The sequence below is a fragment of the Fukomys damarensis genome, unplaced genomic scaffold, assembly GCF_012274545.1.
Source record: "Fukomys damarensis isolate Sample0158 unplaced genomic scaffold, DMR_v1.0_HiC HiC_scaffold_21, whole genome shotgun sequence".
In the NCBI taxonomy this organism is placed as follows: domain Eukaryota; kingdom Metazoa; phylum Chordata; class Mammalia; order Rodentia; family Bathyergidae; genus Fukomys; species Fukomys damarensis.
The window spans coordinates 41,662,421-41,727,462 of NW_022900933.1; the positions used below are offsets into that span (position 1 = coordinate 41,662,421).

The 65,042-nt window shown below is 50.8% G+C and overlaps 1 protein-coding gene across 4 annotated transcripts; it reads left to right on the forward strand.

Annotated features, from left to right (window-relative positions):
* The first annotated feature begins 24,434 nt into the window (after positions 1 to 24,434).
* Positions 24,435 to 60,690, forward strand: Pacs2 (phosphofurin acidic cluster sorting protein 2). 4 transcript variants are annotated; one of them, XR_004518351.1, is made up of 25 exons: positions 24,435 to 24,487; positions 29,044 to 29,131; positions 31,323 to 31,412; positions 32,303 to 32,428; positions 35,189 to 35,351; positions 35,934 to 36,007; positions 36,167 to 36,247; positions 37,927 to 37,986; positions 42,713 to 42,870; positions 45,539 to 45,629; positions 45,979 to 46,053; positions 46,475 to 46,617; positions 48,100 to 48,232; positions 48,452 to 48,556; positions 48,765 to 48,871; positions 49,310 to 49,464; positions 50,115 to 50,225; positions 50,470 to 50,641; positions 54,177 to 54,219; positions 55,128 to 55,170; positions 55,459 to 55,594; positions 56,199 to 56,425; positions 56,704 to 56,817; positions 57,480 to 60,313; positions 60,608 to 60,690. XR_004518351.1 is itself a non-coding variant. In XM_010607361.3 (25 exons), the coding sequence occupies exons 1-25, from the start codon at positions 24,450 to 24,452 to the stop codon at positions 57,596 to 57,598; spliced, it is 2,685 nt and encodes an 894-aa protein (XP_010605663.1). In that variant the 5' UTR covers positions 24,435 to 24,449; the 3' UTR covers positions 57,599 to 60,511. The 4 variants fall into 4 exon arrangements, 1 of the variants encoding a protein (XP_010605663.1); XR_004518352.1 differs by having other exon boundaries at positions 50,533 to 50,641; XR_004518353.1 differs by having other exon boundaries at positions 36,167 to 36,223; positions 50,533 to 50,641.
* The last annotated feature ends 4,352 nt before the right edge of the window (positions 60,691 to 65,042 follow it).

The window sequence follows — 65,042 nt, forward strand, 5'->3', positions numbered from 1 at the left end:
GGGCCCCACCAGTAGAGGTGAGAGTCCCCATTGCTCCACATTCTTGCCAGTGTGTGTGGCTTTTAATTTTTGCCAGTCTGGTGGGTGTGAAGTGGTATTGTAGTTTTAATTTAAGTTTCCCTGATTACTAATCTAGGCCATGTGTACTTCCTTGTCTGTGAAATTCCTGTTTGTTTCTTCTTCCAAGTTTTATTTCTTTCTGTTTTCTTACTTGAATCTCAGCAGCTTCTATGGGGGAAGCTATGTATGTTGAAAGCTCCCTCCTTCAATTGTGGTTGTCTTTGCTCTCCTTCAGCACCCTTCTGTGATCCCTTAGGTCAGGCTGGGTCTGTCCACCCTCTGTGATCCTTCAGGTCACCCTGGGGTTTGTGCACCCTCTGTGATTTCTGGGTTAAGTTCATCTGTGCTAACTTTGGTGTTGGTTTGGTGTTGGTGCTGGCAGCAGAGTTGTCTGACCCCAGAGAGTTGTGCCAAGCCCGCTACCAGAGGGAAGGCCAAGTCCTGGTGTCCCTCTAGGTGCCTGGGTGCAGCAGCACTGCTACCCTCATGGCCCAGTGCACCTTTTGCTAGGTGTGATTGGCACTGCCTTTGTCCCTCATGCCCCATCCTCAGCAGCGTTTACTGTTTTGGACTTGGAACTCCCACCTGATCTTGTATCCTACTGAGGCTTGCATTCCTTTATAAACTGTTTAGTGCCTTTGTGCAGTCTTTACCCCTGTAGTCTCCTGGCCAATGTTAGTGCACTGAGGGAAGCATAGTTTCATTCCATACAGCAGCAGCTGGAGCTTCAGTATATGTTGTAGGTTGTAACAAATGTGTGGCCCTGGAGGCACAGAGAATGTCTCTGTCACCCCAGAAAGGTCCTGTGCCCCTCTGCAGTTAGCTCTGCTGCTATCCTCCACAGACAGTGCCATCTATCTGTCCAGAGGGCCATGTGGGTGCCCTTGCCTGCTTACCAACCAGCACCAGGCCATGCTGCTTCTCTGGGCTACCCCTTCCTTTTCATCACTGCATACTATTCCCTGGTCAGAGTGAGTTCTGCCGTATGTGCTCCTATGGATGGAGGTTTGGGTGCTGCCCAACCTGAGGCCTTGTGGTATGGAGCACAATTTCCCTGCTGTTGGCTGCTCCTATGGGGTGCAGGGCTAGCCTGCCTGCCTACCTGCCTTTCATCCTCCCTCCTTTCCTTATCTTTCTTTTGCAGTACTAGCAACTGAACTACATTCCCAGGCTCCACCCCCCCTTTGAGGAGACAGAATATCATTTGTTACATTGATGAATTGCCCAGGCTATGCTCAGACTTTGTTTGTTTTGAGCCAGGGTCTCACTATGTAGTTGAGAATGACCTGGAACTCACTATGTAACCCCAGGCTGGTCTGAACTCACAGTGATCCTCCTGCCTCAGCCTCCCGAGTGCTGGGATTACAGGCATGCGCCACCACTCCCGGCTTATGCTGAAACTTTTGATCCTTCTATCTCAGCCTCCCAGTGCTGGGATAATAGGCATGCATGACCAGGCCTGGCTGAGTTTCACTTTAATTGGGTAGTCACTGTCTTTTGGTGGTTGGATTGAGGGAGTCCTTTGTCAGATACACAGATTGTGAATGTTTTCTCTGTGTGTGGTTTGCCTCTTCATTTCTTCATGTTTTTTTTTCCTTTTTGTTTACTGGGGGTTGACTAAGGGTGTTTCTCATGCTAGGCAAACATTTTAGTACTGAGCTACATTTGCAGCACCCCCACCTCTTAAATTTTGAGACAGAGGCTTACTGTTGCTTCAGGCTAACATAAGATGGACGTGAATTTGGTATCCTCCTGACTCAGCTTCCTGAATATTTGGGATTACAAGAGTGAGCCATTGTGCTCAGCTCATGGTATGTTTTGAAGAGCAGAAGTTTTTAATTTTGGGAAGACCCAATGTTTTAGTTAATTGTTTCTGTGTTTTCAAAGCTAAGTAATCTTAAGGTCACAAATGTATCTTTCCAGCCATTTTATGGTTTTTGGCTTCTCTGTATAGGTGTAGTACTTATCCTAATTCATCATGACCGGAGCATGAGGTCGGTTTTGCAGTGCCTGTGTGACTTCTGGAAGCATCTCCTCTGGCTCTACGCAGAGCCTTGCATGGTTTTATAAGGGTATTTCTTGAGTTGGAGCTGGTGGGATGGTGGCACTGTTTCCTCATGAACAGCCTCTGTGTCGGGTCTCTGAGATGTGCTTGCCTTGTTAGGTGATGCCTAAGTGCTTGTGTTTTATATGTCATAGTGAAAGTCAAGCTTTTATTATCTGTTGCTGAAATATAGAAATTGTTTATTTGCTTTGTTTTGCATTGGTATGGGAGGTGGGATACAGGGCCCTGAGCATGCTAGGCAAGCACTGTGCAACCAGGCTGCACTGCCAACCCCTGGTTTGGGACAAGAACCGCCATTTAGAATTTTAGGGTTTTGTTTTGGTCTACTATGTTGTCCAGAATGGCCTTGAATTTCAGGGCCCAGGTGCTCTTCCTGCCTCAGCCTTCCACGTAGGTGGGATTAACTGTAGGAATGCACCACTACACATAAGCCTTCAGTTGATTTTGTTTGTTCATTTTTTGTTTTTTTGCGACAGGGTCTTGCTGTGTAGTTCAGTCTGGCCTTGAACTCACAGTGTAGCCCAAACTGACGTCTGACTCCAGGTGATCCTCCTGCCTCAGCCTGTGGAAAGCTCTGGTTACAGGGGTGTGCCACCACACCCAGCATTTCAGTTGATTTTGGAAGTCAATAATCTGGGTGCGGGACAGATTACTTGCATTTGAAGGATATATTTTCTCATTGTCAAAGGACGGTTTTATGTCTGTTGCTTCCTTTTCTTGTTTCACCACCCTGGTCCTCACCGTGAACCATTGAGTAGAAGTACTTATGTAGTATCCTATTGTGTTCTTGTTTGTTTTGTTTTGTTTTGTTTTTTTGGTACCGGGTATCAAACTTGGGTCCTTGTGCTTGCAAGGCAGGAAGCAGAACCACTGAGCTAAATCCCTGGCCCTATCCTGTTGAGTTTTAGTGTTTCACCACTACAAATGATACTGGCTTTTAACGTTTTGTTTTTGTTTTTTATTTTGACACAGGGTCTTGCTGAATTGCTAAGTTGCCCAGGCTGGGTTTGAATTTGCTCCTCTTGCTTCTGCCTCCCAGAGTACTGGGATTATAGCCACTATGCCTGGCACTTGCTGGAACTTTTTTGTAGATATCTTTTATGAAGTTAAGCACTTATCAGTCCAATTATTTAAATATAGGATGACCAAAAATTGCATAGTTTTTCATTAATTTTTATAAGCTAATATAACAGGAAATATACAAAAATTTTTTTTATCAAATTTACTTGATACTGGTTGACTGGTTGAAATGACACCTGCCTGAGCTGGGGATAGTATGTAAACAAACGCCCTGCCTGAGTGATGCTTGGGGTTAACTATTAAGTGGTTAAAAAAGAATACCAGCAGCGCATTTATAGATGGATAAGACTTTAAAAGAAAGTATTGTGCACAGATGTTGAATATAACCACTTATTTCTTGGGTTCTAGAAATTGAACCTAGGGTCTTGAGCTTCATGTTAAGCAAGTGTTCTGCCTTTGAGCCACATTTTCAGGCCTGTACTTCCTTTTTATTAAGAGCTATAGGGATACTTTTCCTTGAATTGTTAGTGTAGTAAATTGTATAAATTGATATTTTAGCATCACATTCACTCTTGCTCTTGGAAGAATCCCAGAGTGGTCAGGTCGTGCAGCTTTGGAGCTTTGGTGGATTTAGACTGAGTGTTCTGTTTAGGGACTTTGTGGCCCTCACACAGCGTGGAGGGGTATGCACCTTTGTACCTCATGCTATAGCTCACGTAAAAGCGGATCGTCTGGGAGAATTTACCTATAGTGTAACCTAGCCTCAGAATCTCTGAAAGTTTTAACTGCTGACTCAATACCTTCAGTGCTTGTAGAACTTTCTTTCCCTTTTAGTCTGGGAAAATTATATTTTTCTGATAATTTGTTCATTTCACTTAGATTTTTAGGTTTATCTGCACAGTGTTGTTTATAATGTTGTTTTGTTTTTTTTTCTCTCTTAAACCTCTGCAGGATCCGCAGTGCTCCTCCTTTCAACTCTTACTTTTTAATTTAATTTTTTTGGCCCTGGGGCTGGAACTCGGGCCCTTGCACTTGTGAGGCAGGTGGCGGAACCATTGAGCTAAATTCCCAGCTCTTTCTTTATTTGTGCATGTAGGCATCCTCTCCTGATTTGTCTTACCCAAGGGTCTATCCCCCCCGCCATACTGGGGATCGAACTTGGGTCATTGTGCTTGCAAGGCAGGCATCGGAACCACTGAGCTAAATCTCCAGCCCGGGTCTGTCAATTTTTAACAGTGAATATTAGTTTTTTTCTTTCACTTCATTTGTACTCATGAATTTATGCTGTTCTCTTTCTTATTTCCTTCTTTTTTGTGGTACCAGGGATCAAACTCAGGACCTTGCGTGGCAGGTGGCAGAACCACTAAGCTAAATCCCCAGGCCTCTTATTTCCTTCTTCTCTTTTCCTTTCTTTTTTTGGTGCTAGGGATTGATCCCAGGGTCTCATACATACTGGGCAGATCCTCTACACCTGAACTACATCCGTAGCCCCTTGTTTCTTATTTCTTGGAATAAATACACAGCCTATTATTTTTTCTCTTCTTTCACATAGCATTTGCAGCTACACATTATCTTTTAAGTAGTGTGGTAGCTGCATTTCACAGCTTTTATATGTACCGTTTAGGTTAACATTACAGTTTTTTCATTATTTCTTCCTTAGTCTTATGCAATATTTCAAAGTTTCTTAATATCTAGGCATATTCTTTGCAGTTATTTTTCAATTATTTTCTTTTTTCTTATTCATTTCTAATTTAATTTATGTTGTGATCAGAGAAGGTGGTCAATATGACGCTGAGTTCCTAAGATTTTTTTGGAGCTTACTTTGTGACTTGAACTGAGGTCCATATCCCAAACATGTTCTGTTTGTAGGTAAAAGAAATGTGTGTTTGGCAGGGGACAGTGCAGGGTTTGCTATCAGTCTGTTAAATCAAACTTGGTTTATTGTGGTCTTTACACTTGTTTCCTTTTTGTCTACATGAGAAATATGTTAAAAATCTTCAAGTCTAAGGGCAGCTTTTTCTATTGTCCTTATAATTCTGTCTGTTTCCATTTTATACATTTTGGGGTTACATTATTGGCTGTGTACAAGTTTATAATTACAGTACCTGCTAAGTGTTTTGGACTTTTTATCATTGTATGACTGTGTCTAGTTTTTTTGTCTTACTGTTGACTTCAGTGGTATAGCTGTGTAAATTTTGTTTGAGGTGGTCATATTTGCCGGTTTTCCGTTTCTTTCTTTTGCTTTTTTTCTTTAAACTTTTATATAACCTTATGTATTAGATGTGTCTTTAGTTATTCAGCACGTATATAGATTTTTGTTTTCATCCAATCTGACTTAAACCGGACCATCCAACCCATTTACATTTATCTAAATTGTTGCCATTTGGGTTCATGTCTACTATTTTATTTTGTCCTTTTTTAAAAGTTGTCCTACCTTTTTATTCTTTTGTCTCACCTTATTTTGCACTAATTTTTGTTATTTCATTTTTCTCCTGTATTGCTAGTGAAATTTATCACTACTTCAATTTCTTTTTTTTCTTTCAGTAGTGGGAATTGAACAGGGACTTTAGGCAAGCACTCCCCACTGAGCTATACATTCAGTCCTTTTTAAATTTTTTGAGGCAGGGTTTTGCTGAGTTGCTCCAGTGGCCTTGAACTTTTGTAATTCTCCTGGTTTGGCCTCTCAAATAGTTGTGATGGTAGGTAGGTGCCACTGTGATTTTGTTTGTGGTTGTCCTGAAAACTTTAGTGTGCACAGTTGCTATTGTATTTTAGAGCTAATTATGTCTTTATTCACCTGAGCAGCAGAACTGAGTTCATTTTGTTCTAACCTAGCTTTTCGTGTGCATAAGTATATTACGGGTATGGTGTGTTTCCACTGTCTTCTTTAGCCAAATAAGTCGTTATTGCTTAAGCTGTTAGCTCTCAAACTTTAAAAATCACTATTTTTTCCTCATCTTTCTTGCTCTCAGAACCTGGACTTCTTTCCTCCTTTTGCTGGGTTTTCCTTGCGGAAGACCCATAACAGCCAGCTGCCCCTTGGTTTGTCCATAGTGTATCTGTGCCTCTCATTCCAAAGGGCATGTACTGATGGTGCGTGGCGCCTCTCCCCTGTGAGGTGAGATGCAGCACCCTTTTGGCTTCTCCTCTTGCTGGAGAGAAGTCAGCCACCTGTGGCCAGAACTCACTGGAAGGGGTCTGGCCAGATACCTTCATGCGTGATATCATGTCTCTGTATGACAGGCTGCCTGATGATGTGTCCAGGTGTGGGCATCCCCCATGATGCCCAAGTTGGGGTTATATACCTTCAACATTATGGATAGATAGTTTCCCCTAGTACTGGGTGGTCCTTGGCTACTATCCCTTTGCACTGCTCTGCCCTCACATTCCTCCCCATAGTCTCTGGAGCATGGGTGGACTTGAGGTGGCAGCCCTTCCTGTTGGGTGCCTCAGTCCACAGGTGAGGAGCATGATGTGGAGAGTGGGCCCCTTGGCAGTAGCCTGTTTTGTCCATGCATGGGCATGTCTCTAAGAACATGCTGGTCTCTTTTTTGTCTGCTGCAGTCTAGAGTCTGTCTTGCTCAAAGCTGACCCCTGAGGGCCCATTTTACATGGCTCCTTGGTGAACATCTCTGTGACTGGACCAATGTATCGTGCAGGGCCTGTGGGTTTTGCTTGGAGCTGTAGAGAAGCCTCTGGACCATTGAGGGGTTGCTTGGGAGAGCAGTGCTGGGGGGAGGTGTTGCAAGCTTGAGAGTGGGCTCTGGGTGCTGGGGAGGAGTGCTGTATGAGGGAGATGTGCCCAGCCTGCGACTCAGAACCTCCCAGCCAGTCCTCAAGAGGCCAGGATATAGAGGAGAGCTAGCCCTTTGCTGTGACCAGCATGGCCCCATCTATCCTGCCCCACCCTACCAAACCTCAAACACACTTTGGGCAGGTGTCTGCTGTTAGGATGCAAGCATGGGAAGCTCATGTGGCCCCAGTTCTGTCCTTCCTGGGGGCATTGAGTATACCACCACAGCCAAGTGGACTGCAGCTCTTCTTGACCTCTGTGCTCTGAGCATCCTCACTTTCCTGGGTGGCTTTTGTGTAGCAGCCATGGCCCACAGTGCCCTGGCAGGATTCCCTTGAACACCGATGACCTGAAGACTTGGGCCTGCCTCAGGGAGGCCCTATGTTTGCTCTTTTCTCTCAGCTCAAAGGGCATTTCAGGGCAGGGTGTTGAGAAGCACATAATGGCGGTGTCTCTTTGCACCCTGTAATAGGCACATGGAGGTACAGGGCCATGTCAGATCAGGAGGGAAGTGATGGGGTGGGGAAGGTCCTGGGCCCTTAGCCCCTGCTCACCCTGACACCTGGCATATCCTGCCCTGAGCCTGTGGGCTGGACATGGCTTACTCCTTGGAGACTGGAGACTTAGGCTGCCAGTCTCCTCAGGCACCCTGGATCCCTGACACATGGTGTTTCCACAGCAAGTGCAGGTGAGCTGCTGACTGTGCTCGGTGGCTGCCTGGGTGGCTACAGTGGGTCGTTCAACAGTGGCACTGGAAAATGGCCCTAAAAATAGCATGTGAGCCAATTGAGAAGCCAAATTGCCTTGTGGCTGGAGGTGGGTTGGAGCAGATGTGTTGCATGTTCGCAGACAAAGGGACTCCACAAAGGGCTGCAGGGTGAATGCGGTGGTCCTTGGGAACTGGGTTCACTTCTCAGTGACTCCCCCAGGCCTTGTGGCTAGTGCAGGCAGTGCCCAAGTGTTGCTCCTGATGGGTTGAAGGGCAGATCCCCAGGAGCCCCAGCTGTGGCTCAGCTGTTGCCTGATAGAGTTGGAACCCATGGCCCTGGTCTGAGTGGACAGAGCATGTCCTCTAGGTTGTCCAGAGTGACTCAGGAAGGCATCTTGCTGGGCCGCCCTGCCATCATTGGAGTGCCTTATAGCCAGAGTCTCCCTGGTGTTTCCTGCTAGAGTCCTAGAGATCTCCATGGTGGAGCCATGGGCAGGGAGGCAGGGAACTTTGGCTATGGAGACCTGCCCCGGTCCAGGCACTCTTGACCTGTGTGTATAGGGAGAGCGCATAATGTGAGTGCTGTGGCCAGGCTGCTGCCATCCACCCTTTGTTGTGGTCATTGTGGCCCAGACCCCTGTGCCCTTTTGCCCCCATCCTACCATTCCCTTGGCCTGCTGGTTTCCAGCCTGGCTCTGGACTTCCCTTCTTAGCCACCCAGCACTTGATGGCATGATGTGAGGGTTATCATGCTTTGGAAAGTTAAACAGGAATGACACTGGAGCCCACACACTTTCCAGCCCTTCAGCCCCGGCAGGAAGACATAGAGAGTAGCAGTATTTGAAATACAGCCTTTCCAGATGCAGCCTGGGCAGGATGGGGATGAGGCAAACCTAATTACATTGTTGTTCAGGGTACTTGGAGGGCAGTTCCTCTTTCCCAGGAATCCACAGCGCTGTCAGGAGCCCTGCCAGGAACCCCACTGCAAATTCCAACAGAGCTTTAGCCTTGCAGAGTCCCAGAAAGGCCTGGAGAATGTGGCAAGTATCATAATGAGTTCATCACTGCCCTTTCTGGAGGACCTGTGTTCCTGGGAGGGAAAAATATAAAGGTATGAAGACAGAGGTGAGATTACCCCCAGCTGCAGGGGAGGGGAAGCCAGGTGTGGGGGCGTGCCCCCCAGAAGTGGAATCCATGGTGAGCAGGCTGGGGAGATGAGTGCTGGCCAGGGACTGTCCCATGGGATGGAGCAGGGATGGATGCCCAAGGCTGTGCTCACTGTGAGGATGGAGGTGGCAGGTGGGGGGTGCAGTCCTTGGGTGGCTCCTCCACCAGCTCCTGACCTAGAGGTGTGGTGGGAGCCTTCCCTAGAGGTGGTGGGAGGCCAGGACAGGTGTCTTCTTTCTGCTGTTTTCCTCTTTGGTTGTGGCGAATGTGGGTCTGGGCAGGGTTAGGGCCTGGCCATAGTTAGCTGGGGTTGCCAGCTGTGCCGAGCTGTCCTGGGCTGGGCTGAGTATGGGAAGAAGTGCTCCGTGGATCATATACCTGCTTATCCTCCATGTGCGCCTTGTTGCAGTCTCTTGAATTGGTGACATGATGTGCAGAGATTGCCAGCGCAGCCATCACTGGCCCAAGCTTCTGTGTGCTGGAGCCACTATTGGTCTGGACTTCAGCAGCAGAAATGCTTGTGCTGGGAGCCCAGCCTTCAGAGGGACCAGGCTCTGGGGCAATTCTGGAGGCCATTCCCGAGTTTCTTCACTGTGGGAGGAAACTGGTCATGGGACATGCCTGGGTGGGAGGTATGAAGGAGAGTGTGACAGGAGCCCTACCTATGTCCACAGCAGTCCCCAAGGCTGGAGAGCTGAGAGGTCTGGGTGCTCATCTCTTCCTGAGCATCTGGCTTCCTTGACTGAGACTGACGGCCTGGGGGTAATCTCACCTCTGTCTTCACACCTTCATATTTTTCCCTCCCAGGAACACGGGTCCTCCAGAAAGGGCAGTGATGAACTCATCATGATACCTGCCACCTTCCCCAGGCCTTTCTGGGACACTACAAGGCTAGAGCTGTGTTGGAATTTGCAGTGGGGTTCCTGGCAAGGCTCCTGACAGCGCTGTGGATTCTTGGGAAAGAGGAACTGCCCTCCAAGTACCCTGAACAACAATGTAATTAGGTTTTCCAGTGGAGCTATCTGTGTTAAAGGGGAAAAGGAAAAACATGCTTTATTAGACTCGCTAAAGAATGAGTTCCTAGTTAATTTCCTTCTCTCATCTTGTAGTTATTTTGCTAGTAGAGAGCATCTTTCAGGTAAACAAGCAGCTACCTTGGCCTGATCCTGATGTTCCAGAGCTACACTGGCAAGAGTTCTTAGTAACAGAAATAGAATCTGGTGTTCATTTGATTGCCCCACCTTGCTGTGAATTGGTGGGGTGGCAGTGGCCCTGGCCCTGGCTGGCTTTGATTCCACCCAGCACTGCATCTCCAGGAGACAGTGGGATACTAGACACATGTGCGTGCAGAAGGAAGGGGGAGTGGGGCCTTGGGCAGGATGAGCTTGGGTGTGTAAGGGACCCTTCCATTGGATGTCTCTCCTGGGTGTTGGTACCCTGTGTCTTCTGAATGGTCCCATCCCCACCCTCTCATGTCCTCTCCTATATGCCAGATGTGGTACTGCCCTGGATCTAAGGCCAGACCACTGTTCCTACCTGCTGCCCCTGTCCAGGGACCAGACTGCCTGATGGTTGAACACAGATACCCAGCACATGGTGTGGTAGAGAGGGCCAGGGTCAGACATCATGGATATCATGTTGGTGTTAGATGAGGAGAAGGAATGTTCTCTTCTCTGTGGTGAGGCTTCAGATCCTGAAACCACCTGAGCTTTGTGGGGTCCACATGGCTCCTTTGCTCAGGGTGTATAGAATAGCCAGGATGGTACCTGGGTGAGGTCCCCAGACCAAGGGCTGTGACCTGGGATTGTAGCCATGCCTACACCGTCGCTGAGTCAGAACCAGAGTGAGTGCTTGCCACCCTGGAGCTCAGCATGGGGGCAAAATCCTGAAGTCACTGTAGCCATAGTGTTCTCCTATCCTCCCATGTGGTGATCCTAGTGCAGGCCCTGTCCCATGGGCAGAATCCCCTCCTGGGACACAGGGGACCTCAGGACAGGTACACAAAGGTGCTATCCAAGAGAGCAGGGATGGTGGGTGCACTCACATTCTTGAATGCAGGGAAGGGTGCGCCACCCTCTCCAGGGCCTTCCCAGGACTGGGAAGAACTGGGCTGGAGCCCACCAGATGCCCCATTTATTTGTAGGAGCAAGCACAGCAGGTTGTGAAGGGTGGATGGGTTTCTGAAGTGTTTACTGTAATGGGGATGCCCTTTTCTAGCTGAAGCAGAGAGGTACAGGCCTACTGTTCTCCTTCAGGCCCAGGGCGCTTCCCTGGGCCAGCACCATCCCTGGGGCCCACTGGGTTTGGTCCCTTCTCTGTGGACCCCAGGTCACACCTGTGTGATCATCCACTCTTGTCTTGAAGTCCTGGAGCTCAGCATAGGCTCTGAATCCTGAGGTCACTGCAGCTTCAGGCCTCTTCTGTCTTCTTAAATGGTGACCACACAAGAACCCCTCTGTGACCTCTGTCATCGTCTTTGCCTCATATCTGCTTTTGCATCATTTCTGTGCACACTGTATCCACTCATGGGATGCTAGCCTTCCTAGAGTCTTATGCTTGGTCACAGTCCTTTCTTTTTTTGGTGGTATTGGGAATGGAACCCAGGGCCTCTTGCATGTTAGGCAAGTGCCTACCACTGAGCCCACCCTTTTTCATTCTGAAACAGGGTCTTGCTAAATTTCCCAGGTTAGCCTTCAACTTGTGATCCTTCTGCATCAGCCTTCTGAGTAGCCAGCAATACCCAGCTTGCTGTCTGGTAAGTGTTTTTTTAAAAAAACTTGGACCAACTCTGAACCAGTAAGTTCAGTTTATGTTTCTCTGATGACTGATAAACTTGCATTTGTTTCTGTCATCTTGTATTCTCTTTATTTGGTTTTCCCCTTGTTATTTCTTGTCATTGCCTCCTTGAAAATTCAGGATTGATCAAAATTGAGGTTTCTTTATTATCCATGCCATGAAATCTGGTTTCTAGTCATTTACCTGTTTTCAGTTTGCTTAAAGTGTGAAACTTACCCTTTAAAGGTCAAGATCCTTCCGAGCCTCCAAAAACAAGCAAGACCACAATTCCTGGGTCCTCATCCCCTCCCTAGCCCATCTGGGCTCTCACAAGGTGGGCAGTGCAGTGATTGCTGTGCAGACAGCAGGTGTGCATGTGCTGTCCTCACCCATTACCACCTGCCCCATTCCTGGGCAGCTCCTGAAGTTCATCTTGCAGTAGTTCTTTCTGCAAGGCTATGGGAGGGAGCTTTTTCTTTGAGTGCTGCAGAACATGTGTTCCTGTCATGCTTGGGGACTAAAGAATTCTCATTTGATAGTTCTGCTCCTCTGAACTTCAGCAGTTCGATTTTCTTGTCTTCTGTCTCTGGTGGTTTTGAGAAAGTTGTGATAAACTCTTGATATATAAAGCATGTGTGTTCTCTCTACTGCTGCTAAGAGCTTTTCTTTCAATCTGGTGTGAGTTTATTATCAGCATTATGTTGTCCTCCTCAGGCCCCTTCTCCACATGAGCACTTCAGAGTTTCCTGTTTTTGGTCAGCTGTGGCATTCCCTCTGCCATCCAGTCCCCTCCCTCTGTGCTGTGACACTGCTAGGGCCACCTGTTGCTGTGGTAGCCCCAACCAGGCTGCCTTGTGAAGGGGCTGCCATGCCTTCTGCCTACTGTGCTTGGATTCTAGCCATGTATGAGCAGCTGTCATGTCCCTGTGCCCCCACCTTTACAAGTGTGGCGGTTGTTTGCCAAATCCCCACCTCTGAACACAGGTGGGTGTGTCTTTGAGACTCTTTGGGCTGGGTGCACATCAGAGGGCAGGACAGTGGCAGAGAGCCTGGTCTTGGGCACCCGCCATGTGTCTAGGGTTCACCTGTGGAGCCCCAGCCAAGGATGAGGAGGCAGTGGGAGTGGAACCTGCCCTGGATGGAAGCCTAGACATGCCCTGCCCAAGATCTTGGCTGTGTTAATTCTGTCCTTTGGCTGTGATAATTGAGGCTAGGGCTGTGTGGGGTCAGTGCTGTGCCTAAGCCTGCCGGTGAGGTCTCAATAGCCCCCATATTGAGTGTCTACCTTGGGCACAGCCCCTGTGCACAGTGCAGAGGATGGATTCCCCAGAACACCACAGCCCACATCCCCTCTCGGGCAGTCCTTGGGCTGGGCACAGTGGGTAGATTCTGGGGTGCAAATTCTCCACACTCCTTCCTGTGTCCCTGGGGGGGGGGTTATTCCTGAACAAACCCAGCCTTGACTACCTCGCCTCGTATAGGCAGAGAGTAAATCCAGGTCAGCCTCACACCTACCTCACCCCACAAATATCCAGGGGTCCTGGAGCAGTGTTCGCTGTTCCCTTATCTTCCACCCCCCAACACCTGGATCCTGCAGGTGTTACCCTGGTTCCCCACCTCTGTGGACAGATTCTGGGCTGCGGGGAGGTACAGGACATTAGAGAGACCTGTTTGGCCAGCCCTAGGGCCCATGGCTCCAGCTTTCCTGGCCCCCACCCACCTGGGACCAGGTGGGACTCCACCTGCCTCCTGTGTGCAGCATACCATGCCCACTCTTGACAATCAGGGCCACTCCAGCCATGCCCCCCCATGCAGTAGGGCGTGATCCCATCTTCTGGGGCTGTCCCATTGTGAGTGTTCCCATGGTGGTGCCCCCTTGGCAGCTATGGGTGACACAGGCCCTGCTGTGGCAGTGGAGGGTTACCAATGAGACCCTGTGCAAAGAAAGAAACCATTGTTGTCACTGCTTCTGGGATGGGCATGTGTTATTGAAGACATTTCTAACCACTTCCTGGTGTGCCCATGCTGGTATACTTGGCTGCAGAGGAGCCAGTGACATAGCCTGGGGACATACCTACTAGAGGGCTTGGTGACCACATAGGGGGATGATCAAGGAGCAGATGGGAACTGCAGCCTTTCCTAGGCCCACCTGTGTGTATCCCATTCTTGCCTTTGCTTCTTGCCACCCTGCTGACCATTGGGAAGATGGGAAGCCAGAGGTCATGTGGAGGTCAGTGTAGATCCCAGCCTGGTAGTGCCCTCTGTGGTGAGTCCCTTTCATGATTAAGGCTCCCATACCTCATTGCAGCCTCTCCAGGGTGGTGGCTATAGCCCCAGGTCTAAGGGTGAGATCCTGTGGATGTCAGAAGGGAATTGCTCACATGGAGCAATCTGTGCCTAGGCTTTGGCTGTAGTAACACAGCTCCCACCCTGAAATGGTTTTTGCTGCTGAGCTTGCCCTGTGGCACAGAGCCTGGTATAGGCAGGGCCAGTCCTACCAGGGCCCTGCAGCTGCACAATGGGGTGTGTCTGTTGTGAGACTGGGAGCCTTGGCTGGCTAGGGTCTGGGCCTGGTGCAGGACATTGATGGCTTGCTTCCATTGCTTTCCATCCCATCCCCAAACTGAAGGACCCAAGTTCTGGTTGCAAGGCCTGTGTGGTCAGCTGACTGCCAAGGTTCCTGCAGCTCTCTGTCCTCTGCACCCTGTCAGGAGATCCTGGAAGGGAGAAAGTTACCCTGTCACTAGGTGGCTGCAGGCCAGACCACCCAACCATGTGCACCAGGGAGCAGGTGTAAGGTGCAGCTGGAAAGGCCACAGCAATCCTACACACAGTCCAGCGAGTGGGGAGAGGTGGGACCCTCCTAGCCATCTCAGCCATGTATGTGTGCTTGCAGTGTGGGTGCACCTGGACCTGTGGCGTCTTCCACTCCAACCCCAGCCACTTTCCTTCCCCTCATTTCAGGGAAGGGTGGTACCACCTCTGTCCATCCTCCTTGTCATCAGGGTGGGGCTTGCCTCTGCTGGCTAAAAGGTGGGCAAGTGGAGACCCTGTGGCTAGAGGGTGCATAGCTTGGCCCCCAGGCTCTCCATGAAGTGCCTAGTGATCCTCATTGTCTATGGCACCTTCAGTGCTGGCCAGCAGTGACACTGAGAAGGAACTTCTGACCTTCTCTCCTTATTAGCAGGAAGTACCCATGTCCAGATAAGGCCTGAACGCTGGAGAAAGCTGAGCTCGGCCAGTAAGAGCTGGCAGTCACCCCAGGCCATCCAGGTGCAGCTTGGGTCCCAGGGAAGTGACAGGTGCTAAGACACAGGCAGAGTGAGCCCCTTGGCCATTGCTGGGACATCGCAAGAAATCTCTGGCAGTGGCTCACTGGTGAGGGGGCTGCTAGCCATGTGGACAGCCTGGTTCTGGGCCTGGATGGGCAGGGCGCTGATTGTGGTATTCCTCGCCCACATTCGTGGGTACAGCTGGCTGCCATTGCAGGCCTGGCTTCCACACAGCAGATATATGTGGAGGGACAATGCCTGAAGACAAAAGGTTCCTTGATTTTTTCCTCCTGACGAAATGCATGGTCAGCGTTTGGGGTCCACATGTTTGAGTGTTGCACAAGGCCGGATCTAAGTGTTTCTGCTCCCCATGGGGCCTCCTGCATCTGAGTGCAGTGATGGGCATCAGTGTTCTTTGGGGCCACCCAGCATGCTAGCATAGGTTTGGAAATCTGTAAAATGCTCTCCTGTTCTTTTCAGGGCCACAGTACTGCCAGGGGTGGTTATGTTGTTGTGTCAAAGAGGATATCTCCACAGCAATGTTTCCTAGGTATGGCTCCGTGGGAGGGATCCCCATCCAGAGCTATATCATGGAGGATGGGGCCTGTAGATACGCTGAGTCCCGATGACCAAAGCCTGGCAAGGAGGGAGTGAAGGCCAGGTTGCGGCTAACTTGGGTGCTTGGTGGGATGGTGGCTTTTGGAGCAGCTTGAAGGCTCTGGGTGTTACCAGGCTATCCATGAGAGCCTGCCATGGGGACGTGATGTGAAACCTCTGCCTGCCATCATGGTAGCTGCCCCAGCTCCTCCATCAGTCCAAGTGCCTCTTTCCAATCACAGACACGAACATGGGCTTTTGCAATGGTGTTTTTATCCTGAATTGATGCTCAGCCTCAGACTGCTCTTGGTCTTGGTGGAACATTTGGAGCCCACTGGGAGGAACACTGTCTATCCGTCACCCTAAGCTGACCCATAGCCTTGCAGTGACTTCCTCTCTTGCCTTTCTTCTAGTTTCTCAGTTTCCTTTCCTTCAGCTGGGTCTCCTAAGGCTAGCTTCCCTTACTCAGGCTGTGGGCAAGTGCTATGTGAGCCCAGGGGACCAAGGTGCTGGCCACTGGCCCTTTAGGGGCCACCCTGCTGTGCTACTCACCTTGCCTCCATGAGGATTGTTAGGGTGCTCAGTCACCCCAACCAGTGCCATGGCCCAAGCAGCTGGGATCTTTGTGCTACTGTACTCGCTGACCTCCCAGTACATCAGGGCCTCCTCCATACCCCTGACCAGGTCCTGTCCAAGTCTGTTATCATCTACTGCTGGTGCTCTGCAGGGCCACAGATAGAATCTGACTGGAAAGGATGATAAGGAATCCAAGGCCTGGACCCCAGTCCAAGGGCAGGCCTGGACCCCAGTCCAGAGCAGAGGGATGTGATCAGCCCAGGGGAACCTTGGACAGGCTTTAGAGAGGCCTGGAATTTTTCATTTTAGAGAAAAAATGCCTGGAGCAGAGTGCAGAGATGGCAGTTTGCATACACACAGGCCCCTCTGCAGGGGCTGGGCTGCATGGAGAGACCCTGTGTCTAAGCACTACCATGCAGAGGGCATCTGTTGGCCTTTTTTTCTCTACTCTGGGCATGAGCAGCAGCAGGTCCTGTCCAGCAGGGGAGAAGAGAGGAGAGGTCTCTGACATGTGCAGGGACAGGAGCTCAGCAGGTTAGTGGTGGCCATTGTCATGGCTCTCAGGTCCACAGGGTCTTAGGCCTAGCACTCTTGTGCTTGTCTTAGTTCCTTTGCCAGCAGTGTCCTGTTCTGAGGAAGTGTCCCCTCGGCTCTGTCTGCTGGTGGCTGGCCTGACAGTCTGGACCCCTCCCCAACCCTGCTCATTATACTGTTTTGTTCCTTGTTGGTGTATGCTCCAGAGTTGAAGGATAGGACAGAAAGGAGATTTGCACACTTGTGTGGTATCTGGTTCGCAGTGGCCAGGAGGTGGGCAGCCACGTGTCCACAGGCAGATGGAGTTGAACACAATAGAGCATTATTCAGCCTTGAAGGGAGGACATTTGGACCACGCTGTGTCTGAATGCCTAAGGATACAGGCTGAGTGGACACAGTTAGCCACAGAAGATGGTGCTGGGTGGCTTCATTTCCATAAGTTCCTTGGATAGTTAGATTCATAGGGTCAGGAAGTTGGGGGTGGTGGTGGCTGTGGGGTGGATGGGGAATTACCGTTCTCCATGGGTGCAAGATTTCAGGTCTGCTGCACAGAGGGGAGTTGGGAGGGTTGATTGCACAGCAAGTGAATGTGCTGACCTCTGTCCTGTGCCCTGATGGCTAGAATCGTCATTCCCGTGTGATATGTGTTTTACCTCAATAGAAAAGGGCCCCTTTGCTGGTTCTGGCTGGGCTCTGGCATTACCCAAGTCAGCCACCTGTGCAGTCCACTCCATTTGCCCTCTGACTGGGAACCTCACCTTGAGCTCCAGGCTCCAGCAAGGACAACCCAGGCCTGGGCTTTTAGCATGTGAGCACACATGGATGGCATGGGATTGTGTGGACAGCATGGGGATACATGGATGGTATGGCCTGGAGCATCAGGGCCCAGGCTCTGTTTCTGGTCTTATTGCCCCAGGTCCTGCTCTCTTGTTGACATGGGCACTGAGGGATCTGTTCTGGGGGCACTGGCTTGGTTTCCCTGAGGAGCATAGTGGGGAGGGGACTCTGCCTCCCCCATCCCACAGCCCAGAGTGTTGCCTGCAGATGCTTCTGTGGAAGTGGAATGCCTTGCAGAGCCTGCACTGAAGAAGTTTCTGAGATCCTTCTGGAATGTCACTTGTTCCACAACTCACAGAAGCCAGGGGCCAGTACACTACAGAACCCCCTCCTCCTTTGGTCACCTATAGTCCCACAACTGCTACCTGTCCACAGAGTGACCCTGGAGAGTGACCCTCTGTGTTGGTCCAGGCTCAGTGCCCACCCCCCTAACAGCCATGCCCCCTGCCCCAGGCACCACTGTGCCTACCCTCTGCCCTCATTGCCAATCCCGCATCCAGCCAGTTCAGCTCTAAAGTCTGAAGACCCTCAGAGCTCCCCTTTTTCTGCCTCCTCCTGTGAACTCTGAGCCTGGCACTTCTTCCCCAGACTCTCTTGCCTCAGCCTGCCACAGCTCAGCTGTCAGGCAGGGGGACTGTGGACACTGCTGATCGGGCTGACCTCAGATTGCCACAGCTTGTTGGGCACATGTGGCTTTTAGCTTTACTTCCTGATGTATACAGGTATCCCTGAAACCAAGTTAATTCTGCTAGAGACGAGAAGGGCATTCGCACCACCATGTGCTCATGCAGTCACCAGCCACTTTGGAAAGACCAGAGGCACCATTAAAAGCAGGGGAAGCCCTCGGCTCATGCTGCAACATGAACAGGGGACTCCTTTGCATGAAGAAAGGGTGGACTCCCCAGACTAGAGCAAGAAAGGCACCCCAGCATGACTGTGATGCAAGGAGATCTCATGGTCTTGTGGGATGAGTCTGCAGCAGCCTTTTCTAGTTCAGGGTCAGAAGACCCAGAAGGCCCAGGAATCCCCACCTGGTGGGGAGCAGGTTGCGGGTGCATGGGGAAGATGCATGCCAGCAAGACAAAGCCACATGTTGGTGTCACACATGATGTAGATTCTGGATATTGAAGCTTCTCGTTTTATTTTTGGTTTTGGGGTTTTTTGAGAGGGGTCCTGCAGTGCTGCCTAGACTGGCCTGAGATTCCCTCAGGTAGCTGGGGCCACAGGTGTCCCATCACTATACCCAGGGCAGAATTTACCATTTTAAATTTAGATTTTATCACTCAGTCATGGAGTGTCCAGCTCAAGTTATATGAAGCACAGTGGGAGTTTTTTTTTCTTTTTTTTTTTTTCAGCTTTAATTGAGTTTATTGGTACATTTTAGGGATACAGTAAAGTTACATTCATTGTAGGGATCTTGTACCTCTACTTGACAGGTCTTGGCTCTCATTTTTTCCCCTTGTCCCTGCCCTCCCTTCACCTCCTCCTCCCCTCCCCATCTACAAGCACTTTATTTCCATCTTTTCTTTATCTCACATTTTTTTCTTTTCCCTTATTACCCTTCCCCTATCTATCCCACCTTCCCTACACCTTTAGCCCCTTTCTTCCCACTTCACAATGTCAGTAATTTTGTTAGGATCTTATGTATTATTGCAGTTTATTCACACCAGAGAAACTATTCAGTATTTACACATGTGTGACTTATTTATTTCACTTAGGAGTATATCTTCAATATGTATCCATTTTCCTATGAATGAATCTATTTTCTCATTCTTTATGGCTGAATAATATTCCATTTTATAGAAAAACCACATCTTTATCCAGTTTCCAACTGATGGGCAAATGGGCTGTTTGCAAGTTTTAGCTATTACAAGCTGTGTGGCTATAAACATGGGTGTGCATACATCACTGTGATATGATTCTTTTAGTTCTTTTGGAAAGATACCCAGCAGCGGGATGGCTGGGTCAAATGGAACCTCCAGTCCAAGCTCTTCGAGGTATCTCCATATTGATTTCCACAGTGGTGGGAGTTTTTTTCAAATTAAGGAGTGGAGAGGATAAACAACAAGTCTTAGAGACAATACAAAACAATATGGAATTTTTTGTTTTTGGTACTGGGGATTGAACTCGGGACCTTGCACTTAGGAGGCAGGTGCGCTGCCACTGAGCTAAATCCCTGGCCCCACGACAATATGGAATATTAATAAAACCCAGAAGTTAATCATTTGGAGAAGCTTAATAAAGTATTAAACCTTTAGCAAAAGTTACAAGAAGAAAAGAGAAAGCATACATATAATTTTAGAGATGAAATGAAACAGAGGAATCTTAAAAACCAAAAATAATGTTAAACAGCATTGTAAATAAATATGAAAACTTGAAAAAACAATTTTCTAGAACAAATATGAATTATCAGGTGAACATTCCCTGGACTGGAATCTAAAATTCTTCAAAATCCAATATTTCTTGAGCGCCGTGACCCCAAAGGTGGCAAATACCATATCCGATCTCTGTTGATAGGTCAAAGTCACAGTGGGAGTGCACTAAAAATCCTGTATCCAGTCACCTCGTGTTCTGCCTGAAAAGTCTGTGTGAGACTTGAGTGAGTACTGTGCCTCGATTTGGGTCCCATCCCCAAGATATTGTATGTATGCAGATATTTCAAGATCTGAGAATTGGATCACTTCTGTCCCCAGGCACTGCCTAGAAAGACCCCTTGTCTTCAGAAAACAGGGCTGGAATCAAACCTTTTCTATCCTGAAAGGCATCAGGAGCTTTACTGGTGATTTTACCAAATTCTTAAGAAATGAACCTTGTCCCATAGTATATTTGAAATGTGGCATCATGAAAACCCACAGGGCCCTTCAGGAGAGAGGTGTAAGCAAATCTTATGGACCTGTGTGGATGAAAACCCTAAGTGCTAATGGACTGAACCTGGCAAGGCCTAGAGTGAGGCATGTACACATAGTACAGTGTGGCAAGGTCACCTCAGGGACATGTAGGTGATTGATTTCACATTAGGGTATTTGTTCCTGGAGCACAGCCATAGACCAAAAGGAAAATGATTATAGATTGAGAAAAGGCATTTGATGAAATTTGCATGTATTTTTAGGAGTATAGAAATAAGTAGAAATTTCTTTAACCTGTTGTAGGGGTTCTACTATATCTAAAGAGCATCACTGTCCAGTGTGGTAACACAAGAAGGGCCATTTGTTGGCATTCATGGTCAGTTCTGTGAGTACCAGCTGCCAGCTTCCCACTGGTTGGCTGAAGGGCCTTACTATCTCCACAGAAGGTTTTGGACAGTGCTGCCTGGACATACTGTCCTTGGTGGCCAGCATCAGAAACATTCCCTATAGCATCAGGAAAAGGAAGGTACTGTTTAGTGTTACTCTTGAGGTGACAGACAGTGCAGTGGCTTCCTTCTTGGAAGAAAGAAATTGCCATTTTCAAATGGCCTTACTGTCCACACAGACCTTCTAAGTGAGTATCTGTGCCATTAGAACCAACTCTAGAAGGCTAACTGCTACAAGATCCACACATGGACTCAATAGGATGGAGACACCTGCACATCACTTTGAAAATAAAATGCTACTACATAGCAACTAGTAGCTGGCTAGAAATATAATGGACACAGGTGTTACACCAAAGACTTACACAGGAGGAGCTCCTGATTAAGGAGACAGTGCTCTAAGAGCACTGAGTACTGAGTGAGCTTTAAGCTGAGCATGAGGGCACAGGCTACGGGCTGCAAGTCTACTTCATAAATTCCATTGGGGGGCTGGGAATTCAGCTCAGTGGTTCTGTCACCTGCCTTGTAAGCACAAGGACCTGAGTTTGATATCTGGTACCAAAAAAAAAAAAAAAAAGCAAGCATAAATTCCATTGGAGTTTGTTTTTGGTCTTGGCAAGCTAGTTTAAAGAGCCTATGAGATGGACAGCAACCTTCAAGAAAATAAGGTATGCGTGGGTTGAGGAGTTCCAGTGTGTTCAAAGCTATAGCAGAGAGCCACAGCCTGGGGCTTAAAGAGCAGAAATTTGTTTCTTGGGTTCTGAGGCCCATGTGCAAGGTCAGGGCCCCACAGCCAGTGCTGGAAAGGCCACTTGCTGGTTCATAGCCATCTTCACACTGTGTCCTCATCTGGTGGAAGGAGCAACAGGAACTCTCTGGGTTCCTTTTCTTCTCCCTTCACCTTTCTTCCCTTCTTCTTTTCGTCCTCCTCCTTTGTAGTATTGAGGATTGAACTCAGGGCCTTTGCACTAAGCTACACCCTACACTTCCACCCCCATCTCACTAAATTGCCCAGGCTGGCCTTGAACTTGCAATCCTGCTGCCTCAGTCTCCCAGAGTGCTGAGATTACAGGGCTGTGTGTCCCTTCCTGGGTCTCTTCCTTAAAGTCAATTTTCCTATCACGAAGCGCCCCCCTTCATACCCTGATTGGCTCCCAAAGGATTGTCTCTTAATACTATCACCATGAGGGTTCAGATTTCAGGGTGAATATGGAGAAAACAAAGACATTCAGTCTTCAGCAAGGAGTAATTTCCCTAGCAGATGCAAATTTATTTAAAGGAGCTGTACAAATTAAAGTGATACGGAGTTGGTAGAAGTATGACAGATTGATCAGTGGGACATAATAGCAGCCACAGCGTGCTTCAGAAATGGCACTCATCTCCAACAGGAGAGAGTATGCAGTTGAGAACATGGCTTGGGCACACTGAGTGTCCATGTAGGAAGTAATAAAGTCAGGTTACTGATTCATGCTGCATACAAGACAGTCTAAGTTGACCTCGTTATGGAACAGAGGAAGTAGAATAGTGGGGAGGGGTGGATTAAATAACAGAATTTCTGGGAGGCACACGTCATAAAGGACACATTTAATTGTGCAAAAAGGGATTAAGAACCTATCTGTGTGTCAGACACAGCTAGAAGGTGATGATTGCAGTGTATACTGGCCAATGATTAACATCTGGAGTGAAGAGTTCCTAGACATCTAGAGGGAAAGGCAGCCTAGTGGGCAATAGGCAAAGGACCACAAGGGAATTTGAAGGAAGTGCTCACAGCCAAGGTGTGCTGGCAGGCCACACTACCTCCCTCAGTGGTCAGATGTCTGCTCTTTAGGATGTCTACCACATTGGTCAGGGCTACCCTGGCAGTGCACTCTGTGTGTGCTGTGGCTGTAGTAAGCTCCACTGATGTTATCACCGATCATCTTGGGTACACAGGGTATCTGCAACAGTGAACCAGAAGTGAGGTATTAACCAAGCATGCCTGCTACTGCCTTGTGTCACACAGGTGCTATGGCCCGGGCGGGAACTGGATACCAAAGGAAGCTGAAAGGCAGAGATCAGGGACAGCTGTCAGTCTTGGCCACCTCCTGGCACAAAGGGAGAGGGGCCGCATGCAGCCTATGGGCTTCTCTGGCTGTCTCTTGATATGTTCAAGGAAACCCCATCATGCAGAGAACCCCTGCCTGCCCAGGTTGGTGAATGAGTCAGTGCTGTTCTGAGACTGCAGCTGCCACTTGACATCAGCTCCAAGCAGCAGTGGGCTCTGCTATGCAGGTCAGTGCTGAGCTGGGTCTTCTGCTCCCCATTGTGAGCAGACATAGTGAGAGGAGATGTGAGTACCCCAGAGATTCTGCAGGCAACCTCTGGGTGTGGGCACGGAGCTCACTGGACTGTACAGCTGTGTCTTTATACATTGTTGTTAAAGTGAATTTTGCTTCACACTGTGACTGGAGTCCACACTGTTAAAAGAATACCGAGTAAGGTGGAATTTAGCTTGGTGGTTCTGCCACCTGCCTCTCAAGTGCAACTTCCCAAGTTTGATCCCCAGTACCAAAAAAAGAAATAAATAAAGAGTACTGAGTGACAGTTGCGGGTGTGAGATGCATCATAGTCTTGGGCAGCAGTGTGTGTCCAGTGCATGCATTCCTGGGCTCCTCTAAGGTCACATGTAATGCAGTAACTCTTGCCCTTGCTATCTAGTCAACTCTGAGGTCTTTTTTCTCAGAACCAACCTTGGATTAAAGACAAAGAACATGTTCTGCAGATCTGGCTGAGTTTCTGTTGCAAATGATTTTTCTTTTCCCTTGAATATTGTTTGCATGAATAGTGCCAATAGAACAGACCTTAGAATATCAAAATGTATATAAATAAAAGCTCTGAGCAGGAGTGGGTATGCATGTTGGAGCATGAGCTCTTATCCTGCAGCCTGGGTGCTCCTTTCTGGTGTGAAGGCATTGCCTCCCTGGGGTCAAAGACAGGCTCCACAGGTCCTCCTGTTCCTGCAGCTTGGGGTCCTCAGGGCAGCATCAGTGTTGCACAGACTGATATCTCCACACCTGAGACAGGCACAGAAATTCCAAGGAATGTAAACTCCCACAGATGAGATTTGTGCAAGCACAGAACATAGAAAATTGAGCCCTTAAAACTCCATCCCCAAATAAATATCATGGATGTGTGTGTGTATATAACTATGTATAAGTTTGTAAATATTTGTAAATAGTATGTATACTTATGTATTTGCAGTTAATTTATCTGAAGCAAGGTCTAAATTGGTGCTCTGGTTTGAGGTTGGTGATGTTTCTTAGATCTGCTTTAAAAAAAAAACTCTTTAAAGTTATATAGAAAAATTTCACTCTGTCTCCTTTTTTATACAGCTCTGAGTTTTAATCGATATAGATACCTGTGCCCTCACCATTCAGGCCAGAACACCAGACAGTTCCACCTGGCTCCCGGCTGCCTCACCTGAAGGACACAACACAGGCCTCCCCACGTGACGTAGGCCTTCCCACACTGGCCTGTTCCCAGCATGGCACCTCATGTGTCCACAGCTGGTCCCAGTGAGCGAAGCAGGGTGAACCCTGGGTCATATGGGAAGGACCTTGGTTACAGCTGTGCAGAGAGCTGCAGTTAGGTGTTCCTGAGTAGTCTTTGTGTGGAAGTCTGTTTGCCATCCCTATGAGGATCCTTGGCTGCAGAGGAACAGCGCACTTCACTTTCTAAGCACCTGCCCAGCCTTCCTGGAGACTGACCAGTGATATATGCGCTCCAGGTGCCCACCTCCTTGCCAGCACCAGGTGTTAGTATTATTCATTTTGAATAAGATTTCCTAAATTTGGGTGGAGTCCAGTTCATCTGCTTCCTGTTCTATTGCTCATCTGTGGGCACCACACTGTCTCAGCCTTACAGGGCATACTGAGTCTGAGTGTCTGGGAGCTAGAGCTCAGTCCACTTTGCTTTCCACTCACAAGTAGTTGGGACCATTCTGCTCCTTTGCCTTTCATATAAAATTTAATGTCAGCTTCCTGGATTTCACAAGAGTAGTGCTGAGTCTGCAGGCCAGTTTGAGGGGAATGGATAGTAGCCATGAGCTTGGCTGTCTCTCCAATTGTTTAAATACTGGTTTTGTTATTTGTATTTGGGAATTTCCAGCATACAGATCTGAGTTTGTTTTAGATCTAAGCATTTCCTTTGTTCAGAGTTGTTGGAAATGTGTGTCTTCCAAACTGACCTCCAGGTAGGTGTTCACCTCCAGCATGTAGCCTGTGGTGCTCCCCAAGGTGGCCTGATGCCACACAGCCTCTCCAGGCTTCCTGGTTCCAGGGGCCTCATGTTCCTGGCTGCTTAGGTTCACATACTCAGGTTTGCCTGCTTGCTGCTAACCAAATCAGAGGAGGCTATTTACTTTGGTAAAAAGGAAAAGGGATTCATTCAGAGCTGCCTTTGAGAAATGCAAGGGCCCATTTGCCTCGAGTTGCCATCCCCCATGTATGGGTATGGGGGTGTTTTACATACAGCAGGTACAATGGGAGAGTGAGTACAGGGAAACAGCAGACTTGTTGAGGATCAGTTCATCCCTTCTGGTCCTAGACTTCTCCTCCCTCACCTAAGGGAATGGAACTGGACTAGACCTCCTGGACCAGCATCTCACATTCTACCCTTTCATCTGGGTGAGAGGAGGAGGGGTAGTGGTTCATGTCCTAGGCCTAAGGACCTGTGAAGAAGCTGCTTGTCTCTAAACTTTAAAGTTCCATTTTGCAGTGCCAGTGGCACTCACACTTCCCTCAGTACTTGAATTTCCTACCCATGTGGTTGTGGTGTCTGCCAGGGATTGGTTGACCTCCCCACTACCTGTCCTTGGACCTATGTTTCCTTCCTCACCTGAGTGCTACCAGCTGGGGAGGAGGCGTGGTGGCCTCTGTCTGTCCTCTGGGCAAGTCAGGCCCTCACTGTCTGGCCACATTTGAGCTCCACATAGTTCATAGATCTTATCAAATGGAGGAACTTCTTTCCCTTCCTCATTTGCTGTGAGTTTTCATCGTGAGTAGCAGAATCTCCTGTTCAGCTCTACTTATAACATTCTAGACTTTCCCTTTCCTGCTCCTCAAGCTTTTCCAAATCCCTGCCAAATCTGTTCCAGGGACCCTAGACATCATTGTAGTCACAGCAATGGTCTCACTGTTGGTACCATCTTGGATGTAGTCACCTTCTCTGGTGATAGCAGTCCCTAAGATGACCAGCTCACAGAGATGAGAGGTTGATTTTGGCTCCTGATTTCAGAGGTTTTAGTACCTGATCAGTTGTCTTGTCCTGGACTTAGAAGGAGGCAGCACATACGAAGGGAGCATCCGGCTTACCTCCTGGCCAGGAAACAAAAGTGAGGAAGGAGCTGGGGTCCCACTGCCCCATTTAAGGACAGGGCCCCACCAGGTCCCACCTCCTTCCACCCACACCACAGTTGAGGACAAGCCTTCAGCACATGGCCCCTGGGGGTCACTCATGCAAACCCTAGTGTCACATGTTTGTTTCTTAGCTTGTTGATATGGTGAGTTACATTGATTTTCAAATGTTGAACCACCCTTGCTTTTCTAGGACAAACCTACTTAATTGTGAAATATCACTAGTATTTTTATATATATAGGCAGCTTTGGTTTGATGATACTTTTGCTGGAGGACTTGCAGCTATTTTCATGAGATACTGGTCTGTAGTTTTGTTCTGTTTTTTGTCTAGTGTTGATAGCAGAGTAATGCTGATTCGGTGTGCTGACTCGGGAAGTGCTGCTTCCTCTTATGTTTTCTGTGGATGTTGTGTAGTGTTGGTACTCTTTCTTCTTTCATCTTGTGCTGCTGGGGATGGATCCTACCAGGGCTTTGTGCACACCAGGCAAGTACTGTGCTGCTGAGCCCCCATCCCCTCTTTTAATATCTGGTTGAATTTGCCTGAAGTTTTCTTTTTCAGAATGTTTTGAACTATTAATTCAGTTTATTTAGTAGATATAGGACTATTTGTTCTTTGTTTTATCTTGGTGAGTTTTGTTACTTGGTGACTTTCAAGGTATCTTTATATTTCATCTAAGTAGTCAAATTTATGTGCCTGGAGTTTACAGTGCTTTCTAATTTTTTGAATGTTTGTGAGGTCTGTAGTTCTTTCATTTATTGCTAATAACTAAAACTTTTGTCTTCTGTCTTTTTTCTTTGCCTGTAGTTTATGAATTTTGTTGGTCCTCCCAAGAAACTGGCATTTGGTTTTATTTTTCTCTATTGTTTTTGTATTTTCAAGTCAGTTGTTTCAACTTGTATCATTATCTCCTTCCTTCTGTTTCTTTTGAGTTTAATTTATTCTTTTTGTTCCTATTTTTCTAAGGTGGAAGCTTGGGTTGTTACATGAAGCCTTTTCTAATATAAGTATGTAATGCTATGATTTCCCCTCTTGGCACTGCTTTGACTGTGTCCCACAAATACCGGAATGTTGCATTTTCATTTTTTATTCTCGTCAGTATGCTCTGCTTTCCTTTGAGACATCCTCTCTGACTGGGTTTTTTAGGAGTATGCTGTTCAGTTTCCCAAGACTTGGTACTTTCTAGGTGTCTTCCTATCACTATAGTCACTCTTTACCTTCAGTTTAGTGTTCCGTGGTTTTAGGGACCCAAGTTCTACAATAGCCCAAAAATATTAAATGGCAAATTCCCCCCCCCAAAAAAAAAGGCTCCTAAATGTTAAACTTACCTGCCTGAGGTCACCCTTGTCCAGCACAAACACAGCACAAACATGAGGTTGGTGCTGCCCGTGGTGTGAGGCATCCCCAGCTTCCACTGAGTCTGTGCTTTTTCCTGGTAAGGGAGACTGACCAGTTCCTGCTGGAAAGATGCCACCTGGGCCATGCCGGGTCCCCATGGAGTTACACAGCCCAGCTGGTGGCTTTTGGGGGTCTATTGGGATCTGCTTGTGTCTGAGTCGACTTACCCCAGGGTGTAAGGCACACCCTGCCCCCCTGCTGTGTTCCTTCTGCTGACCCCACAGAAATTGGCAGGGTGCAACCTGCAGGAAGTGCCATCCCTGTCCTTGCCTCTTGAGCTCAGTGGAGCCACTGGGCTCAGCTTGATGGGGCTGGTGGGCTGACAGGTGCCCAGAAGCCCACACCACTCCCTGAGGCCACACAGCCAGAGCGCATATGACTCCCCACAACCTGCAGCTAAATGGGAAAGATGAGTTGCTGGCCCTGTGTCCTTGCACACAGTCCTTAGGCCCCTAACAGAAGTGCTGGCATTTGTTCTGATGGCAGAGGGCTGTGCCTGGGCAGGGTTGTGCCTGGCATTTACCAGCTCAGTTACATTTTGGGGCTGGCAGCTCAGGAGATCTCCCCAGTGGGACCCAGCACACACAGCTAGGGATGTATTTGTCCTGGAACTTGGAGCTGTAGGGTGGGTGGTGTGGCTTATTTCAGACGATTTCACATTTTCCCGTGCTGGCCCATGGGGAGGCATCCTTTGTGGCATTTGAGTAGAAAAGTGAGCAGGCTGCAGAGAGAGCCAAGAGGTCTGTGGAGAGCTGCAGTGTGGCACTGCTTGCCCACACCTTCAGGAGTCAGTGGGCCTTGGGTGCCTCACAGGTCTTTCTAGGGGATGTGCATACATGTGTATATGTGTGCACATGTGTGCTGTGTGCACACATGAGCTATAAATGTGTACTCCTGTAATGTGTGTGCATGTATGTGTACATATGTGTTGTGTGTCTGCATATGCATGTATAGCAAGGTGCCTTCAGGAAGGTGCACTCTCATCTAAGGAACCAGCTGCATGTGCCACCTTCTACAGAGCAGACAGGGTGACCGTGTGTCCCCTTCCCAGGGACAGAGCCACTGGACACTGGGCATGTCCCCAGGTTGCCTCTGTGATATGCACTGTGTCCTGTGCTGCTTTAGGATATTAGAGTAGAATGTGGAGGTGAACTCAGCAGGGAGGGAAGGGAGTGGGGAGAGAGCACTCATACAGTTGTGAGGGGAGGCAGGGCCTAGGAGTGGATGGGCTTTGTGATGGAGGACCATGCTCCCAAAGCTGATGCTAGACTTGGCTTGAGACTGGCTTCCTGAGCTTTGGGAGCCTCCATTTTGTGATCTTACTTGAGGGGTTCTCAGGCTTCCTGTCTGTCCTGTTTTCTGCCTGTTCTCTGAGCCATCTCCATAGTCAGGAGAGGAAGCCCAGCCCTTGGCTACCATGTGCAGGGACCCCCAGGGATGATGCAGAGGCCACACCTGCAGAGGGGCTCTTGGGAGCGCTATGGCCAGTGTCCAGCAAGTGTGACACTGGGGTGGTACTTCTGGGAGCCCCGAAGGACTGAGCTCTGCATTCTTTTCAGGTTGTGCAGCCTGACCCTGAAGAAGCTGGCAGTTCTCAGGGAGCTGGAGAAGGAGCTGATGTCTGTGGTGATTGCAGTCAAGATGCAGGTGAGCCCTCACCCCTCCCTGCATCAGGTGTGACAGCGCAAGGCTAGGTGGACCCTGCGCTCAAATTGCTCCTGACACCTGTCGTTGTAAAACCTACCCCAGGATGAGGGGCTGGGTGGGAGGAACAGGAGCCACTTGGGGTGGTTCCTGGTGGGTCCTTGTGTTGGGCTTCAGTTTGATTTCACTCGAGGCTTTGAATGAAGGGAAGAGCCATCTCCTTCCCTGGCCCTCCCTCCAGGGACAATAGCCAATGTCTGGCCTAAATGGTGTCCTGCCAGCCTGGTGGGGCTACAAGGTTCTGGTCTGCTTCCCAGGAACAGGGTATGGCTTTCATCCTCTGACCACCTGGATGGCATCTCTTGTGTTGCTACACAGGGCCATGGCTGTTTGTGCCCCTGGCAAGGTGGCACCAGCTGCCTGTTGATGACCCCAGGGTTCTGCTCAGGGTTCCATGTTGATACCACTCATACCATCTAATGTTCCCTGGACCCACAGGTGTGGCATGCAGAACCTTAGGTCACAGCATGGCCATGGACCACCTTGTAGGCTGTCTCGATTCTTCAATTCACTGTACACACCTGAAAAATACTGTGCTGCTGCTCCTGCCCCCCAGGTACTAGGGATTGAATCCCAGGGCCTTCAACCTGAGCTACATCTCCAGCCCGTTTAATTTTTTAATCTTCAGATAGGTTCTCACTAAGTATCTTAATTTGCCCATCTTGGGCTCAAACTCTCAATCCTCCTGCCTCAGCCTTCTGAGTAGCTGGGATTATAGGCGTGTGCCACCATGCCTGGCTAAAATTGTGCTTCTACTAAAGATCTAGAGAGTGCCAGATGTTGTGGCACACACCTGTCATCTCAGCCAGTCAGAAGGCTGAGGCAGGAAGCCATGTAGTCTGTGCTCTGAGCCCCTGGCTGGGGAGGAGCCAAGGTCCTGCCAGATCTGTAGAACAATGCACAAGTTACCGAAGTGAGAGTTGTCCCACGGAAGGAATCTGAGTCTGGCACTGTGGACCATGACCTCTGCCGGGCTGACCCTGTCCTTGGTCTTTGTGTCCCAGCCAGCCATTTCCGCGGTCCTCCTCAGGCCTCATCACTGCTGAGCTCCCAGCCCTCCTGCATGCCTTTGTGGCCTGGCCTGTCTTTGCATCCCAGAGCCCCCTCTTTCTTACCTGCTTCTCCCCAGCACTCTCTCCAGCAATCAGGCTGGCAGGTCTGGAGGGAAGCCATAGTGTTCCCTGCTTTCCAAGGCTTCCCTGGCTGCTGTGCCAGCCCCAAGCCTGGGCCCTTACTCCCCAGCCTGGGAGAAGGCTGGGCTCCTGCTGGGAGCCGTCATAGCCTCCAAACCCATCATAGCCTCCAGGTCAGTCCTGTGAGGCCAGATGTTAAGATCACCCCTGTGCTGGTACACAAGATCCAGAGAGGAGGGAGGGCAGAGGGCTACACAGGAGGGCTGCACTTGAGCTGGGCCGCTGGACAGTGAAGTGGGCTCACCCTACATGATGGCCACCCCACACCCAGGCAGCTTCCTCCTTTCCTGCCCCTTCTCTCCTCCCCTTCTGCTTCTCTTGCCCTCTCTGGAGTGGCCTGCCCATGTACCCCTTCTATAACCCCACTTTTGTCCACCTGCTCTGGATGCTTGCAGAGCCTTTTGGCAGGCTCTTGGCACAGCTGCAGAGTCTTCAGGGCTCCCCTGTTGGAACAGATCCCTTAAACAGCACTGCGACAGAGGTCTGTAAAGCACCGGGAGCCCAACTTGTATAAAGCAGGAGTTTGGGTCCTGCTGTTTGATCTGAACATTGAGTTACCCACTTCCTGATAAGATGCAAGTCTGCATCTACTTCTAGATGCCCGTGATGGTGTCTCCATGTCTCAAGTACTGTGACTTGTAGGACAGTCACTGTGAGGGTCCTTGGCCTGCAGGGCCCCTACGCTGCAGCCTTTCAGTTGCAGGCTGGCTTTCATCTTCCTATCTGCATCTGCTCTGGCAGGCTGATGATTAGCTCCCCTCACTCCAGTGCAGAACTCAGAGAATGGGTGGACACAGGACAATGACATTCTTGGGCTCCCACAGTGCCCCTGCACTTGTACTTGCTTATATCTCTAGAAGCGTAGAGTTCTGGTGACCCCTGTCCTGGTCCTGTCTCACTGTAAGATGCCCTTTAATGGAAGGCGGCTGTCTCCTTTGCAGGGCTCCAAACGGGTCCTGAGGTCTCATGAGATTGTGCTGCCCCCCAGTGGACAAGTGGAGACTGACCTGGCCCTGACCTTCTCGCTGCAGGTGAGTGGCCAGTGCCCTTGGTGATGACATGGCCTCCTGGGTGCCTCCTTTGTTCTTTTAATCTTCTCTTACTGTTTATTCTTAAATGACTAGGAAGTTTTCTTGGTTTATTATGTTGTGCTTCATACTTTTCCTGTGATAACATGGAATGATGAAGCATAAACAATCAAGGTGAGGCTGTTTCATCCTCATCTTTAGAAAAAACCAGCAAACCATGTGGACATCGAGTGTGTTATGCATGTTTCAGGGTGAGCTTAGTAGGCACGTGCTGTGTGCCCCTGACTTCCCCACCAGGATGAAGTAGAGATCCTTTCCCACCTTCTCCAGATCTTTGCCCTATTGAGAAAACAAATCAGGCACCTCATTCCAAACCCAATCAGTGGATTCCAGATCGATTCATCCTAAGCCTCTTAAGATCCTCTTTTCTCTTTTAAACATGTAGAGCTGCACTGTGGTTTAGAGGACTCCTGAGTTTCCCCATCTCCTTCCCCACAAGCCCCGTCACTGCATCTGCAGCCCATGGGAGCCCAGTTCCCTGCAGTGCAGTTTGCCAAACATGTAGTTCACCTGCTGTCTTTCTGTGATTGGCCCTGGACTTCTGAGATGCATGTGAAGGTGTGTAGCAGGCGGCCCTGCAGCCAGGGGATGGGCCCTACTGCTCAAGGCCTGCACTTGTAGGCTTGAATCACTTTGCACTCCTGAGAAAGGGCCATGAATATCAGTCCCATGAATGTGCCTCTCTAGGTGCATGTGCCAGGTGCAGTTGTGTCTGGCTGATCAGCTGGGATGCACAGTGCCACAGACACGTGGGCATCTGCAAGGGCTCAAGCAGCACCAGGGTTGCTCCTTGCTGTGCCAGGTGTGCCTCAGGCAGCTCCTTGTGCCTGCAGTACCCTCACTTCTTGAAGAGAGAAGGCAACAAGCTTCAAATCATGCTGCAGCGCAGGAAGCGGTACAAAAACCGGACAATCCTAGGCTATAAGACGCTGGCTGTGGGCTCCATCAACATGGCTGAGGTGAGTGCTAGGTAGGTCTGGGCAGCCCTGCTCATACGGATTTCCCTCATGTATCAAGATGTCCATACCAGTGCAGCAGGTGCCTCTAGCAGGGCTGCACAACGGTGACTGTACGCCACCCCCTGGGTTGCTTCCCATCCCTGCTTCAGACCCATGTGCACCCTACTTCCGGGCTCTCCAACGGGCTCCACAGGGGTGCCCCACTCATCCTCTGCCAGGCAGCAGGGACTTACAGGAGAACCTCAGCCTGGCACCCTGTCCTGGATCAGTTGCTCCAAGAGGCTGCAGGAACTGTGGAGAAGAAGGAGGGCTTCTGGGCACTGAGGAGCCCAGACTTTTCTCCTTCATCATGGGGCCACAAGAGCAGTTCTGGGAATAGGGCTGACTAGGTCCAGGCCTGTTTTTCCCGTAGGCTTCAGGCTTATGCTCTAGGGCTATATTCAGGGTCCATGAATATCCACAAATGGTTTGTGTTGCTGTCCTCCATATTAGCTGCCCAGGCTCCTGTACTGTCTTCCCCCTACCTCCCCTCTGCCGAGCACCTGGATATGGTCTGGTCTGTCTGTTGGGTCTGGCCCTGCCCCCAGGTCTTCCTCAATCCTCTGTGGGCTCTGCACTTCACTTTGGAAAGGCCATAGGCACTTTGGGCCATCCTGGGTTGCTGGGGCCAGGGCTAGTTGCAGGCTTCACTCTCCTTCCTAAATGGGACTCAGGCAGTGCTGTCCACCCTGTCCACAAAGACTAGGAGCCAGGCATCTGGCAGGGTGGCTTGTAGAGGGAACCTCGGGAGATTCAGAGTGAGGCTGCTGAGCACCTTGCTGCCAGCAGGTTCCTGTGTCCCTGTGAGTGTATGTGTTGATTTCTGTCATTATTTTTCCTGCTTTTCATTGCTTGGTAAAGAACCTAGGGCCCCTGTTTCCCCAAAATTTGTATGTTGTTTACACACACAAGCCTGACCCCCTAGCAGTTTCCCATGCACTAAAGTTCTATGAAAATAAAAGTGGGGCCTGTGGGAGTAAAGAGAAGGGCACCTCTAGCTGGGTCAGCTCAGCTCTCTGCTGTGGTCACTCAGTATCACCAGCATCTGGTGGGCTAGCCTGGATGTGAGCCCAGGGTCCCATGGTGCTATGCCAGGTGGCTACTGCCAGACTTGAAGTGGGAGCAGAACCTGTCTACCAGTACCAACCCAGGAAAACTCCCAGCCTTGGGGCTTTATGACCCTATTTGGAAGGGGAAGCTAGCCTTAAGGAGCCCAGGCCGGGAGCGTGGAGTGAGCTGGTCAGCGGGAAAGTCTGGTCTGGTAGGTCAAAGGAAATGTGTAACAAAGGGCTGGAGCAGGTTGGTGAGGGGCTCTGGTCCACAGACAGGGCCGTGGCTTGCTGTCCAGCTGGATGGGAACAGAGCCACACACCTTTAATAGAGGCCACATTCTCTCCAACCTCCCACTTGGGAGTACGTGTGTTTCTGCACTCTGCCCCTTGCATGCCCTGACTGCCACCTGCCCATCTGTCTGTTCCTGTCTGATGCAGCAGGGTGTCAGCCTCTAAATCTGGCATTGATTTTAGATTGAGCCAATCTGAGATCACCCTAGGGAGGGATGGCTACTTGGAGCTCTACCACAGAAGTAGGTATAGAGGGTGGCATCCACAGTGCGGGGCTAGGTGCACACTGGCACATGGTCTCCGCATGAAGGCACCAGGAGTGGGAGGAGTATTGGCATAGAGCTGTCCACAGATCTTCTGATTTGGTTTCTAAAATAATGATGAATCAAATTAGAACTTTCTTAAAATTTTATTTCCCTAACTGATTAGAGTTAGTACTCCAAATTAGGCCCCCCAAAAAACTCTAGCCCATAAAATTCCAACATGTGGATCTGATCAGATGGCCTCAGAAATAATTTGAAAAGTACAGAGGCCAGTTGGGCATGGTGGCACATACCTGTAATCCCAGCACACTTGGTGAGTAGGGGCAGTGGGTTAGGGCTGAGGCAAGAGGATCGAAAGTTCAAGGCCAGCCTGGGTAACTTAGCAAGACACTATCTCAAAAGAAAAACCAAAAAGGGCTGAGAATGTGGTTCAGCGCTCTCTGGGCCCAGAGGCATGCACCCACACAGCACAAAGGTCTATCTGAGAGATATGTAGGTACCTGTGTGTGTTTCCTTTTTTCTTTTTCTTTTTTTTTGGTACTGGGGATTGAACTCAGGTCCTTGTGATTGTGAGGCAGATTAGTGAAACCAGTGAACTAAATCCCTTGCCCACCTACGTGTGTTTCTGAGGCTAGCATAGGCTAGAGTGGTGCCTGGGCGCAGTAGCTGCTAGGTGTTGGCTGGGCTTTCTGTGCCCTCTGGTTTGTTGATACTTGTGGCACTGTGCTTGATGGTCCTGTGAGCCAGGCCTGGTATACCTCTCATGCTGTTGCAGACCCAAACTGCAGTGGTGGCTGCTCTTCCTTAGTCCCCACTGACATGGGTTGTGGATGTCAGGTCTCGAGAGTTGGTGGCAATATTGTACCATTAGCTAGCCCTCCTCCCTGATGTCACACATGCGTAGCTGCTGCAGTCCTAGGCAGGTGACTTCCCAGGGACAACATGGACACTGTCCATCTACCTTTAGATCCTGCTGAGCTGGTGGCCTCTTCCTGGCTCCCCTTGTCCTCCTCTGTAGCCAGGCTCTCGCACACTGGGTGTCCTGCTCTTGGACCAGGCTCTGGGATAGGGGCCCTTCTTCCTGGGGTGCTGTCTAGAGCTGTGTGCACCCACAGGTGATGCAGCACCCCTCAGAGGGTGGCCAGGTGCTAAGCCTCTGCAGCAGCATCAAGGAGGCCTCTGTCAAGGTGGCAGAGATCTGGATTGTCTCCCTGTCCAGCCAGCCCATCGACCATGAGGACAGTGCCATGCAGGCTGGTCCCAAGGCCAAGTCCACAGGTGCGTAAGGCCAGCCTGGGCCCTTCCTGCTTCTACCTGCCTCTACCTTGTCAGGTGGCACAGCCACCAAGTGGTTGAAGAAGTAGGGTGAGTGTAAAGCATTGGCATTAGTTCCCTCATTTGGAAACCCTGGAGCAAGGTCATGTGTGTGATCACGGTCCTGGTCCCTGACTCCTTGGTCCAAGCCTAATTCCTGCACACACTCCATGGAGAAGGGTCATGAGGCCAATCCTTCATTGCCTTTGAGGCCATGGGCACAGAACCTGGCATAGGATGGTACTTTGTGGCCATCACCTGCTGCTACCATCTCTGTTGTGTGGCTGTCCCTCTCCAGCCTGCCAAAGTGAGGGAGGGTGTGTCCAGGCCAGTGCCCGCAGCCTCTGCCTTCAACCCCTCTGGACACTTCTACCAGCCCCATGCCACGTGGCCCACTGCCCTCAGACTGTTGGGGTTCAGGACCTCTGCTGATATCTGGCCCCTTCCTGCATGGGACTGAGTCCTAATAGCCCCTTCTGTGTTTGGTGGACATGTAGCTGCAGCAGAAGTGGTGTAACCTGAGCACCTGCCATCCTCTCTCCACAGACAACTACTCTGAGGAGGAGTATGAGAGCTTCTCCTCTGAGCAGGAGGCCAGTGATGATGCCGTGCAAGGGCAGGTAATGGGAGTGGGGTATGTGTGGCCAAGTGCTATGGGCTTGGGGGGGGGGGGCTCAGGCAATGGGAGGCAGAGGAGCCTGGATATCCTTGGAACCAGCATTGGGCAGGCCACCAGGGCAGGTAGGACCACAGACTCAGGGGCCACTGTGTCTCCACAGGATCTAGATGAGGACGACTTTGATGTGGGGAAACCTGAGAAGCAGCGGAGATCGATAGTAAGAACGACGTCCATGACCAGGGTCGGTGGAAGCTGGTTTTACTAGCACTGTTGATGGGCGTGGGTGGTCAGCTGGAATGGGTACAATGGGCACAAGGCCCACAAGCCCTTGGGGAAGGCTGTGGGCAAGAATCCCCCTGGAGCAGATCCCTTGGTGCTGCCAGAGTTAGCCACTGTTAGAATGTGGACATGAAAGCCAGGCGTGGTGGTGCACGCCTGTAATCCCAGCACTCGGGAGGCTGAAGCAGGAGGATCGCTGTGAGTTCGAGACCACCCTGGGGTACATAGTGAGTTCCAGGTCAGTCTCAACTACATAGTGAGACCCTGTCTAAAAAAAAAACAAACCCCAAAATAGAAAAAAAAAATGTGGACATGAGCTAGTGGGTTTCTTATGGCAGCCCCTGGCCGCTAACCCCCGGGTGCTATTCTATCCTGCCACTACCTGTCCTAGCTCCGTGCCCTGTGGCCATGAGGAGCTGAAATTAGGCTGGGTTGGCCACCTTGTATCTTAGTGTCCTCCTGGTGGGTGCTTGGGGATATAGTTCTCTCCTTGGTCAGCACCCAGACCACCTGTGCATGGCAGTTCCACTTGCTCAGGGTCTACTGACCACCTGCAGGCACAGGAGTAAGGCTCTGAAGAAGAGCCAGGGCAGAAGATGTGGTTTTTCTATAAAATGGAATATTACTCAGCCATAAAGAATGAGAAATTAGATTCATTCATAGGAAAATGGATACATATTGAGGATATACTCCTAAGTGAAATAAATAAGTCACATGTGTAAATACTGAATAGTTTCTCTGGTGTGAATAAACTATAATAGTACATAAGATCCTAATGATATAATGGACAATGTGAAAAGGGCTAAAAGTATAGGGAAAGTGGGAAGGGTAGGGGAAAGCTAATAAGGGAAAAGAAAAAAATATGAGAAAATGAAAAAATGGAAATGAAGTGTTTGTAAAGGGGGAGGGAGGAAGGGTGAAGTGAAGGTAGGGACAAGGGGAAAAAATGAGAACCAAGGCCTACATGTAGGTACAAGATCCCAATAATGAATGTAGCTATACTGTATACCTAAAATGTACCAATAAACTCAATGAGGGGGAAATAAAAAGAAGAAGAGCCAGGGCAGCCCCATCCCTCTGGGCTGCAGAGTCTTCTCTGGACCCTGGGGCTGGAGAGAGCCACAGTGGGCTGTACCTAAAAGATAGCTGCATGGGTGGCCAGGGTTTACCTTTGCTGACCAAGGTGATGGTGTTGCTCCCCTTTGGCAGTGAGTGAGTGGGAAGTCATAGACACATAAGCCACCCCTGTCTCAGGAAGCTGGGTTCCAGCCCTGCAGGGCATAGAGGGTCCCCTTAGGTTGGCACTGTGTACTTACTTGGTGGCCAGTGGCAGGATCAGAAGCCCTGTAGCCGGGGAACAGCAGGTGTTGTGCAGGTGATAGATAGCAGCTTTTCTGGGGGTTGGTGCTGCAGAGGCTTCTGGAGGGACTGAGGAACCATTGCAGTCTTGCTCTGTTCCGCTGATCGTGGGCTGCCAGCCCCTCCTGTGCATCCCCAAGCTGGCCCCAGCTCAGATGCCATGAATGTGTGTGTTGTTAAGCCCATGAGAGCCACATGACATCACCTGTCTCACAGCATGTTTGAACCACACTCACCTTGAGGCTCCCATGTCACTTCTGATGTTGACCCCTTGTCATGCAGCAACAGAACTTCAAGCAGAAGGTCGTGGCCCTGCTGCGGAGGTTCAAAGTGTCAGACGAGGTGAGTAGTGTGCTGAGTTAGAGCCCTGGCCAGTTCTGGCTCTGGGGCGTTGCCTTTCACCTGCCAGTTGGGGTGACAGTGGAACCACCTCCCAGGGGACCTCAAGGGGCTCAGCTAAATTCCAAGTTTCTCTGCACCTAGAGGAAAATAGACACAAGGTTTGTGTGTTTATCAGCTTTATAGATAGACTTTACATTGGGGAGAGTTTCAGATCTACTGAATAATTGTGCAGGAAGTACAGAGAGCTCCCATATGCCCTTTCCCTTCCTCCCCAGCTCCCTTGCTGCCTTAAATTTTAAATTCTCTCAGCTTTAGTCTCCATATTTTCTGCAATAAGCTTGTGTTACTTTCATAATCAAAAGAAAAGCACTTCTGTTTATTTCAGAGTACAGCATGGTCCAGGCCCATGGTAGAGAGGAAGCATCCCCCACATCACGGCTCTGTCCATATGCACACAGGGCCATGTCCAGAGCAGCAGTGTCCAGGCTCAGCCTAGTGCCCCTGCTTAGTGCTCTTCTCTGGCACTGCACATCCTGCCATGCTGGAGCCAGTGTGTTTCCAGGAACATTGCCACCTGCTGCTAGAGGGGTGGCAAGGCCATGTCTTTTGGCTTGTGCCTTGTAGTGGGAGGTTCCCAGATCCAGCTGAAGGTGGGATACAGCAAGATGGAGTCCTTGCCTGAAGCCTTGCAGCCCCTCCTGAGCACCAGGGTGAGGAGTGGGTCTTCTTGACCACCCAGCAACTGGGCTATCTCAGAATATGCCTGACCTGAATAGATTTAGTTCTGATTTCTGGGACTCAGCCCATCATCCCATGCCTCAGGAAAGGACTTCCCATTTTTCTGGGAATCATCTCCCAGGTGATCTGGCCTTTGACCTCCTCCCTTCACCTTCTACACTACTCCTTTTTGTGTAGGGGCCACTCTATCTTGCCACAATTCTGTCCCTGTGTCTGAGAATCCCTGGCTTTTCACAAGGCATTGTCCCCAGCTCCTGATTGTCACAGCAGCCGTGGGGTGGGCAGGAAAGGTACAGCAAGATGTGTAGTCACCCACCTGGACCATAGGCTGTCTTGTACCCTTCCTATTCCTGTAACTGAATAACTTATACTAGGTGACTAAGACATGGTCAGAACCTACTACTCACAGTCCTGGGGGTAGAAGTCCCAGAGAATAGTGCCCGCAGACTTAGTCCTGTCTTTCCTTCAGTCAGTGGCAGACAGGAGCATGACCTTTTGCACTAATCACCTCCCAGAGTCACCATCTCCTCCGCACCCCCTGAATATATCACCTCAGCGTAGGATTCAGCATATGAATTTTAGGGGGACACAAATGTTCATACCAAAGCATTCTGCCCCTTGCTTCCAAAATTCATGTCCTCACATACAAAATATGTTCATTCCATCTCAGTAGCCTCAAAGCCTTAATTTACTCCAGCATCAACTTAGAATTTAGAGACCAAAGTCTCAGCTGGGAATGAGCACATACCTACAATCCCAGCACTCAGGAGGCTGAGGCAAAGGGATCAAGAATTCAAGGCCTAGATCACATGGTAAGACCCTATCTCAAATGAACCAAAAACTTTGCATGTTGTCTACATCATTTGGGGTGAGACTCACTGGAGAGGATTTGTTCTGAGATAGATTCCTTTCCAGCTGTGAGCCTGTGAAACCAAATAAATTCTGTGCTTTAAAAATGTGATGATGAGCCAGGCGTGGTAGCACATGCCTGTAATCCCAGCACTTGAGAAGCTGAGGCAGGAGGATCACTGTGAGTTTAGACCAGCCTGGGGTTACATAGTGAGTTCCAGGTCAGTCTCCAACTACATAGTGAGACCCTGTCTCAAAAAACAAAAAGAAAAGAAAAGAAATGTGATGATGAGACCAGCATAGACTAAACTGTCCAATTTTGAAAAGAAGTAGGAAGGAAGGAACCCAAGTAACTCCCAAGTCCAAATGGGAAACATTGAGTTTTAAGGCTGAAAAAACATCTCTGACTCTCTGCTTTGCCCTCTATGTACACACTGGATTGGCAGGGAGTTGGGCCCTCAAGACCCAGGCAGCCCCATGGCTTTCCCAGGGTGGTAGTAGAGGCTGAGACTACTGTTCTGCTGTCTTGGATACTCCACTCCCATATGGAATTCTCAAAACCCAATAAGAAAAACAACACAGTTTTAAAATGTGCAAGACTCATGCAGTGAAACTGGAAAACATTGTGGAAAGAAACTAAAGATATGTTTTTTTGTCTTTTGGTACCGGGGATTGAACTCGGGTCCTTGTGCTTGTTAGGCAGGCACCAGAACCACTGAGCCAAATCCCCGGCCCATTAAAGAAGATATGAATGGGCCTTGGGTATAACTCAGTGGTAGAGCACTCACTTAGAAATGTGTGTGTATGTAAATATATGCTTGTGTGTACATGTGCACCTCCAAGATGATCTACAGATCCACACAATCCCTATCCAATCCCCAGCTGTCTTTTTGCAAAAATCCACTAGTTGGTCCTAAAATTAATGCCATGTTTCCCCCAAAGTAAGATCTAACTGGAACCAGCCCTAGCTGGTCATTACCATGGTGATGAGCAGTGTCATGCAGAAGATTGTACCTCACTGTTCTCTTCCTTGGTGGCTGCACCATAATGGTAGGGAAGAGAAGAATAGGCAGATTGGGGGCTGGCATTTTTAAAATTAGGTTTTATATAAGTGTTTTAATGCAAGGGGGGACTCATAGACAAAGCAGATTCTTGAAAAGGAAAAAATTGGAAGATTCACATTTTCCAATTGCAAAACTTAGTAGAAAGCCAGTGATCAAAACTGTGGTGCTGGAACAAGGATAGATGTGGAGATCAGTGGAATGGCATTCATCATCTAAGTGAATCTCTGTTCGCGCCAACTGATTTTTAGCAAGGATGTCAAGACCATTCCATGAGGAATGCACAATCTTTTCAACAATGCTTCTGGGAGAACTGGACGTCCATAGGCACAAGAATGAAGTTGACCCCTTTTTCATACCATATTGAAAAATCACTGCCATGGGTCAGAGTTGCACGTGGGTGAGCTACAACTGTAGAATGCCTAGAAAACAGCAGGTAAATTTTAATGAACCTGGACTAGTCAGTGGTTTTTGCATTTGACACCAAAAGCACAGATGACAAAATAAAAATGCATAAATTGCAATTGGCAATGCTTAAAACTCTTGTGCTTTAAATGGTATCATTAAGAAAATGAAACAACAGCCTCCCATAGAATATTTTTTACCAATTGTATACTCATAAAAGGCTATGTCCAGAATGTATAGGGAATGTTATAACTCAAAGAGACAACTAATTAAAAGTGGATTGCCCATCTCTCTGAAGACCATGTGGTCATGGGTTCTATAGAGCTTGGGTCCACTGCTGGTTCACCACAGTTCATGCTCACCAGGGAGCAAGTCAGGAAGCTGTACCACAGCCATGGCTTTTACAGGTACTAGAGAGACATCCTGGGAACCATTGGTGGATGTTGACCACATTAAAGTTAACCTTGACAGCCACAAGGCAAACCCCAGAAGAGGTGCATGCAGGTGTGACCACAGGCACAGAAGATACCAAAGGGAAGCCTAGGTTGTGTGTCTGTGAACCAGCATATTTCTTTTTCAACCCTGAGCTGGGAGGGGAGGTCAAAGTCACCACTGCAGGTACCTAAGTCAGCTGTTTTAATATATTATCATTTGTTTAAAACAATCAACTAGCCAGTGTGGTGGAGGCACATGCCTGTAATCCCAGCACTTAGGAGACTGAGGGAGGAGGATTGTGAATTTGAGGCTAGCCTGGGTTACATAGCAAGATCCTGTCTCAGAAAACAAAGATGCTGGGGATGCATTTCCGTGGCAAAGTGCCCTGGGTTCAGTCTCCAGTAATGGTGGGGAAAAGTCCAATTAAAGAATGGGCCAAGGGCCAAGGCTATAGAGAAAGACAATGAGCCATGATCTTCACTAGAATAGCTGTGATCTAAAAGGAACTTGAGATTGTTTTTATTTTTTGGTACTGGGGATCGAACTCAGGGCCTTGTACTTAGGAGGCAGGCAGTGGCACCACTGAGCTAAATTCTCGGCCCTGGAAAACCTGTGTGTAGATGTGTGGCAGGCAGAGTTCACAGTGCATATAGGGTGGGAGCATGCCTCAGAGGGACCAGGAGTTCCACGCCCAGTGTCTCCTGAGAGAAGACAAGGTTAGTTCCCCCCCAGCAGCTCACACACTGGTGCTGGTACCAACTTCTCTCATCCAGGGAGCAGCCATCAGCTAGTGGCTTCTTTTCCAGCCTGAGCTCTAAAAGCTAGACCCAGAAGGCTGTACCCTGCATACCTCCATTCTTTGATGTCTAGGGAGGATCCAAATCAGTGCTTGTCTGAGGAGGGGAACGCAGTGACTACAGGGCAAGGGATCTTTGGGAAGAGAGGCATTTTGCATCCTGTTGCTGGAAGGGTACAGCTATCAGGTACTTTCAGGTCTGTTCCCTGAGTCAGCACAGCCCACAGCAGGGTGTCAAGGGGAGGAGCTCACCATGTAAAGAGCCCACACACTGTGCCCAGTGCCCAGTTCCTAAATTAGGATAGGAAGTAAATAAAACAAAATGTGCTGGCAGCTCAGGGTACCCCATCTTCTTTTGTACCCTTTGTGATCCTTGAGCAGCCTGCTGTGCAGGTAGCATGGGCCTCCAGAGGGCCCCCTTGCATGTCTGGCATTGCTGTAGGTCCTGGACTCAGAACAGGACCCTGCAGAGCATGTCCCTGAGGCAGAGGAGGACCTGGACCTTCTGTATGACACACTGGACATGGAGAACCCCAGTGACAGCGGTCCCGACATGGAGGATGATGACAGCGTCCTTAGCACCCCCAAACCCAAGCTCAGGTGAGCACATCAGGCCCAGATGAGGCACCACTCCTGTATCTTAGTAGAGGGCCCTCTGTGCACCCCAGGGATACCCATTCTATCCTCACCACAGTAGACCCTGCCTGTTTTAGGGCACTGAGGATTAGAAGTTTCCCAAGTGCTGCTTAGGAGGAGGGTACCCGTTGGTCAATCCCAGGCTGCTGTGGTAGACTGAGGCAGGCAGCTTTCCCTTCATGGGAGAAGAGGTGGGAGGTAGCTAGTGGAGGGAGGGGCAGCCCTGGAAGGCTATCCCCACCAGGCAGTGTGGTTCTCAGGGCAGAAGTAGCAATGTGATGAGACCACGTAGGCCTACCCTTGAGTCCACTAGGCCAAGACACAGGTGGAGCATTGGGAAGCAAGTGTCAATGGGGTGGACTGGAGCATTCTCTGGGAGGCAAGAGCTTGGGCATGGAGGCAGGTGGGATGTGGACAAGCATGGAGGACTGAGAGGCCCATTATAGAAGGGCAGCAGTGACCCTGGGAACTACAAAAGGATTCCTGCTGTGTCAGGCTGGGTGCCTGCCTGTGGCTGGGCATGCAGCTGGCTGAACCCATGCTGGGCTGGAGGAGTGGACATGGAAGGTCCATGTGTGGGTTTGCCATGAGCATTTGGAATCTTATGTGGTTGGGGAGGCACGAGCCTCAGGACAGAGCATAGGACTTCTGTGTGGCTGCTGAGGATGGGGAGACCTCAGTGGGAATCAGGAAGGCTTATGGACCTTTTTTTTTTTCATTAAGTTTATTGGTGCATTTTAGGTGTATAGTATAATGACATTCATCATTGGAAATTTGTACCTTTACATAATCTATCTTTGTTCTTATTTTTTCCCCATTCCCTTGCCCTACCATCAACCCCTCCACCCCTCACTATTTACAAAGACTTTGTTTCCATTTTCTCATTTTCTCATGTTAATTCCATTCCCTTCTTTCCTTTCCCCAATCCATCCCTTTTCCCTTTGAACCTTTTCTTCCTATTTCACATTATCAATTATATATTTTGATCCTTATTTACACTTTTAGTTTTTCACACCAGTTAAACTATTTGGTATTGGACCTTTTGTTTTTAAACTTTCTAACTTGAACAATACTGAGCAGCACATACAAGAAAGCTTCAGGCTGGCACTGCGGCTCAGTGACAGAGCACTGGCTTGCATGCATGAGGCCCCAGGTTTTATCCCTAGCACAGCAAAACTAAGAAGAGAAAAAATAAAAGTAGGCTTCCTGCATCACCAGAGGCAAGACCACAATTGGTCTTAGCACAATTGCAGCTCCCCCTCACCCTGTGATCCCACTCTGCATGATGGCCCATTAGTTCCCCTAGCTGCCACCATAGTAACTGTGGCAACTTGAAATGGCCATTGCTGCCTGTCCTGGGGAATGACATCCTATGCTGATCCTTCTCTGCTTGGTATTTCACTCTCACTGGTCTTGTTGAAGTGCTGGCCACTATCCCTCATTAGGTCTCAGGGTACCTTCCAGGCCTAGTGAGGTTGTGGTAGAAATCATTTCCAGGCCACTTCAGGATAAAAGTCTAGTTTCCCTGCTACTTGGCAGCTGCCTGTTATCTTTGCCACCTGGTGACCACTCCTACATATTGGCTTCTGCTCCTTCGCTGGTCAGTCCTCACATGTGGGATCTGGTTCCTCCCACTTCAACTCCCTGCCCTCAGCCTGAGTGAGCTCTGTGCTTACAGTGGTCCTGGGATTACATCAGCAAGTCCTCCTCCATTGCAATCTCTGTGGTGCTGACTGCATGAGCAGTCCCTGCCCGTGATTCTGGGATAAAAATGTGGTCAACTCAGCATGGTGATTCTGGGTGGTTATACACAGGGAAACACCCCACATCCCAGGATTGTTCATAATCTCATGATTCACAGGGCATACCAGCTGCTTGAAATATTAGTTTAAAGTAGACTTTATATCTCTTTGGTCTGTCTTTTCTGCCCTCTTTTTCATTTGCAGCATACTTTATCTGCTGAGGATAAACATGTTTGGCCTTTTTGGTCTGGATTGGCATGGTCTGGATGGGTCTAGAATGATCTGGATTGACCTAGAATGGTCTGATGGGTCTGGATTAGTCTAGAAGGGTCTGGTGGGTCTGGATTGATCTAGAAAGGCCTGATGGGTCTGGATTAGTCTAAAAGGATCTGGTAGGTCTAGGTTGGTCTAGGTCAGCCTGGTCTGCCTTATTGGCCTGAATTTTGTGTCTGCTGATGGTGCCTTCCTTGTGCTATTGAGAATGTTCTGTTTTCTACTAGTTCCAATCCCTAGGTCTTGGGTGGGCATCCTCCTGCAGGATTGTTGGAACGGAGCTGTCACTTGAGCTCCCTGTGTTGCTGACAGACCTGCCCTGGGTCAAGGGTGCACACAACAGAATTTTAGGACACATGTTTTCTGTGACTGATCTCACGGCAGATTGACAAGCTGAGCTGATTGGGTGCCCAGTTATCTGAATTCCGTGGTCTCACACCCAGCTCCTCCAGGGTGGACATGTGCCCAACACAGTTTTTCAAGACTCCAGTTCCTCTGGATGCAGCTCTGCTCTGCCACTGGGCTCCCTGCCACTTCCCCCATCATGTGTATGGTGGCGCCTTACTTTCAATGTGGGGTATCTTAGAAAGTAATGCCCACCCTTTCCCCCAAGCCAGGCCGTACTTTGAGGGCTTGTCGCACTCCAGCTCACAGACAGAGATCGGGAGTATCCACAGTGTCCGGAGCCACAAGGAGCCTCCAAGCCCGGTGAGTGCAGTGACAAATGTCCTAGGGCAGTGATGGAGAATCTTTCAGCTTTCAGTAATAACAAATAGCCAGCTTTGGCACGTGTGCTGTAGGTTCACCACCCTTATTCTAGGAGAATGCTGGAGGGGACTTTCCTGTCTGTGAATCTTAGGGATGTGTTGGACAAACATTAGTGGGTGTGCCCCTAGCTGGGCTCTGATATATCCTGGGCTCAGGCCTGAGGGTAGGGGACCATCCTGGGGAAAACTTGAGCCTGTAGCCCACCAGTTTCCTGCTGTCTTCCCTGGGGCCTAAATCGAGACAGTCTCAGTGCTTGCTCAGCACAGCCTGACTCCCGTCTCCACCCCAGGTGGACATACCTGAGAAGATCCGGTCCCTGGGAGCCAAGCAGCCGAGTGACAGCATCTCAGACACGGTAGCCCTGGTAAGCAGGTGCTGGTGGCACCTGCCCAGTTACACATGCCAGGCAACTTGGTGTGCAGGGGTGCCACATAAAGGCGTTGGTAGCCATACCACCTGGAGTATGTGTTACGCCAAGGCAGGTTGGCCAGGCTGCCAGGCAGTCAGGTGCCCCTGGACTCATCCCCAGGGTTGATCAGGGCCCTGTGGGATGACGACCCAGTGTTGCTGTCACGCATGGCCTGGGAGCAGTGGGTTTGTTCCTGATGCCCCAGGGACAGTGCCCAGGCACAGGACAAACTAGTCTACCTGCAGCGCTGGATGAGGGCTGGAGGATAAGGGCCCCTGGAGTAGTGTGTGGCCGCATGTAGGGATGCAAGAAGGCTCCAATGAGTGAGCCTTTGCTGGCTAGGCACATACACACAGCTCCCTTCTCTGTCCATCAGAGCACACCAGCCCCTCGGGAGCTGTCAGAGACACCCGAGGACAGCCCTGAGGCTGAGACCTCCGCCCTGGATGTGTTTACCGAGAAGCTACCCCCCAGTGGGAGGATCACCAAGACAGAGTCGCTCGTCATCTCATCCACCAGGTGCGGGCCTTCAAAGGGCCCACTGGGGCAGGGCCCACATTAGGGTGACCATGCTAGACCGCCAACCTGGTCTGGCCAGCTGCCTCCACCTGGTTTTCTGTCAGCCAGCACCCCTGCAGATTGAAGGCAGCCCTCCAGTCCCATGCTGCCATCTCCAGGGTGCTGGGTGGACAGGCAAGGGCACAGGACTCACAAGGAGGCTGACTGCAATTACAGTTCCTTGCAGGCATCTGCTTGGTGGGGCTGGAGGCAGTAACAGGCAGGAGGAGAGGGCCTGAGCCCTGATCAGCCTGTGTCCAGGACAGTCCCAAGGCTATATCTGTGTGTGTTGTGTGCCTGGAGGTGCAGGAGGCTGGGAGTGAGTCTGGGTCCCATGCCATGGGTGGAGTGTCTTGTGCTGACAGGGCCCTGTCTCTGTATATCTCGGTCAGACCAGGGGCACAATTTCCAAGTGCCCAGACTGGGACATGCTGGGAGCCTGGGACCCTCTCCTTGGTTTTGTTCCCTGGAGGTGGTGGCATCCCGTCTCTGAGGACCCTCCTTGGCATAGGTTCCGCACAGCCCAGCTCCCCACCACATCTTCTGGCCTCCCTCAGCACCACTGTCTTGGATGTATCCCATCCTGGAGGGACATCAGAACTACGATGGGTGCCCCGCCAGTCCCAGGCTCTGGCCTTTTTTTGTTTTAGACAGGGTCTTCCTGTGTAGTTCAGGCTGCTTAAACTCGTGGCAATCCTCCTGCCTCCTGAGTGCTGGGGTTACACATGTACACCACCACACCTGGCTTCAGACTCCGGCATCTTTAGCTGTATCCTCAGTGCTTTTGCCCATGACCTGCATTGGGATGCCCACCTGGTCTCACAGCACATGCATGAGGGGTCTTGGGGCAACTGTTTACTCTGACCAAGGCCCAGGCCACTTCTTTTACTGTGGTCTCCACATCAGCCTTCTTGCTGCTCACCAGCCTCTTTGTCACCCTGTGCAGATCCATTCACAGAAGCCCGCCACCTGGCATCAGACCCATGGCCCTACACCTCCATATAGGAGCTGTTCCCACTGACATTGTAAAAGGCCCTGGGTCAGAGGTACCATCCCTGCCATTCAGGCTCATGTATATGGTCCTGTGATATCCGAGCTCAGAGTAGAGTCTCAGAGTAGAGTCTAGGCACTGGCATTTACTTTTCAAGCAGGGTACACGAGTCTGGGCTCCATCCTTAATTCAAGATGCCCTGTCAGGTCACAGATGAGGAAATGGAGCTGAGTACCAGGTCCCACATAGATACCCAGTCTTGGTCCTGTGCCACTGCCCATGACCTTCACAGGGTTGGGGCTCTGTGTGGCTCAAGGCCTTGCCCCCTCTTTCGTGGTGTAGCACAATGTGCAGTCCACAAGAGCTTGTGGTCTGCCCTGAACTGCACCTCCCTGCCCTGTTCTGCCACCCCAGCTGCCCTACCACTCCCCAGCCTGCCCTGGTTCCCACAGGTCTGAGGCAAAGCCGGCTGGCCGCCGGGGCCGGAGCACATCCCTGAAGGAGCGGCAGCCGGCACGGCCACAGAATGAGCGGGCCAATAGCCTGGACAATGAGCGCTGCCCAGAAACGAGGAGCCAGCTGCAGGTGCAGTAGGGGCAGGGCCCCTGGAGCACATCTGTGGAAGTGCCCACTGTAGGTGGGATGGGGTCATCATGCAGGGCAGTCTGAGTGTATAGTGAGCAGCTGTCCACATGCTCCCTGGTTTCCATGGCTGGTGGCTATAGCAGGTGCAGAGGTACTGGGCTAGGGGAAGAGGATGAGGCATTTGCAGTCTCCTTCTGTGGATGGCCTTGGTGTTTGCAGATCCCCAGGAAGACTGTGTATGACCAGCTGAACCATATCCTCATCTCCGATGACCAGCTCCCCGAGAACATCATTCTTGTCAATACCTCTGACTGGCAGGGGCAGGTAGGAGCAGCCTCTGAAGTTGGGATCATGTGGTACAGCTGAGCAGGGGCCCTGCTGAGCAGCATACCCCAACCCTGCCCCGGGTGCAGTGCTGGAGCAGGCATTTCCCTGGGCATACATGGATCTCCCTGGACTCTGTGAGAGCCAAGGTGGAATGGACAGGGGCTCCAGGTGCTGTGCTGAGGCTGTGTCTGCTCATCCCGCCTAGTTCCTTTCTGATGTCCTGCAGAGGCACACACTCCCCGTAGTGTGCACATGCTCCGCCGCCGATGTCCAGGCAGCCTTCAGCACCATCGTTTCACGGATACAGAGATAGTGAGTCTGTGGCTACATCCCTGGGGTCCACCAGGGGCTGGGGTGCCCAGCACCACCACCCAAGTGCTGGGCACCCCATCCCTGTCTGCTTCCTAGATGGGGAATGTTCCTTGTCCTGGGGGCTGCAGTGGCTTCCCAGACCCTGCCCTTGCTTCAGTTCCGGGGGGTGTCCTATAACTTGGAAGTGGTGGCCAGGGGAGAGGCAGCTTCTATTGGTCACTGTCCCCTGGCTTCAGGTGCATTCAGGCAGATGCCACCCCAGCTTAGGGGTCCAGGGGTAGTGTCCATGGTTTGGTGGTTTCCTGGGGTTGTTACTGCAAGAGCAGCTGTGGCTGGGGATCCAGGTTTCCCTGGAACTTAGCAGGATGGTTTTTGGGCAGGGGACCAGCTCCCCTGAGGCATCTGTCCCTTCTCTGCCCCATCTGCCTTGGGTCGCAGCTGCAACTGCAATTCCCAGCCCCCAACACCCGTGAAGATCGCAGTGGCAGGAGCACAGCATTACCTCAGCGCCATCTTGAGGCTCTTCGTGGAGCAGCTGTCGCACAAGACGCCTGATTGGCTGGGCTATATGCGCTTTCTCATCATCCCCCTGGGTGAGAGCCATAGCCTGACACTGAGCATATGGGCTCAGATGGTTCAGATGCTGTGCTTGGGGTTGAGGCGTTAGTGTGATATGTCTCTGGATTTTTTGTTTGTTTTTGTTTTCCTCGTAACAGGGATTGAACTCAGGACCTTTTGCATTTGCCAGGCAGGTGTGACACCAGAGCTACATTCCCGGCCCTGGTTTTAAAACTTTTGCAGTATATTCATTATTCATTTTATTTAAATGAAAAGTGACACAATTGTCCTAAAAGTTGTTTGGGTAAGAGGATAAAGCCATTGCCCCTGCAACACCAGTGCTGAGCTTCTGTCCCCTTGGCCAGTCTCTGAGATTTAGGATGCCAGATTTGGTCTCCATCAGAAATGCAAAGGAAGGTTCAGCAATAAACCCTTTCAATTACTGGGCCTATGGTAGTTGAGGTCCCTCTTGTCTGTGCAGTGCCCCTTGCTGCAAAACAGACATGGCCAGTCTGTCAACAAGTGTGAGACACTGGTGTCCTGGGGGCCTTTTAGTGGAGCTGCAGGAGGTGGGATTTGTCGCAGCTCCTCCAATGGACATGATAGTGCAGCACAGAGGGTCCAGGGAACACGCGGCTATGGGGTGGCAGCCCAGCCGTGCAGTGATGGCTCCCCTGGCATGCAGGTTCCCACCCTGTGGCCAGGTACCTGGGCTCCGTGGACTACCGCTACCACAACTTCTTCCAGGACCTGGCCTGGAGAGACCTGTTCAACAAGCTGGAGGCCCAGAGTGTAGGTGAGGCCAGGTTGGAGAGGGAACACCCCTGCTATCTACAGCCCCTTGCACTGGAGAAAGGGCCCTTTGTTGCTGAGACCCTTTCCAAGAGAGCTCCCCAAGTGCCTGGTCCTTCTCAGCCTCAGATAGCAAGCAGGGCTGAGCCCCAGGCTTGCTGGGAAGGCCACAAGCCCCAGGGAAAAGGTCTGCTGCATTGGGGAGGAGGCCTTCACCCCTCATCTTGGGACCATGGGTGACACCTTAGCCTCCCTGCACCTGGATCCCACCTGGCCGGCTCATGCCAACTCAGCACCGCCTCCTCGTGCAGTGCAGGACACACCGGACATCGTGTCACGCATCACCCAGTACATCGCAGGGGCCAACTGTGCCCACCAGCTGCCCATTGCTGAGGCCATGCTGACCTACAAGCAGAAGAGGTAATACAGTGGGCCCAGGTTTCGGGGGAGCCTGATGGAGGAGCTGCCCTGCCCTACTTCACAGCCTGCCACCGGCCACTGTCTGTTTGTGGCCTCCTGTCCACACTTGGCCAAGTAGACCAGACTGAACAGCAGGAGCCTCTGCTGACCCCATATCAGACCAGGATTGTGGGCTGGGTTTTAAGCACCTGTCTTTGTGTATGCTGGAGTTTCTCCAATACAGTGCTCCAAGCCTGGGCTTCATAGGTCCTGGGTTTACTGCTTGGTGAACAGTCAGTGTGTACCCTCACTTGCCTAGAGCAGAAGCCTAGGTTGGGTAGAAGTCCTGTTGGGTGACTGACCCCCCCTGCCCCACCCGAGGTGTTGGTCAGGCCTCTGGACAAGCTGCCCCACTTGCAGACAAGGGGAGCAGAGGACAAGTCTTTGGTGGGTGAGAGCCCTTCATCCAGGGTGGTGCAGACCCTACAGTCCATGAGGTCTAGACAGCAGAATGCTGCTGATTTCTAAGCAACATTCAATATTTGCCCTAAACTGAGAGAGTTAAATTAACGGTCTATGAAGCACATTGTGATCCAAGGGAATGGCCAGTCCTCTCCTGGCCAGATCCTGTGCTCCCCAACTGCTGGTAGAGAGGACAGTGATGTCCTTGCATGAAACCCTCTTTGAGGCTGGCCCTTGGTTCAGCGAATTGCCTGGGCTGTGGAGTTCACACCACTCTGTGGTGCCTTAACGTATCTGTTTTCTCTTTGGTGGCTATCTGCAAAGGAAAAGGCACTTTCACTTTGACTTTACTCTAAGGTACAGCTATTTGGCCTGTGCCCCCTTATCTGTCCCAGGCTGGTCTTTAAGGCTTGTTTAGCAGTCACTACCCAAATCCCTCTCCTCTGATACCTGGGGTGGCAGGAAGAACCCTCAGGCAGGGTCCCTGTGAACTGAAGATCAAGTGGGTTGCTCTCCTCTGCCAGCCTTGTATGAGGCAGGAGATGCAGGTGGCCCTGCTGTCTCTGGGGCCTATGTGGCCTGGGCAAGGCCTGCTGGGGGAGGTCCAGACCTTTGCAAGTCTGTGACTCTGAGGCTAAGATAGCATTGCTCAGCTAAACCAGAGGCAGGCACCAGGACCATTCTGACCTCTGGCCATTGCTGCTGAGATCAGAGCCATTTCATGTTAAGTTTGTCCCAAGCACTTCACATTGGTGGACCTGGTCTCCACTGTTCAGGGACATCATTGTGGGAGGTCACAGAACTGGTTCAAGGCACCCCACCTCAAGCCACTGTTTTCTCATCTCAGTCTGGCTCCAGAGTCAGCAGAGGGCAGAGGGACATTTTGCATCTTCTGTAGTTTGCCTGAGGAGGCAGCCACACTGCATGGGGTAACCCCACGTGGGGTAAAGCACTTTTATCCCCAAGGTTGGCTGCACCCTCTGGAAACTTGGATGTGTCAGGTTGCATAATCCCAGGCACCCCTAGTGCTTTCCTGGGCCAAGTGAATCCCACACTGTATCTTCTGCCCCTGCCTCAGGTCATCTGTTCTCTTGGGGAAGCTGCCTTCACCCTGGTACAGAGAGTATGAGGGACCAAACACGCTGTCTTCCAGCCATCCCAGCCATGGGCGGGCTCTGAGCACCCCAACTGTTCTGCTAAACAAGCCCCACAAGTCAAGAGAAAGACCAACCATCTCATGTCCCCACCCCACGCCCTGGCCACCTGGCTGTGTAGCCAGTGGTCTCTGGAATCTGCAGCATGTCCCTCCCAGTGGCCGCAGCTTCTGTCAGGGTTGGCTCGCAGACAGCAGAATGAGGCATGAGGAGACCTTGTTCCATTCCCACCGAACCCTTCCCACCCCACTGCCTTACAGAGGTGACACCGGCACGCAAGCGGTGGGGATGGGTGCCCATGAGGCCGAGCATTCTGGGGAGGGAGCAGAACCCTGCCTGGTGCTGTCCAGCCCTGTTGAGGTACTCTTGCCTGTGTTGTCTCTGCACACACCATGCCTGCTGGCCAGGAGCAGGGCTCGTCCTGTGAGGGTGGTTGGGTTGAGGTCAGACTAGCTAGCTAAGTCCCACATGTCTTTGGTGTGGGGTGAGAGGGCCCCTTGGGCCCTCAGCCATCACACTCTGTATTGCAGCCAATCTTAGGAGCCCAACCAGAAGCCCATGAGCTATAGTGCGGGAGCCCCTCCACATCTGGGGTTGGGTTCTTGTGGCGATCCGGTGTCACCCCTGTTATGCCTGTGCTGGTGTCTGCATGGCCCAGTACGCAGCTTGGCTTTGAGTTTCAGCCGCTTCCTCATATCGTGGCGTCTCCTGTGTCTTGGCCACATGTGGCCCTGGTCAGCCATGCTCTGCCCCTGCGTAACTCAGAGCAGAGCATGGATAAGAGGCTGTTATGCCACCATTGTGGGAGCCCTGCGGAGAGCAGATGGCCCTGGGGGTTGAAGTTCCTACATGCTGGGGACCATTACCACCTGCCTGCCACTTTGACCTTCTGGGCCCAAAAGGACTCAAATGTCACTGAGATTTCCAATCACTGACCTACCCAAGGGGACAGGAGATACCCCACGTGGATGGTTACCCCATGAGACATCCTTTGTGCCTAGGGCCATGAGTCGGAGCAGGCTGGGTCCAGCTCTCAGATCTGAGATGTGGCTTTCCCCAGAGAGTGAATGAACACTGGGGATTTGGTTGGCATCTTCAGTGGTACAAACAGAATCTGTAGAGGTAGATCCATGGATTCTGCCAGGTCTTAGGGGTAGAGATGGAAGAGAGGCAGAGACCCCCTGCGAAGACCTGCCTCAGTTGGCAGCAGCTGGGCCTGCATTCTGGCCAGGACCACACAGTACTGCTGTCTCAACTTGGGGGCACTCCATGTGTCTGAATCCTCTGCCCACAGCAGGCTCTGAGGAAATGGAGATGGAGTTGGTGTTTGGGGCAGGTGGTTAGCTGTCCATGGACCTTGCCAGACCTGCTCCCTGCAGAGGCTACTCCCTAGAACCCCATGTGCTGGATGGTACCCACCACAGAGCTGTCCCTGAGCGGTACTGTTAGCCTGAGCAGTTGGAAATTCCCAGACCATCAAGAGGAAACGTCCACACCCTGACTTTGAGGCTGCCCCCAAATTGGTTGGAGAAGGCTCAGACTACTCTCCAGAAGGTCTGAGGTCTATGGGGCCTGCGTGGCTCCAGGTCCAGCAGGGAACCAGCTTGGTGGGTGGCGTGCACATACAGGACTGAGCTGAGCTGGCTGGTACCTGTGTGTAATGGGCACCTGGATGGAAGGGTGGAACCCTGTGAGCCTATACTAAGACCTTTGCTCCCCAACTGTGGGCTCACCTTGGTTGTCCAGGTACCAAGATCCTTCTCCCTTCCTGCATGTGGCTTGTCAGGGTATCCAAGTATCAAACTGGGCTGAGGCCAGGATAAGCCAGGGCTGGGGCTAAGGGATGGGTCCCTGGGCCTGGGGCTGCTGCCATGGTATAGAGCCAGAAGAAAGATGGCAGCAGTGCCGGGGGAGCATGACTGGGTTTTCCTTACTCTTAGCCCTGATGAAGAGTCCTCTCAGAGGTTCATTCCTTTCGTTGGGGTAAGTACCACCACTCTCCCTGCCAGGTGCTGGGGCCAGGATCCCTTTCCTAAGAGCGCTTTTACATTGGCCCACGTAGTCCACAGCGTCGTCCCTTTGTGAGCCCGGGACTGCCTCAGATTCTCCCTGCTAAGCCCGCTGCTTCCTTCCCATATTTGAGGGGGTGAGACCCATCTAGGTAGGACCTGTGTCCATTTTTCCACACTGCCATGAGCACTGGCATAAGTTCAGATGGTGCTGGGCCCAGCATTGCAGCTCAGGAGGAGAGTTAGAGAGAGGGAGGGCACAACCAGTTTGCTCTGGCTGGGCTGAGGCATGGTTCCTCCCTCAATAGGTGACTAAGGGCACCCTGTTCCCTCCTGCCCCATCTGCATTGCCTTTGCCCTGCCATCATACATCCTGTAGCTGCGGGTCCACTGGGAGACCCTATAGCAGTGAGGCCAGTGACCTCCAGGCAGGTGAGGGATATGGATGGCAGCTAACCCATAGGAATAACAATCACATAGAGCAGCCTTTCCCAGGGGCCTTTGTGTGGTGACAAGTGTACCCTGTGTTCTCTGGCACTTGACCCATCACCGTGTGGCTAAGATCCTGAATTGTTGTCACAGTTCAGTCAGAAGTGACAGCCTTGAGGTGAGTGGCCACCACACTGGATAGTATGGATCTAGTGCTGTTTCACTCAGCCCACACAGGCTTCTGGGGCAATTTCTGTAGCAGGGCAGTATCCCTCACACCAGCCTCCTGGTCTTGACATCCAGACTCGTGGGCTTCTCCTATGTCCTGGGGACAATAGTATGGCAGCAGTAAGGACACGGGCCTATCCAACTGAGCTCCAAGGCAGGGACTGGGCAGGGCATGTGGAGGGGCGGCTGATAACCTGTGGCCTCCAGTAGTGTCTTGCTTTCCAGGTTGTGAAGGTGGGGATCGTGGAGCCATCCTCTGCCACATCAGGTAGTTTCATCCCTTCCTGAGTCCAAGTGAGTGGTCCTTGGGACAGGTGGTCCTGCAGCTTAGTGGTATCTTGAGCTTAGTGGGGCTGGTCTAGCCCTGCCACTTTTGCTCAGAGTTAGGCCATGCAGAACTCCTGGACAAGGAAGAGAACCTCCTACCATCTCTGGCCTAGGCCTCTCTGCCTGTCCCAATCCCTGCCCTACTGCCAGAGGGGCTCATGGCCATCTCAGATCCTGGTCCCCCAGGCCTGGCCACAGCCTCACTGCTGGCCTGTGACTCCTCCCAAAGGTGACTCAGATGATGCAGCCCCCTCAGGACCCAGTGTGCTCTCCTCCACCCCACCATCCACGTCGCCCGCAGCCAAGGAGGCCTCACCCACCCCACCATCCTCGCCATCGGTGAGCGGAGGCTTATCCTCTCCCAGGTAAATGGCACATCATCACCTTGCTTGTTCTGAGGTGACACTCACCCCCATGTATCCAACCCATCAGAGCCCTGTGGCCAAGGTCCTGCCTTGCCATCTGCAATCAGAACATGGGGTGGGCCCAGCTTTTTCACTGTGTGGCACAGGGGACAGAAGTCACTATGCTGCAAATGCCGATGGGCTATTCAGAGCTTTCCCACAGCTCTGCTCTTGGGGGGTTCTTTCTCAAGAGTGGCTGAAGCTGTGGGGCAGCTATAGGCTCCTCAGATCTCCTCCTGGGGGCAGCTGCCAGGCCACCTGGATCTTGATCACTGCTCACCCAGACAGAGCCGGGCTTCACAGGGGGGTTTGGGCCTTGAGGCCCAGGCAGTGCTAACTCCTCAACCAAGGCCCTCCAGCTGGCCTGGCATGACAACAGTGCCAGGGCCACAGGCACTGACTGGCATTCCACCCAGCCTTCATGCAAATGGCCCAACAGAGCATCCTGTAGTCCGTGGCCAGCAAGTCAGGACAGGTGCCAGCCACACTTTTTGCCTGTGACAGCAATGCTGCTGTCTCCAGAATGGCAGCTGTGAGTGTGAGCACTTCCCTCTGCCTTTCACAGCCAGGGTGTCGGCGCCGAGCTCATGGGGCTACAGGTGGACTACTGGACAGCAGCACCTTCTGCAGACAGGAAGAGGGATGCCGAGAAGAAGGACCTGCCCACCACCAAAAACACACTCAAGTGCACTTTCCGGTCCCTCCAGGTCAGCAGGCTGCCCAGCGGTGGCGAGGTCACAGCCACGCCTACCATGTCCATGACCGTGGTCACCAAGGAGAAGAACAAGAAGGGTGAGGTGGGGGGTGGGCTGAGCAGGGCTGGACAGTGGGAGAGGGTGGACCTTGGTGATTATTTGGGACAGGGAGACGTCACCCACCAGCATACCCATGTTTAGTTCTCAGTAAACTTGAGGGGCCCAGGGCTGACCTCAAGTGGGGACTGGCAAAGTATGCTGGATAATGCAGCCTCCTTGGGCCTGGGCAATCCTCCTGTCCTATTTGGCTTGAGGAGCTCTGGCCAGCCAGGCCTGAGGGAGCAGTGGGACACAGCAGGGCCCTTTTCTTCCCAGTGATGTTTTTGCCCAAGAAAACAAAAGACAAAGATGTGGAATCCAAGAGTCAGTGCATCGAGGGCATCAGCCGCCTGATCTGCACAGCCAAGCATCAGCAGAACATGTTGCGGGGTGAGCATAGCAGCTGGGCAATTGGGGGTCTGGTTTGTGACCCACGGTCTCATTTGGTTCCATCTATAAAACATAATAGCAGAGTGGAGGGGCAGCTCTTGGGGTGACTTTTAAAATCTAGCACAAATACTGCTTGTTTTGCTGTGAAACACATGACATAGTTTACACTCAGAACATGTTCTGATGAAGCACGCACTTGAATGCATTGAAAAGCTTTTCGAATCCAAGTAATTTTTAAATTCTTTCTGTATTTTTCAAAAACTGATTTGTATATTTCAAAGTGTTTGACAGAGGGTCTTCCCAAAGAACTGATCCAGAACATGGAGTTCTCTGGGTTTTCCTTTTTGTTATCTGTGTCTGATGACCTCCAGGTGGGAGTCATCCTGGTCTGGCACAGGGACTTCCAGATGCAGTTGTTTTCAGGGGGGCTTGCCAAGTCTCACACCTGACCCTGTTGGGAGGAGAGTGTTGGAAAAGTAGCTTCTGGCTGAGACACTGGCTGGGCTTTTGTCCTTTGAGGGCAGGCAGCAGAAAGGGCCTGGTGAGCAGGGTTCCCGGGTGGTCTGTGTCTCCAGCTTTGGGCCCCTTGTCCTTCTGGCCCACAGGAAGGTGGTGGGCTGGGTGGGCTGGCGGGCAGGCAGTCAGGCAGTACTCTCCCACAGTCCTCATCGACGGCGTGGAGTGCAGTGATGTCAAGTTCTTCCAGCTGGCCGCCCAGTGGTCCTCGCATGTGAAGCACTTCCCCATCTGCATCTTTGGACACTCCAAGGCTACCTTCTAGCCCCACTCATGGAGGGGCCGGCATGGGACCGTGGAGAGGCCGAGGTTTCTGTTAACATTTCAATTTATTACAATGACAGATCCTTAAAAACGCAAAGCAACAGTCTTAAGTAGGAATGTACTTGCAGCTGGAAACTAAGGTCAGCTCCCTACTGGGCGCTAAGTAATTGCTCTGCTTATTAACCAGACATTTGGCCCAGGAAGGTGTGTTCCACCCACAGGAGCACCCCAGAGCTCACAGTAAGGAGGGTTCTGCCTGTGTCCTTCCCTTTCTAGAAGCCAGGACACTGCTTCCGCAGGGAGCTCAGAGCTTGGTTGTGAGAGGCCAAAGGTTGCAGGGATGCTTAGCTTCCTGGCAAGGGACCCCCTCCATCCCAGCACCACCCACTGTGGGGCTCCAAATAAACTCCAGCCTCCAGGCAGAGGTTTTATAGTAGCAGATCTTTCTAATGCTCTCAAATACATGTTACCATGTAGCTGCCAAACAGCTGTTGCTCTCCTGAAATCCCCACCGGGCCCTACCCACCCCCATCCCCTCACTTGTCTGAGAGTGAGGCTGCCAAGACTTGGACTCTTAGGCCCAGGGGTTCCCCACAAATGTCCAGCGTCCAGGCCCTCTGTGCATTGTCCACCCACTTACCTGCCTGTTGTCCGGCAGTGTCATATGGGTCTGGGTTGAGATTCAGGATTGGTCAACTGGTGAGCGGTGAATATGCAGGATGTTAAGCAACTGTGTGGCCAGCGAAGGGTTAGGCAGGCTGGCCTGTCATAGGGCCCAGGTACCCCTGCAGTGCTGAGGGCCCTCCTGACCATGCTTCTGAGAACAGTAGGATCCTATCCTGGAGCGAAGCCCTGCCTCCACCTGCCCATGCATCAGGAGAAGATTGTTCACCAGACTACCTGCCTCAGCAGGTCAACAAGTTTGGGGGAATAGCTCAGTTCTGCTTCTCTCACCAAATCCACACTTGGGATCACCTAGAAAAAGCCACCTGGCTCCCTCCTTGGAAATGGTAGCCCTGCCACAAACACTAATGGCCCTCCCAGAAGCTCTGTGCTTGGTGTCTTGAGGGCTGCACAAAGCTCTGCTTAGAAAACAGTGCCATATTCAGGACTGGCCAAGTCATAGAGGGGGCCCCATCTTCTTGAGACGATGGCCCATTTCCTTACCCATGACCTACTTGCTTACCTCCTCCTGTCCCAAGTGGCTGAACAGAGTCCAGTTTGTCCAGTGCTAGCCCTGGAGCTAGGAGCTAGGCCTGGGTTCTGCCCCAGTTCCCTGGGTGCAGGCCTTGAGTAGCCTGAGAATGTCCTTCCCATGAGCCCCTGCTGATGTGCTGTGTTTCACCCTTCACCTAGGACCAGAGCCTGAGGCACTGCCTAGCAGGCAGCCTCTCTGCAGGGCCCTTTGAAGAGCTGGAAAGGGATCAGGCTAGTTTAGTGTCAAGTGCTGGGGACATTGGCCTTTGAGCTTCAGGGCCTGTTTTATCTTCCCATCCAGCTTCTTCTTAAAAGTCACCATTAAGAGGAAAGGGATATGGCTTGGCTTTCTAGCCTTCAGGGAACAGGAGCTGCCCAGCTTTCCCTGCTGTGGACAGCCCTTTCTTGGAGACCACCTCCCTTGTGATTGGCCCCACAGTCCCACCCTTGCTCAGGTAAGGAATGGCCCTGGGCAGAACCTCCATCCAGCGACTAGCCCATGGCTGGGCCTGCAGAGCTAGTGCCCATCTGTCCTGCACCAAGCGCTTGCTGTTCAGTCCCTATTACAGCAGTCTCTGTGTCAGTAAAGTGTGCGGGTGGAGCCTCCCTTCAGACTGCCTCAGTTTCAGTTGGAGAGATGGTCTCATTTTCCCTCCCTACCTCATGGAGCTGTTCTAGGGATTCATGGAAAAGCACTTTGACCTCTGGAGGGGTGAGAAGCCAAAGCCATCTGACAGCTGATGTGACCAGGGCAGTGGGGAGTGGGTGTGGTGGTTCCCTGTTCAAAATAGATTTCCTGGCCCCACTAGCCACAGCCAGACAGCCCCAGGCTTCCCTGCGTGGCCACCTCTGTCCCTGGCCTTGTCCTTGTCCCTCCCAGCACCTTGGCTGCCCTGCCCTGCAGAGGGGCCAAGGTCCCAAGGTAGGCCCAGACCTGCTCCCAGCTCGCAGTGACTGGTGTCTACAGTGTACGTGTTGCTAATTTTTTAAGTGGGAAGCAGGATTAATGTAAATAGGCGCTAATCTGTCCCATGTGGCCATGTGGACGACTCTAAGGTGCTGAAGCGACATTAATAAACTGAGGGCACTCTGGCCGCTCTCTGCTCGGACTCCTCTCTACCACAGCGTGGGGGACACTGACACGGGTGGGGGCGTGCGTGGGACCGGAAGCGGAAGCTTGGGGCAAGGCATTGAGCGGAAGTTCCTAAGGCAGGGCTCCCCGCTGCTTGGGCCTTCTGGGATTCTGGTGTCTGGGCTTTGCGTTCGACGCTTTTCCGCGGTGAGCCCAATCCTGTCTGGACCCCACAGACTTCACCCTCCTTGGTCCCTCACCCCACGGTCCCCTCCCCTCTTTGTTCCTGACCTCCACAGACTCCGCCCCTCTGTCCGACGTCAGACCACGGCCTCCGCCCCTCTCCGGGCAGGGACCCCACAGGCCCCGCCCCAGGACCCCTCCCCACCATGCTTCCTTCCGGACTCTCCCTGGCTCCTTAGTTGTACGCTCCGCAGTGCAGACCCGGTGAGTGGGTCGTAAGCAGGCCTGGGGCCAGGTCATGGGCTTGGAAGCAAGGTCACAGTGGAGTAGGGAGGCGGCTGAGGGCAGGCACCCATAAGCGGGAAGCAGGGGTCCTAGACAGGGTGTCGGGGAGGCCGTGAAAAGCTGATCAGGTCGTGCGGTGAGCAGGACAGAGGCAGAGAAGGGCAGCGTCAGCTTCTGCCTGAGATGCAGGAGCTGTGGGAGGTCACCCGGAGGGCCCACAGCGGGGCAAGGGGCTGGAAGAAGACCCTAGCAGAACCTCACCTTGCTGCCAAGGAGCCTTGGGAGCTGGGGACCCTGCTCCACCCTATCCTGCTCAGCCTCCCAGAGAGCCCAAAGGTGCGGACTCACTCGCAGGGAGCAGAGATGGACAGCGGGCAGCTGTGTCCCCCAGAGAGAACGTGGTGGTCGCAGTGCGCTGAGGAGTGCAAGCAGCTCCCTCCCCCTCACAGCCCAGTGGCAGCCTGGGGCCAGCCAAGTACCCAGAGCAGCACTGTGCAAGGACTGCAGACGCAGGACTGGGTAAGCAGGAGGCTTCTCTGGAAATCCAAGCGGGGAGGTGGGACATGGTTTCAGGGCATGGAGAAGAGGCTACTGAGCCCCAGGAGAGAGGGGTACTGTATGAGGGACAAGGGGCTTGCTCTCTGTTGCTATTATGGCCACCAAGATAGTTTGAACCCCATTTTCCTCCCTCTGTTGGGCACAGTGGAGCAGCCACCTGAGGTGAGGAAGAGGGTGCGGGACACATCTACCTCAGCCCTCACCAGTCCAGTGCTTTTCCGTACCCAGTGCCTCCCATTTCTAGGAGAAGTATCCCGAAGTGGCAGAGAGAATGAAGTCCCCCTAGCAGGGACAGTACCCTCCCTACCAGGTTCAGCTACCACTGAAACACCCATGGCATCTCTGCCTGTGACAACCCCAGGCTGGAATCAAATCCCCTGTCCCCAGCCCCTGAACAGCAAGCAATGAATGAGGTTCACACACAGTAGTAGTGGCCAGAGGGGCAGACACAGCTGCACAGACCTGGGGACACTCCATAAGCAGAGGAAGCCAGACTACCTGTGTGGTTCTGTCTAGGGAGGGGTCCCAGCCCAGTTAGATGGTCCAGGCTGTCACCAGACAAGTGCACAAGGGGCTCCTGACCATGCAGCCAGGCTACTGTGGGGAGCCTGCCAGGCTGTGTACTACAGTGCATGTGTATGCGCATATGCTCACTGAGTCAGAGGCTGAGGGGAAACAAGCTAGCTCCAAGCTATGAGGCAATGTTGTGCCCTCCCAGGCAAGTCCTACAGGACCCAGTGGCTTCAAGGTTCCTAAGTTTGCCAGGTGCAGGGCCAGTGTGACAACCCGCCAGCAGATGCGTCAACTTTTATGAGGCCAGCATTGTATGGCAGTCTGGACCACAGGCATCAGTGACCACCTGCTGAAGACTGCCCAGGAGGAAGATGGATGCGCAACTTCCAGCCTGCACAAGTGGTGAGGAAAAACCACAGGTCCCTCTGGCTGAAGAGGCCGGGATATGGAGAGACACTGAATCTACACCAGGTTTCTGCCTGGGGACAAGGAGTTGCTGCACCTGGCCCCACTTCGAGGTTGGGTCCTGTGCAATGTTCCTGGGCCTCTTCCCTTCACTGCTCTGTGGCTCTGCTGCTGGTTGTGGCCCTGAGGCCACTACTAGGGTCCAGAAGGAGGGGACAGTAATCCATATAGATTCAACAGCAGGCTGAAAGAGATGAACTAGTGAAGAAGGCCTGCTTACACTGGATACAGGAATAACATTAGGAAATAAGCAAAGCCTGTTTGAAAGTAACTTCAAAACCCTCCAGAAGAATCAGAGACCTGACCAATGGGAAGAGATGTTGTGTTCATGAAGAATACTTGACAGCTTAGGAGGATTCTCTGGAGGCGTTACATGATTGTGTATCATAATAAAATAAAATAATAAAAATGCTATAAACACTTATTTTCTCTTTTGATCCCACAAACCAAAGTTCCTATGGAAAATAAGAATACCTAGGACAGCTTCAACCCAGCAGACAAGAATTCATGTTACAAAACTTTGATTACCACAGTAATTAAATCAAACTTATACTAAGGTGCTATAAATATCTGGATAGAAAAGATTAAATGGTCACTGCAGAAATATATCATCTGCCTAGAAAAATCTCAAGTCAGTTGAAACATTTTTGCGCACAAATGAAAGAGGAAACTTGATTATATGATTACCATTACTTACTAGTTTCAACACACTAAAAATAGGCAACCAGGGGCCAGGGATTTAGCTCAGTGGTTCTGCCACCTGCCTTGCAGGCTCAAGGTCCTGAGTTTGATCCCTGGTACCAATAATAATAATAGTAATAACCAGAAATTGTGATGGAAAAGATTCCATTTACTGTAGCAACATGAAATATGAAATCTTTAAAATTAAATCTGTTCTCCATGGCACTGCACCTGCCTCGCAAGTACAGAATCCTGAGTTTGATCCCTAGTGCTGCAGGAAAAAAAAATCTTGTGCTAGTGAAGTGTTTCTCACCTATAATTCTAGCAATTTGGATGGCTGAGGCAGCAAGACCAAGTTTAAGGCCTGTCTAAGGTACTTGGTGAGACCCTGTTTCAAATTGAAAAAGTGTTCTAGATGTCACTTAGTGGTAGATCACTTGTCTAGCGTGTGTAAGGCCCTCCCTAGATTCAACCCCAGTACCACAAAAGAAGCAAAAAGGAGGGAGGGAAAATCTCTTTTTTTGGGTGTGGATATAGTTTAAGACAGTCTCACTGTGTTAATTCAGGCTGGTTTTGAACTCATTATGTAGCCCAGGCTGACCTCAAACTTGCAGTAATCCTCCTGCCTCGGCCTCCAAAGTGTTGGCATCATAGGTGTGCACCACCACTCCTGGCTTCTTCAATACCCGTGCAAGAAACGCTATTACTGAGTAACATATGGGACACTTTATGGAAATATGTACCATGTTACTGGATGGACATTTAATTGGGGGGGTACTGGATATGGAACCCAGGACCTTGCACTATGCTACATTCCTAGCTTTTTATTTGTTTTTATTTTGAGACAAGTTCTCACTAAGTTGATAAATTGCCCAAGGTAGGCTTGAACTTGTGATCTTCCTGCCTCAGTCTCTCAGCCTGCTGGAATTACAGGTTTACACTTGGCTATATTCAATGTTTTAAACCTACCAGTTTTCCCAAAAATAATTCAGTGCAATATTTATTTTAAAATGTTCATGAATGGGAAATTTTACTCAAAATTCATGTAGTGTTTTAAAGTTTTTGTTACATAACATATTGCCCCCAGAACTTAGCACTTAAGACAAAAAGTATTTTGCCTCAGTTTATGTAGGCCAGGGGTGTGGGAGCTGCTTAGCTAGATGGCTTTGGTTTGGTCTGTCAAAACATTACGATTAGTCCAAGCCACAATAATCTGAAAGCCTGAGTATGGCTAGAGGACTGCTTTTGTGGTAGCACCCTCCAAGGCTGGTGGGAGGCCCTGGATTCTCCCCATGTGGGTCAGCCTGGCAGCCCCCTCTAGCCCCAGTGGAGAGAGCAAAGTGGAAGCTACAGTGGCTTTTACACTGCATCATTCCCACAATACCCTTTGGTTACACTGGTTGTCACACTTCCTGTAGAAGGGAGTAGTACAGGGTTTGACTCCCAGGAGGGGGGATGGGAAGGTTCCTGGGAGGAGGCTGACACAGGCAGTAAATCTTACTCTAGTCCTGAGGGCCTGCAGAGCCCAAGCAGCATAGATGAAGTGTGGTATACCTGAAACCATCACAGTGGAGCTGCAGAACCCCAGAGACAAAGCCTCAGAGGCAGTGGAGAAAAGCAGGGACCCTTCAAAGGGCCAGCAGAGAGGCTGACAGCTGTCTTTTGACAGCCAGAATACTGAAGGTTGGCATGCATATGCTGAGAGAAAATCATGGTTAGCTTTTGATTTATGCCTAGCAAATTATCTTTTACAAAGAGGGCAGATAAATTATAAGCAAAAAAGAATTTCCCCCTATCACTTCCGTTCTGTGGATAGGCATCAAAGGACAGGAAAAAAAAAAAAAAGACAAAGAATTAGGGTTTTAAAAAAAGGCAGCACTGGGAATTTAGCTCAGTGGTTCTGCACCTGCCTCGCAAGTGCAAGGTCCTGAGTTCAATCCCTGATACCAAAAACAAAGCAAAACCAAACAAACAAACAAAACTGAGCCAAATAGCACACTTGTAATCCTAGTACTCTGGGAAGCAGAAGCAGAAGGATCACAAGGAGGATCCTGAGCAACTTAGTGACCCTGTCTCAAAAAGGAAGAGAAAAAAGGGCTGGGATGTAGCTCAGTAAAAAAAAAAGTGAACAAATTGGAACTAGCATTTATGGGCTCAGCAGACATTGAGTATCCTTCATAGAAATTTCGGATAGGATTGGAATAGACCTCAGGTGGAGCTGTGAGGGAGCTGAAGGGTTCTGAGTCCCTTGTATCCCTTGAGAACACAATGGAGATGTCTGTCAGTGTTGGGCTCTGATGGGTTTGCCTGCACAGTGTGCTTGCATTAGAGAATGGAAGAGCTATGTCCCAACAAGGAAAAGAGAGTATGGAATAAAAATAACAAGGAGTAGGGGCTGGGGATTTAGCTCTGAGGTTCAGCCACCTGCCTCTCAAGCACAGGTCCCGAGTTCAACCCCCAGTACCAAAAAAAAAAAAAAAAAAAAAAAAAA

What these genes read in the sequence shown, in the direction of transcription:
- Pacs2 (XM_010607361.3), top strand. Translation starts at nt 24,450, where the DNA reads ATGCGCTCCAGGTGCCCACCTCCTTGCCAGCACCAGGT. An exon ending in GTTTCACGGATACAGAGATA is followed by an intron (nt 48,872 to 49,309) that starts GTGAGTCTGTGG and finishes CTTGGGTCGCAG; the next exon opens with CTGCAACTGCAATTCCCAGC. An exon ending in GCTGGAGGCCCAGAGTGTAG is followed by an intron (nt 50,226 to 50,469) that starts GTGAGGCCAGGT and finishes GTGACACCTTAG; the next exon opens with CCTCCCTGCACCTGGATCCC.